This window comes from Pinus tabuliformis, chromosome 3_1, assembly GCF_031772625.1.
Source record: "Pinus tabuliformis cultivar Carrire ecotype Pingquan chromosome 3_1, CPIR1, whole genome shotgun sequence".
In the NCBI taxonomy this organism is placed as follows: Eukaryota; Viridiplantae; Streptophyta; class Pinopsida; order Pinales; family Pinaceae; genus Pinus; species Pinus tabuliformis.
Window position 1 is genome coordinate 743,048,594 of NC_142301.1, and position 72,089 is coordinate 743,120,682.

Sequence of the window (72,089 nt, forward strand, 5' to 3'; positions counted from 1 at the left end):
ACAATGCGACATTCAACTATGGCTGATCATGATTGGCTTTGATTGATAATGGTTGACCATGATTAATATTATAAGCCTAAGAGAATAATAAATCCTATGGATTGATATTAGAAACCCAAAGGAATAATAAACGCAACGGATTAATACTAAAACCCCATGGGGATTATGAACCCTAGGAAATAATATTAAACCTAAGGGATTAATATTATAAACCTATGGAAAGAATATTAAACTCAAGGGACTAATATTATAAATCCAATGTATATAAACCTTAAGATAAATATTATAAAAACTAAAATAAACATGCATGATCATCGTTGATTTTCATATTAAGACAATCCTTATCACAATTCCATGTTGGACCACGATCAACCATGGTTGACTTAATAATAAACCATGGTTGACCGTAGAATAACAAACCCAAGCGATTGATATTATAAGCCCAATGGAACAATAAACCTAGGAGATTAATAGTAAAACCCGAAGGGGTTATGAACCTAAGGGAATAATATTAAACCCAAGGGGCTAATATTATAAATCCAAGGTATATAAACCCTAAGTGGATACAATTTCTTTCATAATGTGAGGTCGGACCATGATTGGCCACAATTGACCATGGTTGGTTATGGTTGACTATGATTGATATTATAAACCCAAGTTAATAATAAACCCAAGAGATTATGAACTCAAGGGAATAATATTGTAAACCCAAAGTAATAATAAAACCAACGGTTTAATACTAAAACCCCAAGGGATTATGAACCCAAGGGAATAATATTAAACCCAAGGTACTAATATTATAAACACAACATTGTAACTGAAGTATAAATATTACAAACACTCAAATAAACATGGTTTATTTTCATGGTGAGACAATCAATGTCACAATGCGACATTTAAACATGGTTGACCATGGTTGGCTATGATTAACAATGTGTGACCATGGTTGATATTATAAACCCAAGGGAATAATATTAAACCCAAGGGGCTAATATTATAAACCCAAGGCATATAAACCCTAAGTGGAGACGATTTGTTTCGTAATGTGAGATGAGACGATGATTTACCATAGTTGACCATGGATGATTATGGTTGACCATGATTGATATTATAAACCCAAGTTAATAATAAACCCAAGATATTATAAAACCAAGAGAATAATATTTAATATAAATATTTATTAATTTTAATTTTAATAGATATTATTATTATATATTAATATTAATATATATTTAATTAATATTAATATTCACATTATTATTAATAGCTATTAATATTAACTTTAATAACAATACCAAAATTTATTATTAATCTTAATAAATCTTCAATATTAATATTAATATTAATATTAATATTATTATTATTATTATTATTATTATTAATTTTAATAATTCTTTATTATTATTATTATTAATTTTAATAAGTATTATTATTATTATTATATGACTAAGAATGATCATGATTTACAATTGTTTCACCATTATAGTTTAACATACAATTAATGAAACACAAGTTTTCTCAATTTAAGTGTCAAACATCAAAAGTATTTAAATTACTTTGGTAAAACTAAATTAGAAATTAAATATCATATGAATGCAATAAAAGTATGCGTTTCTCAAACATTAAATTTTGAATAGTTATATTAACTTAAATATAGAGTGTTGTGTGTATCACCTTATACACACAAACACAACAACAAAAACATAACATTTGACATTGACATTAACAGGATACAACACAAAACACTACAACACATCACAACACAAATATATAGATTTAAGCTTCTATTTATAATGTTCTACTTTATTAGATATATCACATTTTAACACGAGCTTGGCTAAAGTTAACAAATGTAATTTTATAAATGCCATTGGAGTATTTCACTATGTATAAGCATCAAATTTTAAGTAGTGGAATTGAAAATTAAATAGTACAATTGTCCAAGTTGTCAATGTTAAATGTGGTTGGCTTGGAAAAGTGTGCTTGTATAAATTTTAGAACTTTGAAAATTCATTTCTATTAAAAATGCAATTGTAGATTTATCAAACATGGAAATTTTTAAATGTAATTTTACAATTGTTATTATTTAAATGCCTCTTCAAAGTGTGCTAAGATTTAAATTTTGAGATGAGAAATTTAAAATAAAGAGAAGTTCTACACATCCAAGTTTTAAAATGCAAAAATTAAATTTTGAAATGTGAGGTTGAAAATTAAATATATCAAAAGTTTTTACATAAAGAGTGCAGTAAATTTTTAAGGTAATATTTTGTTAGCAATTTTGTTATAAAATTATTATGAAAAAAAGCACTTCATTACCCAAAAAAAAACAAAAAAAAATATTATTATTAATCTTTTAACTTCAAAATAAAAATTAAAAAAAACTGTTATTACACAATGAATGATGGCAAAAATAAATTTAAAATTAAAATTTTAGAAACCAAAGCCATAAAAAAATAATAAAAAAATTAAAAACTAAAAACACAAACTCCTCCATGATAGCTTTGGCCAAGGCTATCCATGAAGGTTGAGAGAAGGGGCAACCCCCTGTCAAAAAGAAAATGCTTAATTATATATCTATTATAGTTTTTTTTTTCCTTTTTGAGGTTTACATCAACAATAATAATATAATTGTCTTCACCAATTACACTTCTTTGTATTAACCAATTACACTTCATCTACTTGCTACTCCTATATGATTTGGACCTTCCAGCAACTTTCGGGCTACATGTACCTTGTCTAGCACAATATCTTACTCTTGTAAAAAACATTTTCCATATAATCTGTTTCATATCATAAGAGAATTAAATATTTAGTAGCAATTTCATTGTCAATTAATAAAAACAAAAAGAATTACTTAAATATTCTTTCAAATCTAACTGTTATCCTATTGATCTATATCATGAATTGAATTACATTCTTGTGCAGAACTTCCTTCTTACATTTCAACTCTGCTCTGCTCTCCTCTCCTTCTATTTGTTTCATATCATAAGAAATTTAAATGTTTATTAGAAATTTTATCTTTATATAATAAATACATAATACAATTAATTATTATTATTATTTTATATTATTGTAAAAGTGTGCTTGACTACAGTGTGATGTAGTCAAATTGTGGTTAACACTTATGGTATTGGGCATTTAGCTAGAGTATGCATGTAACCAGAGTTGTATGCATGTTGGTAGCAAAGGACAATAATAAATCTATTGTTGGTTGGTTCTTTCTAGTTGAGGTTTTCCAAGGTAAATCATGGTATACATGAGATAGGGTTTTTGAGAAAAACTCATGGTGTACATGATTTAAATATCTTGTTGCTATGTGTGCTTATTCTATTTATTTTTGTTACATTGTCTAAAAATCATGATGTACATGATTTGAATGTCTTGTTTGAAAATCAAGGTGTACATGATTTGAATGTCTTATTTGTTACTATGTGTGTACTTTATTGTATGAACAATAGTGTACATGATTTGAATGTATGTATTTTATTGTATGAAAAAATAAAGCAAATATGTTAGATTTAAAATTTTAGATTTATCCCAAAACAATATTGGGAAATGAAAAGACAAAATCAAAAGAGAACAACAAAATATATCCATAGACAGAGAACACTAACACTGAATAATAAACAAAAATGTGAAGATCAATCTGAGAAATATATCAATTACTTTATTAAATAAAAAATCTCTCACCAGCGAACCATTTCCTTGTGCAAAGAGACTACGACGGACAAGGTTCTAGCAATCAACACTGTGATCCATTATTCTATTATACTGAACATAGTATCATCCAAGTGAAACTCAAGCTGTGGTCAGTAGATATCCTTCCACGGTCTTGAATATGCTGATTGTTGCTTCCTTAATTAGCTCTGTTGAGGCAATTTCATTCCCTGTTGGCTCGAACTCGACTGTCCAACTTACAGTGCAAGAATTGGCATCAGCTGCTAGAATTACCTTCATGGTTGGATTTAAGGCCTTGAATATGTTCAGTATCTCACCCTTGATCACAATATAAGGGTCGTATTTTTTTCGTCCCATGCTTCAATTTTCTCTGATACCTGAGTCTCCCCTTTCAATCTTGCACCCAAAAATGATTTATTTTTATTTTTATTTTTTATTTTTTCCTTTCTTTCTGCCTTGTATTATTGTATATAATTTTGGTTAGGGATCACAAAAAAGGTAAAGAACAAGATACACGTTAAATCAAAAGAACAAGATTTATATAAATTTAAGTGGACTGTAGATTTCGAAAATATTTTGAACTGTAATGTATAAGAATATAGTCTAACTTTTGAGATTCTAGAAATCAACATTGTGATCCATTATTCTATTATACTGAACATAGTATCATCCAAGTTAAACTCAAGCTGTGGTCAGTAGATATCCTTCCACGGTCTTGAATATGTTGATTATTTCTTCCTTAATTAGCTCTATTGGGGGAATTTGGTTCCTTGTTGGCTCGAACTCAACTGTCCAACTTATAGTGCAAGAATTGGCATCAGCTCCCGGAATTACCTTCATGGTTGGCTTGAAGGCCTTGAATATGTTCAACATCTCACCCTCGATCACAGTGTAAGTAAGGGTCATATTTGTTTCATCCCATGCTTCAATTTTCTCTGATACATGAGTCGCTTCTTTCATTCCTGCACCCAACAACAATTTTATTTTATTTTATTTTCGTTATATTCTTGTATATAATTTTGGTTCAGGATCATAAAAAGGTAAAGAACAAGATACATGTTAAATCAAAAGAACAAGATTTATATAAATTTAAGTGGACTGTAGATTTCAAAAATATTTTGAAATGTAATGTATAAGAATATAGTCTAACTTTTGAAGGATAATATATTCCCAAAATCGATGATTAAGTTAAGCAATCCTAAACCCAAGAAACATATATTCTACCCTACATAACATTTGTAAAATACTTTGTATTTATTTAATATCCTCTAGTTTCTCTTAAAAATCATCAGCTTCACACCCATCAACCTTTAAGTTAAGGAAACAATCACTACTTCTGTACGCACCCCACTGCCAGGTGACATAAAGATCACCAATAGTAAAAATGCCAGAAACATCACCAAAAATTTATAACATAAACATATAAATGGTAGCCAAACAGATTCTGAAACCTCTGCTAATTATGTTTAGAATTCCAAAACTCAAATTCCAAATTTCAGATTTGCTTCATACCTTCTCCGTATTTAATTTTGTGGATTGTGCCAACATTACCATCTCTGATGACTTCAATGCTTTTGAAATGAGAGGGCATTATCTTCGGAAATAAGGTTGCAGAATCCTGAAAGGCACCCCATAGTTTCTCAGCAGAAACCTTCAAATCTATCTCCACACTCACAGATTGCGTCATTTTTCAGCTAAAGCCTTACTGAAAGCAGAGCAAACACAAAATTATGAGTGTTGGAGGACTACCAGTGTTGGAAGAGGTGAGAGGTTTGAAGGAGTGTATATAGGTGGTGCCAGTAAAGAGATGAAGCTATAGCCCTAAATGCGTGAAGAAATGATTCTTAACCATATAAGGAAATGCAGACTACATCACAGAGAAGGAAACGATAGAATAACACAAAGACATAATTTGATAGCTTCCCATAAGTTCACTGCAATAATAAACATAAACCCTTCACATCTATCAATTTTTTCGACGGTTACTGATACAGTTTTCTGTGCTAATACACTGGTAATATCTTTAAATCAATGGAAAATACTCTGAACGGCCAGCCGTTTCAAGGAAGTAGGTACAGAACCTTAGCGCATTTTCGTGCACTTTTCCATTTATCATTTACTAATTCATCCACTACATTTAACATCAACTCGACATATGTTTCACAAAGGAATGCATAGGGACAAATGCACTTAATGGAGTGAATATTACACTTGGCAAATCGTTGAATGTGAATCATTATAATAACATTTCAATGCATATTTTTTTAAATTTATTTATAGTAATTATGATATGTGGTTATGAACAATAGGCACAATAAATTTTTAATCATGTTTTGTAAAAAAATAATTTAAGTATGGTTTAAACATGTGATTTAGATATGCATGGAAGTTAATAGTGTGAATTCCAACCATGGATAGAGTGCCAATGACAAAAATACACTAGCATCTTTCAATTTAGACTATCTGATAAAAAATATTAATTAAGAAAATGATTAAAGTGCCCAACTCCAATAGGAAGGACGCCTATCAGCGTAATTAAATTTTTGTCTCCGTTCTCATATCGACTCTCTCAATTATTAAAATTCAACGCTAATATGCTAACACCACTTACAAGTCTATCTGTGTTTCATTGTGTAGGGGAGTGACGCCCATTGTTGCGCGCCCTCCCTGTCATGTCAGCGTAAGCCCACATAGTCGTTGCATCAGTGGTATAACATGTGGCTGGCTAGGCCTCCCGCTTGTGGTGGTAGGTAAGAAACTAAACTTTTTTCTCAAAACCATCACGCTCCTCCACTGTACTTTAGGGTTTGTGCAGTATGGGGGTTTCGGGTTCAATCTTGTTTTGTTTGAGGTCGCTGTGTGGACATTTCGTTGCCTCAGATGTTGTTTGGTCGACCTCCATTTGACGTTCACCACCCCCTCTATCTTTTTGCTACCATGTATTTGTTCCTCTGAGCATTGCTTTGTGGGTTGTTTAGGATTTACTTGTTACGCGTAGTTTAGCCTGTTATGTACTGTTTCTGCATGCCTGTGGTAGCCTGGTAAATTTGTCTATTGTCGACCCTCTACAACGTTTGAAGGTGGATATACAGGTTTCACACTCCAATGAGTTAATATGAAGGTAATTTCGCAACCCTTGCTATTTTACATCCAAGATATGTTGGTTTTCATGGTTTATTTACACCTGTTGTGTTTTGTCTTGTAAGTACGCTGGGTTTTGGTGGCAGGTCTTGTATGATGAGTTGTTGGGGTTGCGTTTGTGAAGCTCAGTGGATTTGTCAATGGTTATCTAGTAGGATTTTAATCTTACCAACGCACTATCTCTCTGTTTGTGAACTACCCATATTCTGGGAATTTTAGTCGATTCGTGGTTTCTCTGAAAATTCATGAGGTTTTTGTAAAAATTCATAGGGTTTTTGTAAATGTGGGAAAATTTGTTCATTATTTGCTTGTAAATTAGGGTTTTTGATGGTGTTAAATTGTGGGTTCTTTGTAAATTTTCTCACGACACTAGTTTTTGTAGAAACCCATAGGGTTTTTGTAAACTTGGAAAAAATTGTATGTTATTTTCTTGTAAATTAGGTTTTACACGCTGCTAAGTTGTGGGTTCTTTGTAAATTTGGTTACGACGCTGGTTTTCGTAAAAATTCATAAGGTTTTAGTAAATTTGGGAAAAAAATGTTTGCCATTTGCTTGTAAATTAGGGTTTTTGATGCTGCTAAATTGTGAGTTCTCTGTGAATTTGGTTACAACATTGCTTTTTTAAAAATCCATAAGTTTTTTTTTTTTTTTTTAAATTTGGATAAAAATGTTGTTATTTGCTTGTAAATTAGGGTTTTTGATGCCACTAAATTGTGGTTTCTCTGTAAATTTGGTTGACACTATTTGGAAAATTTGGAAAAAACTATTTGTTATTTGCTTGTAAATTAGGGTTTTCGATGCTGCTAAATTGTGTTCTTTGTCAATTTGGTTACAGCGCCGGTTTTTGTAAAAATTTAGAGTTATCGCTCTTGGAACAAATACTCCATGCCCTGCTTCTATGCTTTAATGAGGTAATAATATTCATAGTACATTATTTTAAAGATGCTTGTTCGGCTGATTTTTTCTTGAAATGGTCGTCATTGTTCTCAATTTTTTGTGATTAATCTCAAAAATAATATGTAATGTCATAGTTTCTTTTGTTGAAGTCTAATCAATACCAGTGATTAGCCCGCTCGTATTACCCAAATTTCTCCATTTTATAGTTGATTCTTCCTCAATGTGCCCCAAATTTTAATTACAGGTTGGATTTTCACTATGTTTACTCCCTTTTATAAACCCGTTCTTGGCCAAATTTCCTTATTCCTGCTTCAGAGCGACATCATAATCTTTTTGCGCATAAACAAATCTTCATTTTTATTTTAAGTTTGCCAAATCAATTCCTCTTCTATGATTTGTCAGATGGCCTTCTGCGCATTTCATCATGTCAACCTTGCGAGATTTCCATATCGCCGATGTCTCTAGAGTCTACTTATTGTCAATTCATCGCACAGTTCACCAGGATGTTTTTGTCGTGTAGGAACTAGTGTACCAACTAAGTGGTCAATTTCCATTAATTGTAAATTTGTGTCTTCATCTTCTTTACATAGTCTATGTATATTTATCTAAACTCCGCATGGGGTATACTACTTGGATATTTAACTCTCTATTCTTTGACTATAAAGCGTTTGGTGGAACAATCAAAGCGAAATCAATGAGATTACATTCTAAAAAGGAAACGGAGAGCAGAGCGGACTCTGGAAAATTTGTGTCCATCATTGTACAACTCCCAATTAAAAATATAAACACCAAATTACAATGTTATTAGTTAATGGCATGATTTTCTTCTCATTTTGAGTTTTGTTGTTATGAAACCTAGTAATATTTAGTGTAGTGTATTTATTCGATTCAAAAAAGTCTAAATTTAGTGTAGTGTATTTATTCGATTCAAAAAACTCTAAATGTTTTATAAAATTGAATTTTGAAAAAGAAATTTTATATTAACCCAAATTTTAATCAAAATCTTGTTTGGTTAAAGCCAAACATGATTCATAATATTTTTACCCTCCTTTCTCCCATTGCTTACTCAATATACATTTTTTTTTCTTATCCCATTATTTTTAGAATTGTAGGGTATTCATTTTAATCTATAGTTAATTTTCTCAAGAATTTTCATATGTTTGTCTTCAAAATGCCTTGGGAATCTTTACAAGTTCTCAGTTTCCTTTAATCATATATGGTATCGCTTACTCGTCGTAATTGACATTGATGCTTGAAATTGATTGACATGTTGATATTCTACTTCAGAGATTGATACAACTCTTGAAATTGTTGCCTTCAACTTGCTATTTCGTCTTTAGTCTTCTACATGGTAGTTTTTTGGCATATAAGAATTTCCATGATTGAAGTGTGGCTTTAGACAAGTTGGTTGTATCTCATTTGTAGGGTATTCATTTCAATCTACAGTGAAGTGATTTTCTCAAGAATTTTCATATGATTGTCTTCAAACTGCCTTAGGTATCTTTACAATTCCTCAACGTCCTTTATTCAGTACTAGCAGAACCTGCTCAAATTAATTGACATTGATGCTTGAAATTGATTGATATGATGGTATTCTACTTCAGAAATTTCTACAACTATTTAAATTGTTGCCTTCGACTTGTTATTTCGTCTTTAGTATTGTACATGGTAGTTCTTTGGCCTATATGAATCTCCATAATTGAAGTGAGGCTTTAGACAAGCTAGTTGTATCTCATTTGTAGGGTATTCATTTCAACCTATAGTTAATTGATTTTCTCAAGAATTTCCATATGCTTATCTTCGAAATGCCCTAGGTAGTTTTACAATTTATCTACTTTTAGTAATTTTATTCAGAGTTCACCATATATCACTGTCGTGATAGAAAGGTTTGATACTTTTGCTTTTACATTCCTATAACAGTAAATGGGGATATAAAGTTTTTGATACTTTTACTTTTATTTTTATAGATATATCACAGTGAATGAGGTTTGGTACTTTTAACTGTTCATTGTTTTATGGAGTTTTCATATTATAAAAAGTGGCTTGTTCAAGATTTCTTTATTACCTCATTTTTCATTTAATTAGCAACTTAAGTATAAATGTGTTGTAAATCATTTGGTGTGTAGAGGCATAATAGAAAATCCCATTTGCATTCTCAGGTAAGATTTCTCCATATAATAGACTATGAATGTTCCTTTTAGAATGGCTTTTGATTACAGTGAAGCAAACAATATGGAATAAAACAACCTAGGTTATAAGCCAAAATCCTCATGTGAAAAAAAAAAGAGGGAATCCATCCAAAATCCACATCATAATGTGGTTGCAACAAAAAATATGTGACAACCCTATTCTTGATAGCCTCCAAAATCTTCAGTGCCCAAACTTGTTGAGTTGTCTGCTTGAGCCAAGTAAGTTGGCATACCTAATAATGATTGATTAGGATGTATTGGATTGTTGCCACATGATTGAGTCCAATTATCCTTGTATCCATAGAGGAATTGAGTACCCATACCTCACATTTGCACTACTAACCCCCACATTAAGTGAAGGTGTCTGATAAGCACACATAGGGTTGACACCTTCATTGGTAGGAATATAGAAAGTGGGTAAACCCCCCTTTTGATAGTGAGGAACTTGAATGTTTATGAGGTCTTGGAATAATGGTGTATTATCTGCAATATGGTCCAATGTGTTTGACATCATCTTGGTTTCATTAACTGTGCTTGCATCATTGTCAACCATATCGGTCATCCCTTGTTCCTTTTGAAGCATTTGTTGACCCTTTCTTGCTTCTTTCTCCTATCTTGCCATTTTTTTTATGGTCCTTCTCTTGCATCACTTTCTCTCTTTCAAAGCTTTCCTCTGTTCGATGTTGTGTTGAAACAATCCGTGTTGTCTTCTTTTCCTTGACTAAATCCTTCTTTTTCTGTTTTAATTCCTGAATTTCAAATTTATTTTTTTCAAACTCAACTAATAGGGTTATATAGTCTTCTGAGGTGAGTAACTGTGAACTTTGGCCCAAACGAAGACTACCTAGTGTTCCTTGCTTTTTTTCATTGACACTCTCTTTATTGGTAGCTTTAGGAACCGACCAAGTATGTTCTCCTTCCCTGCCACCTGCATGTCATTGCTTAACACTTGCCTTTCAATATCTGGGACAACTGATTGAACTATATTTTTCTCTTCATCTGATGCCTCATTATGTGCACTATCTTCTTCCATTGATCTATTGTCCACAAAAAAATGAACAATTTCATTGTTCAATTATGTTAGTTGTGAAGGCATGTTCATGCTTTGTTCATTGGTTCTAGATACACTATGTTTGTTCAAATTCATCATGGTTTTTGCCATCCATGATGGTGGGGCTACTCGGCTTGACAATGTCAATTGGTCATTGTTGTTTCCTAGTGTAATATCAACAATGTCATTTCAACTACATTTTCATTGTCAGTTGCATGATCAATAGATTCATTAAGAATATCAGTAGCAGGGGTTCCATGTGCTTCGGTTGGTAAAAAAAAACCTCCATGTTACTGTCAATTGGTTCATGATTATACTATGTTTCACTGAAATCATCATCATCGCCATAGTCAAAGTGTCCTTGAGAGAGGGAAATCATATTATAACGTGCCACTGCATCTTCCCGTTCATCTACTTCTTCTTGCACTTCAATATCTACTTGGACATGCCCTTCTTCTTGACCATCCACATGAAACCAGTATCATGCACAAGAGAATCATAATTCAGTGGTCAGATTCCATTCCTCCTAAAGCCAACATTGATATTTGATGGTGTCAAAGCCCTTTTAAACACTTTTCTTGCAAGCTCTGCTAGCTCAAACCTTTTCACCTCAACCCCTGGATTCTTTTCCATCCATGAAACACACTCTGACCTAAAATAGTTCTTAAAAGGGCCAAACACACTAACATCAAGGGGTTGTAATATGTGAGTAGTATAAGCGGGAAATGTTAACAGGTCGATGCTCAAATTATTTTACTCCTCAATTGTTTGCACAACGATGTGGCTTCCATGGCTATATAAAATCAATAGGGGTATGTTCTCAAGTGAGACACCACCTGGTACAAATGAAACAAAGTTGTTTTTTTTTCCAATTGATTTTTACCTTTGAATAGATAAAATTTTGGGATTGAAGCACCAATTGCATTGACATAACATAGAATAGTTATCCACTCCCTTCTCTTAGGAAAAATCTTTGGCATGTTTTGACTCTCTCTTGGCAATTACTCGCAGGCCACAATTTCTTTCTGCCTGTAATCATGTTTCATCACAGTTCCATATACGGTCTACAACATAACAATGCTTATCGTATGCACTAAAAAGAGTCTCATGGAAATTACCTAGATTTTTAGGGTGTAGATTTAAATGTTTGTCTTTGTCAAGGCCCTCGGTTGCATGCAATACAAGGTCTGGATGCCTTTTTTTAAACCCAAACCACCATGATTTACCACGAAATCCATATTTGAATGGGTATGGCCCCCCTGATAGATTTGAGTAACCCTGGATTTGAGTTGTATCAACTCTAGCACATGTCCTATTAGGCCATCTCCTTACACCGCTCAACCACCTCGACCTCCTCTTTAGTCATAATTATAAGAGGGCCTTTACGTTTTGTATGAGTGAGCTCATTTACCCAATATTATATTGATGAAGGAGAAATACCATGCTTCTTTGTAGATGTCTGAACTGAATATCCATTAAACTCTATATCATAAAATGTAGCTAACATGTTTTCTTTTGTCCAACCTCTTATAGCGTTGATCTTCTTAGTTGAACTTTCCCCTTGCACTGTGGTTAATGGTGGTTCTGTGGTTGATGGTGGGACATCAACAACTTCTGCCACATGGCCATCCTCAACAATATTGTTGGGAGCATTCATGACATTCACATAATTTGTCCCGTCATCATTTGATGAAAGGCATCACAATTGAGCACCCCTGGTCACTCATCTATCACTTCTCCTTGTACGAACAACATAACTAACTCTTTCCATAGATACAACTACCTGCAGATTTATTGCAAGCATTTAGTTAACAATAATGGAAATTCTGCTTGCCTACAAAAAAATAATATGTTAATTATTCAAAATTTATAATAGTATTTTTGCTTTCCTACAGGGAATTCACAACAGGTTAGTTTATTTAGGATTTTTACTATAGTATTTTTGCTTTCCTACAAACAATTAACAACATGTTAGTTTCTTCAGAGTTTATAGCAAATTCCAATAAAGATTTTGCGATAACTTGGATTATAATAGAGACAATTCGCAATAAAAAAAGTAGTCGTGGCTTAACAAATTTTCATACATATGCCATTTTTATAGTATCCTTGAAAAATCAAATCTACAGAATGAATTTGTTGTATGTCTTCAAATATATTAATAATTGTTTTTTGATAACTTCTTTTCCCACTTAAAATAGAATTTGATGAAATAAAGACACAATTTCCATCTAAATTAGAATCTACATCTACAATTTAATAGTGGCAGCGATTTAATTTAATTCTCGATGCAACTTATATTTTTAATGAAGACCAATCTGCCCTCAACATGATATTCTGACCATCTGGCTGTCGTATGCTCTCTCAGCGCCCCTTAGTCATACCCTGTCACTGCTCATTCTTTCGGCTCTTGATCTATAGTTGTTGCCTCTATCAATGCTCCAAGTCCATCAGGGCACTAAATCTCGGCTATCCAATCTACTCACTGGTAGTGCCTTCATCCATTAAGGCCACGACACATTGAGACTCATGTCGAGTTGTTCACAACTCCACTTGTGAACAACTCTCAATCTGCCCATTGTTGCTCCTCAGCTACTCAGGGACTTTCGCCCACTATGGTCTTCCTGAGCTACTCCGATACCAACATAGGGCACAGAGGGCTGCCACCTATCACTACAAGATGTCCATCTCCTACATGAACACAGGCTAGGACTGCCCATCATCTGCTGCAGAATTCCTTCTCCACACACAAGTCTTGGGCTCAACAACTACTCCTTTGGTTCGTCAACGCTTGAGGTCAACCACTGCCTCTCTCGCAACTACCTTTGTCCATCAACGTGTTGCTCACCGGGCTCCGACTTGGACACTATCATGTTGTCCTCCAGCAGACCATAAGTGCCCAATCTCGTCCACACTTGGTCTTCTTTCACGCTGCCCTCCAATAGTCCACGAGAAACCAAGTCCACATTGTTGCATCTGCACCTAGTTAGGACATCCCCACACTTAGGAGACCCTTACACATGGCTGCCCACAAACTCCACCAATCTTCCCTTTACTCTGCCATGGAGGAGATACTGCACAAATCTGGGCATCAACAACCTGTCCTTTCCTAGGACACCATCAACTTATCAACCAAGGGAACATCTGCAACACTCCTTGTTGTTGTCCTCTTACCTCTCATATGATGTGCCTGTTGCTTGGTAGGCTTCCCTATAGTCCATGTGGGCTCCTCCAAACAACTCCTAAGGCCTCCTCAAGCTGCCCATCAAAGTGATTCAAGCTGCTTCACAATCACTATGGAAATTGTCACTGGTTTAAGGCATCTAACCATGAGGTCTGCCCCTCCTCTTTGACTTCCACAAGCTACCCTATAAATGATCCAAGACGAATCCTCAAACTAGTATCCAACACACATCACATTGTTGTTTCAAGTCTGTAACACTGTTGTTGTGACTGCAACTAGTTAGGGCATCCTGAGCTACTGCAACAACCCCTAAACAGTCACCTAAACAACCCTCCTAGACTGCGGCCCACCCTTGGAGAGGCATATACTTGGTTTGATGTTCTTTGGACATGAACATCCTTCACTGTACCCTACAATTCCCTCAAACAGTGAGGTAGGGACTACGACCTACCCACACCTACCTTCACTGCCTCTCCCAAGGCTTCTCCACCCAAGAACCACCTCAAACAGCGCTTAAAACAATCTTCCTCTACCTTGGCCTCCCTTACAATAAAGCAAACTCAGCCCTTCTAACTGTGAAAATTAGGAATCCCCGAATCACCACTACAACAATTGATTATATTTTTCCTACTGAATCAAGTTATTTACAGTGTTATACAGTAAACATCAAAATAAATACAACTGCATCCTTCACAACTTAAATAATATGCGGAAATAAGAACTAAGTAGGAAAGAAATAGCACACACAAGTGACACAATTGTTTTTGGACAAATGTCCCCGGAAAAACCCAATGTGAGAAAACCAGTGCAACAGTAGAGGGTTTGTATTATTATGCACTAATTTCTGAGTACAATTCTTCAGATGCCCAAACTAGAAATCCTATCTAGAGATCTCACTGGACAAAAAGATAGTGAGATGATCTCACCCTATCACTAGAAAATCTGACATTGATCTGTGTTACACTTGCTCTTGATCTTCTGCTCACTGGACACTTCAGTTCTCTGTCCTCCTGGTCTCACACCTCGGCTCCAACAGTAGATCCTGATTGTTCCCTAGAAGAAATACGGACTCCCTCTTAATCTTTGCATTGTCACAACATAGCTCTGCGTTGCCTCCGCATGGCCCAGCGCTACCTCTTCGAACTACTCTTTGCCTTGCACTCTCTAGATAAGGAAAAATTCCTCTGCAAAATTATCCATGCCCCTCACTGCAAGAAATCTCCTCAATCACCTTCTTTGACAACTGTTGTGTTGCTCTCTTGAGAAAATCGATCTCTTATCTCTCACTCGATGTATTTTCCAAATGTCCATCGAAGTCCTTATAATATTCTTGTTGAGTAACCAATGGCCCAGATTAGATTCTAATCAATGGTTCAAATCATTTTGACTTGATCCTCGTCTTCTTCTAAAAATTTCACCCCTATTTTAATTAATACCCTTTAATTATTTTAATTTCCTAAGTTTAGACATACCATTAAAAATAATTAATTATTTTAATAAAAATGTTTACGGGTGGAATCGCCCAAAACGATTTTTGGGTATTTTGGAATACATTTGTCCTAGCCTCCCTCCAAATTTTGAGGCTTAAAGCACATCCGATGCTACCAGAAATCAACAATCCTTAGCATGGAATATGCTCTAGTAATGCACCCTGCTAAAGCATCACCCTGACTCTGTAACATCTCCCTCTGTGCTGCTAATGTTCGACATCACTGCCCACCAACTACTATGTAAATGTTGCTTTTGTGTTGTTGCTAACTTTGCATGGTGTTGCCAATTGCATTTGCACTACAACTTTGCTCCAACTCCTATTGCTACCTTCTGTAACAACTGTGACAGAAAAACATCCAAATACTAAACCAATTGTGTTCAGTATGATGCATTTGTAGCTCGAGTTCTAACTGCTGCTAGCCTTTGCACTATCACTGAAGTCTCTACATTGTTGTTGACTCTGCTCTGTGCCAACCACACTTCTGCCAACACTAGCTCTGTGCTGCTCAATATCTAACTACTACTAGCCACTGCATTTTTTACTTTGGCACCTCATTGCACCACCTCACACTGGTTCATCCTGCTACTTCTGACTATGGGCTCTCGTAGCAAGGTCTTGATCCAAGAGGTGGACTCCTAAAGGATCTTTCCCATCTGTGGTTCTTTTGAATTACAATACTAGATCACCCCACCTCTCCTCTCCCATGGAGGTATCTGGGCAATCATGGCAAACTCCTCTTCAATCTTTGTGGTTGGAGCCTGCGGATCATGTTTCTCGTCCCTGTCCTTCTTCTTGAGAGGACATTGTGTAGTGTAGTAACAAAATTCACCACACTGGAAACATTTGATCTTTGAAACGTCCTTCTTTCGTCTTTGCTGCTTCTGTTGCCCCTTTGATGCAAGGGTTTCATTCTCCTCCTCCTCCTTGGGCTTCATCCCACTGTTGCCGCTACCATCAAGTTTTCACTTGACTAAGTCTTACCTCATCTCTTCCTGTTGAAGAACAACCCACATTCCTTCCCAATCTGGTAATTTCTCTCTGCCCAGGATACTCTGGATAAATACTTGCCATTCTTCTGAGATTGAATTTAGGGCCAGCCTCACCATTTCTATAGGCTGAGGTGATGACCCTACAACTGCCAACTCAACTGTGTCGCACTTGAAGACTACTCAACACTAGATCTGTTGTTGCACTGCTCCCTCCACCACTGACAAATCACAAACTAGAAATCTTACCTCTTTGTCAACTCACTCAGAGAGAGATTTTCCTCTAGAATGTTTCCCTCCTGGCCTGGACTACGCAATCACTCTGGGGATTTGATCTCTTGCCTAGGCAGTGCTTCGATCTCCCTCCTCCTCTTCAATGCCCAGCTCTTCTGATCTGCTCTCTTGCTTCACTTGCACTGTGATACCATGTGAAAATTTGGAATCCCCGAATCACTACTGCAGCAACTAATTATATTTCTCCTACTGAATCAAGTTATTTACAGTTTTATATGGTAAACAACAAAATAAATACAACTGCATCCTTCACAACTTAAATAATATGCAGAAACAAGAACTGAGCAAGAAAGAAATAGCACACACCACTGACACCATTGTTTTTGGACAAATGTCCTCAGAAAAAACCCAACGTGGGAAAACCGCTGCAATAATTGAGGGTTTGTATTATTATGTAGTATTTTTTTACTACAAATCTTCAAATGCCCAAACTGGCAATCCTATACAAAGATCTAACTGGACAAAAAGATAGTGAGATGATCTCACCCTATCACTAGGAAATCTAGCACTAATCTGCGCTGGAGATGAGCCTTTGTGTTGTCTTTACACAACCTCTATGTAGTACTGTGTCACACCCACGCAGCGACTGCGTCACTGTTGTTGGGATTGCGTTGCACCTCCTCCTCATCTGCTCCCTGGAAACTTCGACTCTCTATCCTCCCAGTCTCACACCCCAACTCTGACACTAGATCCCCACTGTTCCCCAACAGAAATACGGACTCCCTTTGAAGCTCTGTGCTACCACAACGTAGCTCTACACTGCCTTTGCATGGCCTAGAGCTACTTCTCTGGACTACTCTCTGCCCTCTCACCCTTGCGCTCTTTGGATCAGGAAAAATTCCTTCGGAAAATTGTCCCTGCCCCTCACTGCAAGAAATATCCTTGATCACCTTCTCTGGAAATTGTTGTGCTGCTCTCTTGAGAAAATCGATCTCTTATCTCTCACTTGATGTATTTTCCAAATGCCCATCGAAGTCCTTTGTATAATCTTCTCGTTGTCATAAACAACAACCCAAATTAGATTCTAATCAATGGTTCAGATCATTTTGATTTGATCCTCATCTTCTTCTAGAAGTTTCACCCCCTATTTAATTAATACCCATTAATTATTTTAATTTCCTAAGTTTAGACTTGAGCATCCATTAAAAATAATTAATTATTTTAATAACAATGTCTCCGCGTGGAATTTCCCAAAACAATTTCTAGGTATTCTAGAATACATGTGTCCTAGCCTCCCTACAAATTTTGAGGCTTAGAGCACATCTGATGCTACCAGAAATCAACACCAACATCTCCTCGGCCCTCTGAAATGACCCAAAGACAGTCTCCTTGCCTCGCTATTCTTGACCTCCACTTGTTGCAGCTAAAATAAAAATTATCCTCCCTCCAACGAGCTCTTGTTGGTTATGTGTGTTGCACAATGGATGTTGAAATGACTTACCTTCACCCTTTATTTATACACAACAAGGGGCTCCATAAAAAGTCATAATGAGGGGTTTCCAACAGTCATGAGCCTAAAACACCTTAGGCTGACCTACATACACACTTGCAAACCCATCATTAACCTTCAATAATTCATACCTCCTCAATGACAACTCGAAATCGAATGATTCTCATTGCATTAGAATCGTCTCACCGCTAGCTATTATCCTCATCCATCACATGTCGAAACTCATCACGGTTTTGTCCCAAACATCTATGGGTGCAAAACCAGATACTCGTGTTCCAAGCCCACAAGCCTACTTGTGGCGCTTTGACCTCCAACCCTCAAACACTAGGGTTTGGAATACTTCCCAATCTACACAAAAATCAATAGTATTACATAACATCATTAATACTTACAATGCAGCCTTAGGGTTATATATGAACAAAACTAAATCTCTTGTGATTTCCTGTCACACAAAGGAGCCTAGATGCAAGGAAATTTGTCAACTATTTGGAATTATTGTTGGAGCTAAAACAAAAATTATCCTCCCTCCAATGAGCTCTTGTTGGCTATGTGTGTTGCACAATGGATGTTGAAATGACTTAGCTTCACCCTTTATTTATACACAACAAAAGGGCTCCATAAAACGTCATAATGAGGGGGTTCCAACAGTCATGAGCCTAAAACACCTTAGGTCGACCTACATACACACTTGCAAACCCATCATTAACCCTTAATAATTCATACCTCCTCAACGACAACTCGAAATCGGATGATTCTTGTTGCATTAGAATCATCTCACAGATAGCTAGCATCCTCGTCCATCACATGTCCAAACTTGTCATGGTTTTGTCCCAAACATCTATGGGTGAAAAACCCCATACTCGTGTTCCAAGCCCACAAGCCTACTTGTGGCGCTTTGACCTTCAACCCTCGAACACTAGGGTTTGGAGTACTTCCCAATCTACACAAAAAATCAGTAGTATTACATAACATCATTAATACTTTCAATGCGGCTTGGGGGTCATATATGAACAAAACTAAATCTCTGGTGATTTCCAGTCACACAGAGGAGCCTAGATGTAGGTAAATTTGTCAACTATTTGGAATTATTGTTGTAACTCTCGATGAGGGATTTACTTACCTTGGTTTTCATCTCAAATCTAACAACTATGGCAACAAATATTAGGGCTAGCTGATTGACAGATTCAAAAAGAAATTTGTTAGATGGTCATACAAGTGGTTAACTGATCCATGAGGATCCTGGAGGATTGATCCAGGTGGATCTTCAAAAAGTACCAGTGGCATGGTAAAAGGCTCAAAACTCAAAGTGATAAATTTGATAAACTTAACATCAGATCGAAGTGTTCGTCATCTTGATTCCAATGGTGCGATAGACACTCAAATCTGAGTTCATACGAAAAAGTTAGAGCAAGTCAAAGTTTATGTTTGACTTGTCCACGTGGGAGACACCCAGTGAATGGGCAAGCGCCAAGTGGCAAGTTGCCATTGGTCCCACATATCGCATATCGCAGAAGAAGAGGTCACAGCCTAAGAGAATCGGCCCCAACAGTCCCCAGGTTGCAATTGCGATAATCACAATCGCAAATCTTAAGAGACAGTGGATAAGAATCGGCCCCAGCAGGATCCCAGTTGCAATTGCGATATCGCATATCTCGGATCGAGGGAGGAACAAGTGTTTAAGAATCGGCCCCCAGCAGAGCCAGGTTGCAATGTGATAAAATCACAATCACATATCGCAGCGGGAGCAGTCGAATGGAGTATCACCCCAACCTCTGTCGATTGTGATTTGCGATGGCACTTCAAACCCAATAATTTATGAACCATGCTTAATAATATTGTCAGGTCCCCTATTATTGCGGAACATTTGTATGCCAATTGGCTCTGCCGATTAAAATTTGAGATGGGGTTCCCAGACTCGATATCATATATGTTGTGTTCAATAGTCTGCCGGGTCCATTGTATCACAACGTGCTTGATATACGGGTTGGTCTGTCTGTCGATTGAAAAACGTTGATTCCCTACATTATTCCGCCAAGTTAAGCATTGAATACATGGATTCTTAGTAATATTCATCAGTTTGAGGTTCAAATGCGAAAACAGTTGGTATAAACTATGGTGAAAGGAGATTTTTCCATGTTTGTAAAGGTTATTGCCACATATCATGTGGGACCCCAGATTCTTGTACTAAGAAACAAACCTGCTTGCTTAACTTGGTCTATTGTTAGAACTGCCTGGGTATTGAGGATTTGCTGCCAGCACATATATATATATATATATATATATATATATATATATATATATATATATATATATATATATATATATATATATTTTTCCAGCTGGTTCACGGACCTTGGTCAGTTGATCCGCTACTCCAGGTTCGAGAAATCAGGGTGGACCCCACCCGAAGGGGGTCCACCCCTCGGTCACAACAGACCTAACCCCAAGAGCTTTCGGGTTTCGACCCTGTGACCTCCCATTGGCGAGGCCCCGACTTTGACCGATTGAGCTAACCCTTGGGGCTATATATATATATTTCATTGTTCGCATCGAAGAAGGGGAGCACTGGCCGATAGCTCAGAACATGGTACGCAACAGTAGACCCTGACCTGGCAGCAGGGACCTAAACCTCACCTTGAGCAGTAGGGAGGTTCTGAAAAGGTGCAGAAGGCTCGATTATCCAAATTGGGTGTTTCAATAGGCATTTTTGCACGATTTTTCGCCAAGAAGTTAGTGGTATTGTCTGCTACTAGAGCTGGGCTCTCCATTTGCTAGCTATCTTCTAGACTGGAGGTATAAATATGTTCATGTAAAAATTTACTTGTACTTCTCTCTTTCCATGCCATTCAATGAATGAAGGCCTCCACACTATTGAGCAAGTACCAGAGATGTAGTCCAAATTGGACGAACTCCGTAATCAAATCTCTGTGTCTTGATCTCATCTCTGATTATGTCTCTTTTGTCTTCATTTTATATGCTTATGTTCCATGGTTTTTAAATGCTTTGTTATATGTAATTATGATGCATCTATAAGCAAAAAAATTCATGGATCATTAACTATTGGAGGCAAGTTGACTCTCATCAAATCTGTTTTGCAGAACATCTTTGTCTTTTGGATGCAACTTTTTATGTTGCCCATGGAGATTTGTCGTAAATTGGATGCCATTATGACCAATTTCATTTGGTCAGGGACAGATTTAAAGGGCAAGCTCCACCTGGTGAGATGGAAAGTCATTGCCAGGCCAATTGATGAGGGTGGTTGGGGTATATTGGACACCCACTCTTTTAATAGAGCACTGATTGTTAAGAATTTGTGGAGGGCAGTGACAGAAGACAACATTTGGGGTCACCTCATCAGGGAGAAATATATGCAGGGAAGGCCATTTACTCTATGGCTCAGGGATGGGGCAAAGAGGACCAACATTTCCTCCTACATATGGCAGCCATGACAAAAGACAAACAATTAATGTTGGGCTTCATGAGATGGGAGGTGGGGGACGAAAGAGCAGTGGAGATTGGTCTAGATGCTCTGAAAGACTTTTAGGGTAACCATACACTATCGATTGACCTCATAACCACCTTGCACAACATGGGCATTCACCATTTTGCTCAGATAAGTAGGAAGAATGACAATACACCTCTGCTACAATCCTCGGTAAAGGCAGACGAGCTTGGCTTAATCAGTCAGAATGCTATTGAATGGGAGGTCTACCTCACACATCTTTTTGACGCTGACATCTCCATCCATGAAGGGGAAGATAGACTGTTGTGGGAGGGTAACATGAAGAAAGGCAAGCCAAGTGTCAAAGACATATACAACAAGCTTCCATTGGCAGAGCGAGATTTTGATAATAAAAATTGGTTCCAAGCCGCATGGAGATGGGTGATCCCATCCAAACTCATTTGCTTTTGCTGGTTGGCATTACATAATAGGGTTCTTACTTGGAATATTCTGAGGTGCAGGGGATTCCATGGCCCGGGCATTTCCCCCCTCTACTGGAATCACAATGAAGAGATTGACCACCTCTTGTTGCGTTGCCCCTTCGCTAAGAAGGTATGGGCAGGTGTACTGGACTGCCTGCATTTGGGTCCTCCAGGTCCGTAGCTCCGTAGCAAACTTTGCATTCCCGCCTTCATTTCTGGCTACAAAAATGTAATAAGTTTCATGCATTACCCTTCTACATCATTTGGTCTATTTGGCGCAGCAAAAACTTTTATATTTTTGACCAAAAACCGTTGGTGATTTGGGAGGTTATTATGAAGGCTGTTAATTATTTTTCAGAGATCAGTCCCATAAAGAGACAGATAAAGAAGAGAAAGATAACAATAAAGGAATTGAAGGGAAAATATCCAATTGGTCTTTTTGATGGGGCAAGCCAACGAAGGAGTTGTGGTTGTGGAGTAATCATCATTCTGGAACCTGGGAGACTTTATCACTTCTGGTGGAAGGGAGGACAAGGCACTAACAACAAAGCCGAGATCATCGCACTATGGAGCACTCTTCAGCTTGCAAAATGGCTAAGACAAACAAATTTACATTCATGGAGATGCAAAAAGCATCATAGACTGGGTTATCATACCCTTGGTTAGGGATCACACCTCTTTCAACCCTCTTATCCTCTCCAATTGGATGGGGCTGGCTAACAGCTTTCGGAACATAACTTACATGGACATCTACAAAGAGGAGAATCAAGTGACGGACCTCCTCTCAAAGAGGGTATTCACCCAGATCCAAGTAAGTCTTTTTTGGGCTTACCCACATGGCGAACTATTGAACTTCGGGTCCTTCTCCTCTATGTAGTGTTCATGCTCTATGGAAACGACATTCTGGGCTTATTTCAACTGTGTTACTCCTTGTAGAATTTGTAGAATTTATGTAATCGTTCCTGGATTTTATAATCAGTAGCTTCATCTTTTTGTAATTTTTGAACTGTGCTCTAGTGATGCAAAACTACTATATGTGGACATTTCTGTAACTCCCTCAGACATATATGATTGTAAAACGGTAGATCAAAGATGGAAATACCAACGAAAAGATTGAAGAATGTAAGAAAAGCTCTGAGAATGCAAAACTACTATATGTGGACATTTCTGTAACTCCCTCAGACATATATGATTGTAAAACGGTAGATCAAAGATGGAAATACCAACGAAAAGATTGAAGAATGTAAGAAAAGCTCTGAGAATGTACTCTCTTTTTTGATAATACGATTTCTTAAAAAAACAATTGATAATACGATTTCTTAAAAAAAACAATGAAATGTAAAGATCAAATTTTATTTGCCATCACCGATTTGATATTTGACATCTGGAAAATATCTGGAACGGAATGATTGCTCTAGCAATCCAGAGAGGTGTCCATATAATTAAAGTTGTCGGGATCTACTGGATTTTAATCGCAATTATAAGAGAACAACGCTGATATACTCTGTAGATGCCGTCTGCCGGTGGAAGGCAATTATCCTAACCGTTGGACTACTGACGCTCGGATAACATGTGATTAAACAACTTACTACTCCAAAATAAACAAACTCTAATCTCACAGTTAACACAATCTGGTTTTGCATTTCGTTGGTGCACTTGAAAATAGTAGTATTACTAATTTCCATTAGCGATGCAACATACAAACGGACGCCACACGCAAACGCGGCGAGACCGGTGACACGTTGATGTGTCTTTCGTTTCAGCAGTTACTAATAACATTAATTTACTTCATCTGTCTATGCAATTGTTAAAATTCAAACCCTAAATATCGCAAACGCAGATGCACATTAATGAAACAAACAAAGCCAACGATTCCACCCCAAGTCTGGTTTGATGTCTGGCTGAACTACTGCCTTCTTGGTCTCTGTTACTAGTAATTTGATGTAGTAAGTGCAACCCAGAGAAGACGGGTGCCGCGGCCTGCCTGGACGTTGCAAGTTATTTCCTCATCCCTAACGTGAAATTGACGTAAATCCGTGTATTAGGTACTGACCACACAGTTCTCCTATATATTTAACATAATTTAATAAAAAATTGGCGTGATTTATCAGAATAATATTTGTATAGAGAGATATTGAGGTCTCTCAAGTTTGCTATTCTGTCTATTCCATGTTATTGTTGTTGAAACCTTGGACTATGAAAATGTTCCACAAATTAGATCTCTGTTTCATGAGTTTGAAGACAGAAATTTTAAATTCTCATAGTTCGCTTTAATCAAAACCTTACCTATTTGAAGTCTTAATAAAAAATTGACCGACCTTATAAGAAATAAAATTTCCATAAAGAGATATTGAGACCGCTCAAGAATGGCCATTCTGTGTATTACATGTTATCGTTTTTGAAATATTTCCAATCAGAATTATGATTCATGAGTTTGAAGAAAGAAATTTTAAATTAACATAATTGACTTTAATCAAAACCTTACTTGGAGTCTTAATAAAAGATTGACATGACTAATCAGAAATAATATTTGCATTGAGAACATAGACAAAAGTATATCCTAAAGAAATAATAGCACGTGTCCAGAGAAAATAAATATCCCAGCGAATCCAAAATATTGAAATGGTTGTTGATACTCCAGACAAGTGTTTATAAGACCGCCGAAGACCTTGCAAGGAAAAAAGACCACGAAAAATTCCATCTTCATCACTAGTCGATATAGCCTGATCTGATATGTCCCCCTCCTGAAAACAGTGAATTAAATGTGCCCCGGACTTACAGACAGACCTTCCTTGGGCAGGGCATCAACAACTGAAATTTGAATTGAACTCCCTATTCACATAATTGAATGAAATCAAACAAAAGAGCTCCTTGATCTGAAGAATCCACTGCATCCAATAGTACATGTGTGGAGGGGCAAAAGATGAACCATTGTTGATCCAGTTTATGAGCCATTGTTGATCCAGTCTATAGGAACCTGTGAATCTCCAAATATGTTGGTGTCCTCTGATTTTGAGAGTTTGGCACAGTAGAGCAAACCCCATAAGGCGAGAAGCTCAGCTCAGTTCTGCTGTTAGTCCATTGTCCACCTCTCGAACAGAAATGAAAAATGCGATCCACAAATATATATATATATATATATATATATATATAAGCGCCACATCCACAGATGTTATTTTGGGTAGCACCTTCGAAGTATCCAGTCAGAAAGGTTGATCAAGAGCTTTTGTCCTTCAAAATCCTCTATGGCTTATTAACAGCAATTTTCCAATACTCCATAGTGGAACATGATATCCATGCATGATGTATGTGGAAACCGAATTTGGAGGTGAGGGATTACATTTTTGGAGTTGCTGTAAGGACATGGTAACACATTGAGTCAATAGCTGACAATGAATTAAACACTTCCGTTGCCACTTCATCATGGAATCCACACTTCAATTTATGAAAGACTCGAGACATCAGAATAACAATGCAATGCGAAGATATACAATAAAGATTCTATATTATATATCTGGAATACAATTCTTAAATTCCCATGTCCAACTCCAACAATTCCGTTGTAGTCTAGTTGGTTAGGATACTCGGCTCTCACCGGAGAGACCCGGGTTCAAGTCCCGGCAACGGAAGCAGTTTTGTTTTTGTTTCGGGATCTACTGGATGTTAAATATCTTTATCACAGAACAACGCCACAACGCTACAACGCTGAATGCTCTCCAGAAGAGTGTAATGAATTCTTGTACAGGAGAGAGTATAGAAATATCAAAAAGGAATACCTTGATAAGGGAAAAACGCTGAAATCCTCTGAATGACGTAAAATTATCAGTACAGTGCGTGTGATGAAATCTTGAAATATGAAAAGGAATCCATCTACTGGATTCTCAATATCTTGATATTGGGAACAGCGCTGAAATCCAACAAAGCAAACAATTAGAGATTTGCGTCTACTGGATTCTCAATAAATCTTGACGTTGGGAACAACGCTGAAATCCAACGAAAAGCAAACAATTAGAGATTTGCCGTTTGCCGGGAGTCGAACCCGGGTTCCAACCAATTATCCTAACCGTTCGACTACAAACGCTGTTACAATAAGCAATGACATAACTCATCTCTTTGCGTATTTTGATTTTGCGTTCTGTTCATGAATTTAAATAAATAAAAAATAAAATGATATTTTAAGGTCAGAAAACTAAATATGATAATAAAAATTCCATTAGCAATGCAGTACGCAAACACTAATACAATGACACCAGTCGCAGGCTGCTGTGCGTTTAATTGGTGTACTTGGTAATAATATTAAATTTCCGATTCTTATATCGACTCTCTTTCAGTAATTAAAATTCAACGCTAATACGGTAACACCAGTCACAGGTCATGTTCGTTTCATTGTGTCGTCAATAATAATATTAAATTTTCGTCTCCCTTTTCATATCGACTTTCTTAATTATTAAAATTCAAACCCTAAGGTCAAAGGCTTTTAGCTTCATTACGTTTTCCCAATTGTGTGTGTTATATTATATGGAGACATGTTGCGATTAGACTATTTGTGACATTTAATAAATAGTTGTATTTAGTTTTAAATTTTCCGGAAATTCTCATTTTAATTAAAAAATTTAAATATTTATTAGTCTATTTAGGACATTTATTAAATAGTTAATTTAGTTTTAATTTCTTTTGGAAAAAATAAAAAATTTAAATATCTATTAGTTAATTTGCGACATTTATTAAATAGTTGTATTTAGTTTTAACTTCTCTCGAAATTCTCATTCGAGTTGAAAAAAAAAATTTTAAACCTTAAATATCGTAAACTCTAAGCTCATTAATGAAACAAAGATTCCACTCCTACTCTGCTCTGGAATGAAAAAACAAAAAACCTTAAATATTGTTAAACTCTAAGCTTATTAACGAAACAGAGATACCCAAAGATTCCAATCCTACTCTGGTCCGATGGCTAGTGAATCTATTGTCTCCTTGTTTTTTGTCACTCCTACTCTCGTTGGATCGCTAGTGAATCTATTGTCTCCTTGTTTTTTTTGTCATTGGTAATGTCACTAGTGAGTGGCCTTACCTGGATGTTGCAATTTATTCTCACATCGACATTCTGAAATGGATAATTTTAAGGTCAGTTACTTACATCAATGTTGTTTTTTTTGTAGGCTGAAATTTTTAATGATTAGCTAGGAAAAGCATACATCAATCAGTGTTTCATCGCGGTTTGCAGCTAAGGACACCACCAACGACAAAAAAGTAATTCATTTGCCTAAAATAGTACATATTAACTACATAAACTAAAGCTTGACAAAGTTTCTTCATGAAATACAAGATAAAATGTGAACAGAATTGAAAAGAAAGAGATGTAGCTCTCAGGTGTGGCCTGCACCTGGAGACTACACTCACCAAAAACAGAGAGATCACTCTCGTACGCTCTATTATTCAACAATGAAAGATTACATCATTAATTACAATACTAGGAATTAGGAAGTTGCACCCAAACCCCTAAACTTTAGGAACTAATCCTAAACTAGGGAGAGCGTTACAACAATGTAACCATTTTCTCCATTAATATAAAATAATATTAATTATTTTTAACTCCCCCCCTTAATGGAGAAAGGGTTCTCCTGGACTCCTAACAACTTTCTAAACAATTCAAATTTCACTCGTGCAAGAGGCTTTGTGAAAAAATCAGCCACATTGTCACAAGTTTTACAATATACAACAGCAATTTATTTAGACTGTATTTTCTCTCTAACAAAATGGAACTGAGTGTCTATATGTTTGGTGTTTTTGTGAAACACTGGATTGTATGCTAATTTAATGGTGCTCTGGTTGTCGCTTTTGATGGAAGTGGGATTCTTCTGTTCTTTTCCTGCATCTTTGAGAAGCCTTCTCAACCAGATCGCTTCACACGTTGCTGCACACAATGCTTGATACTCAGCTTCACATGAAGACAAGGCTACAGTACTCTTCTTCTTGCTGCTCCAAGCTATGACCCTGGAACCTGTGTTGAATGCATAACCTATGATGGACCTCCGATCATCCTGGTTACCTGCCCAGTCTGAGTCTGAAAAACCTACTAGAGTAACATCAAATACATCAGTGTATAAAATACCATAATTAACAGTACCACAAAGATACCTCAACACGCTCTTTGCTGCTATCCAGTGACTTTCAAGCGGTTTCGACATAAATTGGCTCAATACACTAACAGAGTATGCCAAGTCAAGTCTGGTTGTTGTAAGATATATTAGGCTGCCAACCAGTTGTCTGTACATTGTGGCATCAACCTCCTTAGTGCCATCATCACTGTTCAATTTCAGATTCTGCTGCAAAGGTGTCGCTGCTGCTCTACACTGATCCATACCAAACTTTTCCAACAGATTTCTAGCATACTTCCCTTGGGTAAGAAAAGTTTGCCCAGTATCTCTGAATACTTCTAATCCCAGACAATAGTGAAGGCTTCCGAGATCCTTCATCTCAAAAACTTGTGCCATAAGCCTTTTGATTCCTTTGATTAAATCATCTGCATTTCCTGTTATAATCATGTCGTCCACATACAAAGAAATCAAAATAATTTGCCCCTGATTATTGTACTTGGTATACAAATTTGGGTCATTTAAACTTCTATGGAAACCATACTCTACAAAGAAAGAATCAACCTTTTCGTACCAAGACCTGGGTGCTTGCTTTAAACCATATAAAGCCTTTTTCAATCTGCAAACAAGATGTTCTTGCCCCTGCGTTACATATCCTTCTGGTTGTACTAAGTAAATTTCCTCTTTTAAATCACCATTTAAAAATGCAGATTTAACATCAAGCTGGTGTAATTCCCAATTACATTTAGTAGCTAAAGCAATAAGCATTCTGATTGTGTTTAGCTTTGCTACAGGTGCAAAAGTATCATCAAAATATATACCTTCCTGCTGTGAATATGCTTTTGCAACCAGCCTAACTTTTAACTTATCTATACTTCCGTCTGCATTCATTTTTGGTTTAAACAGCCATTTGCATCCTATGGGTGTTTTATTCTTAGGCAGTTCAACTAAATCCCAAGTATCATTTCTAAGAATTGATTCCATTTCTTCATTCATTGCAACTCTCCATTCCTTAAATTGACTAGCTTCTTTATAAGTAGAGGGTTCTACAATGTTCAAAACCTTTGACATCAAAGCATAGTTTCTCAATTTTAATGGTAATTGAGTCTTCCTACCTGACCTCCTTGGTAGGGGACTTACCTCAAATTTGTTTTCTTCTGCTGGGCTTGCATTATCACCTTCTTGTTGTTCTTCTTTTTTCTCTTCTTTTTGCTCCTGCTCTCTTTCATCTTCGCTGCTTTCCTCCAACAACAATGGAATGTGCCAATCATCACCAACGTCATCTTTCCCTTCTTGTATCTGTTCATGAAGCACTACATCCCTACTTGCAAGTGTCTTACGAGACTCGGGATTGAACAATTTATATGCTTTAAATTCTATGCCATAACCAACAAAGATGCATTTCACAGCTTTAGGATCTAATTTCTTCCTATCAGCTTTGGGTATATGGGCAAATGCTTTTGACCCAAATACTCTTAGATAGTTTACTGCTGGTTTAAATCCATATAGAGCTTCAAAAGGGGTTTTGAAGCCAAGATACCTAGTAGGACTTCTGTTCTTCAAATATACAGCAGTATTAATAGCCTCTGCCCAAAAGCTATTAGAAAGACCCTTACCTTGTAACATGCTCCTTGCGCACTCCACCAAGGTTCTGTTTTTGCGCTCTGCAACTCCATTCTGCTGTGGTGTGTGTGGCACTGTATACTGTTGAACAATCCCATGAGATTTGCAGAATTTCATGAATTCCTTTAGCTTGTATTCTCCCCCTTGGTCAGATCGGAGAATTTTTATGCTTTTACCAAACTGCTTTTCCACAAAGGTTTTAAATTCTATAAAACACTGGAAAGTCTGACTTTTCTTGTTCAAAAAATAAACCCATGAATATCTAGTGCAGTCATCAGTAAATAACAAAAATTAGTATGCACCTCCTAGCGACCTTGTTTGTAAAGGTCCACATACATCAGTGTGCACTAGTTCTAAAATCTCTATTTCCTTCCTCCTATCATGCACAGGAAACTGTTCTCTATGCATTTTTCCTAAGGCACAACCATCACAATTTAACTGAACATTACGAAAGATAGGGAGTCCCTCAACCATACCTTTCTTCTGCAATAACATGAGGTCCTGCAAATTCAAATGACCGAACCTCTGATGCCAGAGTTGTTCGGCTGTCGATCCTCCTGCAACCATGGCTTGTTTTGGTATGCTTTTTGCATCCAGTCTGTATAGGCTCCCAACTCGCATGCCTGTTGCAACTATTTCATTCCTGTTGTTCTTGTTGTTCTTCTTTTTTCTCTTCTTTCTGCTCTTCTTTCTGCTCCTGCTCTCTTTCATCTTCGCTGCTTTCCTCCAACAACAATGGAATGTGCCAATCATCACCAACGTCATCTTTCCCTTCTTGTACCTGTTCATGAAACACTACATCCCTGATTGCAAATGTCTTACGAGACTCAGGATTGAACAATTTATATGCTTTAAATTCTGTGCCATAACCAACAAAGATGCATTTCACAACTTTGGGATCTAATTTCTTCCTATCAGCTTTGGGTATATGGGCAAATGCTTTTGACCCAAATACTCTTAGATGGTTTACTGCTGGTTTAAATCCATATAGAGCTTAAAAATGGGTTTTGAAGCCAAGATACCTGGTAGGACTTCTATTCTTCAAATATACAACAGTATTAATAGCCTCTACCCAAAAGCTATTAGAAAGACCCTTACCTTGTAACATGCTCCTTGCGCACTCCACCAAGGTTCTGTTTTTGCGCTCTGCAACTCCATTCTGTTGTGGTGTGTCTGGCACTGTATATTGCTGAACAATCCCATGAGATTTGCAGAATTTCATGAATTCCTTTAGCTTGTATTCTCCCCCTTGGTCAGATCGGAGAATTTTTATGCTTTTACCAAACTGCTTTTCCACCAAGGTTTTAAATTCTATAAAACACTGGAAAGTCTGATTTTTCTTGTTCAAAAAATAAACCCATGAATATCTAGTGCAGTCATCAGTAAATAAAAAAAAATAGTATGCACCTCCTAGCGACCTTGTTTGCATAAGTCCGCATACATCAGTGTGCACTAGTTCTAAAATCTTTGTTTCCTTCCTCCTATCATGCACAAGAAACTGTTCTCTATGCATTTTTCCTAAGGCACAACCATCACAATTTAACTGAACATTACGAAAGATAGGGAGTCCCTCGACCATACCTTTCTTCTGCAATAACATGAGGTCCTACAAATTCAAATGACCGAACCTCTGATGCCAGAGTTGTTCGGCTGTCGATCCTCCTGCAACCATGATGGCTGTTTTGGTATGCTTTTTGCATCCAGTCTGTATAGGCTCCCAACTCGCATGCCTGTTGCAACTATTTCATTCCTGCAATCCTTTATCACACAATGAGTCTTGAAGAACTCAACTTGCATATCTTGGTCAGCCATCATGGATACAGATATCAGATTTTTTTTAATTCTAGGTACATATAAAACATTTGTAAGGTGACTAATTTTTCCATTTGGTAACTTAACTGAAATCACCCCATGACCTTTAATCTCATATCCACTATCATCTCCTAGATATATTTTTGATCCATTTATACTTTCTTCAAGACTATCAAAAAATTCCTTTTTACCTGTCATGTGAGAGGATGCTCCGGAATCGACATACCAAATGTCTTATTCATTATGCTGAAAGGGCACAGTTGACTGTGAACAATCGAAATTCATGACTGAAGTCTTCTTCTTCAGCAAAGTATCCTCTGTGCTTTGCATTTTCCTGCCTTCTCTTTGCATCATCAGCCTGCTTCTTATAACATTCTCTCTGTATATGACCTGTCTTTCCACAATAATAACATTTCTTTTCAGAATGATTTGCAAGCATGCCTTTATGAGAATGCAGATTCGTATGTGATGTTCCTCCTTTCTGCTTTGGTTGCTGCTGTGACTGCCTTCCTTTGGATGATCGTCGTTTCGCCATCAGCGCAAGATCATCACTCTGGGGGTTCAAGTTTTGTCGTCGCTCCTCCTCTTGCTGCAAGATCCCAGTGAGATCATCAAATGAGGGTGCTTTCTCCCTTGCCGACACTCCAGTGATGAACGTTTGAAAATCATCTCGCATCCCGTTCATTGTGATTGCAACAAGATCTTCATCAGACACCGCCACTCCTATGGCCACCAATCCGTCTTTCACATCTTTAATTCGCGCAACAAATGCAGTAGCAGTCTCCCTCTCGTCCATCCTCATTGAAAATAGCTTGCTTTTAAGTGCCAAGACTCTGCTCGTATTATGGGTCTCATACAAACTTTTGATTTTCGTCCAGATGTCCGCGGACGTTTTACAGTCTCTAATGTGCGCAATAACATTGTCTTTCACAGACATCTTCAACAAGACTTTGGCCTTGTTCTCTCGTTTTTCCCAATCTTTCTCCTATGGCCCTCCATTTGGCTTCTGTTCATCGCCTGTAACTATGGACCAAGCATTCGCACCCTCGAGCAAGGTCTGGATCTTAAACTTCCAATTTGTGAAGTTAGATCCATTAAGTTTACCAGACTCGTTAAGGTAAGATTCCATCGTATTACTCATTCTGAATCTACCCAACAACAAAAAAATAATACCTGTCAGATCGATCTGTCACCTCTGGATCCGATCTACAGTGTCTGGCAATCCCACTCCAATGAGCAAATTCGGCGTCTCCAATACAGCCGAAGATCCGATTTGATCAAAAATTGATCTGATCTGCCTCTCCCGAATAGATCTGCAACTTCGCCGATCTACACCCCTTGCAAACCGCCAAACGAAGTTGAGGCTTTCCGCAGATCCCCTTGAAGGAAGATTGGCGCGTCCTCAATCAGCGTGCGAAAAATCCTCTTAGTGTTGGCGCGATCCCGAGCGAAAAATCTGCGCCAATTAAAAATCGGTTAGAGTATTTTTTGCTGGTGCGATTTCTTACCTTAATTTCCGCGCCAATTGGACGTTCTGGCGCTCTGGCGCGATTTCCTCCTTAAATTTCGCACCAATTGGATGTTCTGTCGCTGCTCTGGCACAATTAATCCCAACAAATCTGTGCTAATTCCCCCCCTTCTGGAGCTTCTGTCAGCGCACAAAGCGTGCCAATATCCTCTCCACTCAGAAAAAAAATAAAAATAAATAAATAAATAAATAAAAATAAAAAATAAAAATAAAAAATAAAATAAAATAAAATATCTGAGTCCGAGCCAGGTGTTCTGCAGTCCACCTGCTCAATTGAGCACAGAGCTCTTGTGTACACGCAGCCACAAAGGCCCTTCAAGCCACAGGCAATTCTGCCACACAGGTAAGCTAGCTACAAAGACACTTCAGCCACAAGGTGACAAAAGATCAGGCTCACCCAACCTGAGCTCTGATACCAAGATAAAATGTGAACAAAATTGAAAAGAAAGAGATGTAGCTCTCATGTGTGGCCTGCACCTGGAGACTACACTCATCAAAAACAGAGAGATCACTCTCATACACTCTATTATTCAACAATGAAAGATTACATCATTAAATACAATACTAGGAATTAGGGAGTTGCACCCAAACCCCTAAACTTTAGGAACTAATCCTAAACTAGGGAGAACGTTACAACAATGTAACCATTTTCTCCATTAATATAAAATAATATTAATTATTTTTAACTATACAATTATAGCAAAAAGATATGCAATGCTGACTAGAGCAAAATGGTAGGTACTCTGCCTATGATTAGTAATAGTTGTAGGAGTGCAAACCATAGCAAGATGTCGTTCACTGTGAAAGAAACAATAGTGATGTCTAGGTTGAAGTTGATACATCTATAGGAGCATTAAGGGTGCGCAGGGAGGTTGTACCCTTCCCCTTGTGAAGCAAAGCTTCAATTTTAGCGAGCCTCATAGCCATATCTTTGTGTTCCAATGACACCTATATATTTTAAGCCTTGATGACATTGATTTGGAGGGAGGTTTTGCTCTTGTTGTCTTCTTTGTCTTCGAGGCTTTACCAATGAGAGTTTCGAGGTCCCAATGAAGTTCTATGCAAAAATATTGATTTTGTTGGCAACAAGTGTGGCTAGGATCCGATATCCATTTTGCAGCTTGTGAGATGATGTTGTCATTTGTGTTAGCTTCTCACTCATGCATAGATTCAATTGATATTTGATTAATTCTATGTTCTATATGTTCACGTGCATCCTTACTATATCTAGAAATATGATGTAGAATTGCAATTGCTCAAGAGACACAATTCTACTCTATTGTTTTGCAGACATTAATTCACAATTTAGAACAACAATCTCAGACATGCAATGAGAAATAACACACATGCACAATATTTTTGTAAAGGAAAGCAACTGCTAAAAACCCCTTAAGCCCACTTCCATTAAATCAAAGGAATAAAGATGTACTACAATTGCTAGCTCTGGCTGAGCTCACCCTACAAGTGAATAACCTATTTCTCTGCTCAATGAGAAGCTCTCAACCAAACTTAGTCAATTTATGCCTTAGCTTGAGCCCCTACTTCTTTGCGCAAACCACGAGCATTTAGGCCCCTATTATTTAGGAATTTACCTCCAATTGATTGCACAATTCTCAAGGTTGATCATCTGACTACATGCAACATCTATACACTTAAGACTAGTCTACAAATGATGTTACACTGCCTTGGAATCTCCACCGCAGGGGGGGAACTCGAATTCTTTGCATGCACTAGCTATTTTGGGTTGGTTGATCAGTTAACTGGATGATCACTAAATTACATTGTTGTTCCACTACACAACTGACCGTCCACTAGTTCCTCCAACTATTAGAACTAGTTTAACTAAATACAACTTGAAATAACTGACCTTGATTGCTACAAAATTGGCAATCACGCATGCTTAACTAAGCTAACAAAGTAACAAGAGCCATGTCATACAAGTTAACTGCATCCAAGTTCTGTGATGAGGTGGAAATTCAAATTTTCTCAATTTGACCAACGCAAAATCAAATTGAGACTTTCTTGTTGCACTTCTCAACACCATAGCGATGCGTTGTGGATTGTGCTAAAAAAATGGTCACAGGGGTTTGCCCTCCCTCTACCAACAAATCCACATCTACAATGCATTTATTGGTGAGGCATGGCAGGAGATAACCAAAGGATGATTTCAACAAGGACCACAAAGGAGCAAGAGTAAACAAGAGTAGGAAAGTGTAATAACATTGATGGTTGGAGCGAGGCACTGCTAAGAGGCTAATAGTGTCAGTGTTGTGTGAGAGTACTTGGTTGTAGGAGAAGGGCAAGATACATGCCAATGCAATGGAAGTAAGGTGAAGTGTAACAACCCAACAAGTGACACCTGAGTTCTGTGAGAGACCCAAGAACAACTAGGCACAATAATAGAGGGCTCCCATTGTAGAATTCGACTAGAAACCACATATAACCAGAGCAGGGTGGCATAAAAATTGAAGAAAGTTACGGTGCTTGAGCTCAAAGAGAAGATAATATATTAATTAATTCCTAGTAAACAAATTACCATAACAACAAGTTTCAAAATGGATCTGAGTGTGATTGAGGATGACAACACATGTTATGAAGTGGGGTAGTTGTTGACCCTATGCTAGAGCTGAGGTCCTCTTAATGCTAAGAGTAGCCTTCAATTACATTGCCAAAGTGAATTTTGTGCAACAGCATGAGGTTCCCCATAGCCATAATACAACAAGAAAGTCCATCAACAAGCGAGAGTGCAACATATTTGAACTTAGGGGAGGTCAGGTCAAGAGGACCTGGACTTATCCCTCTCGTAAAAATGGAGGTAACCATATTGAGGTTGCTTTTGGGCAACTTAGGATGTGCAGTAATTCAAAGGAGTACCATGATTAATTGCGATTAATGTTGTGTGCCAAATGGAGGGTAGACTAGCCCTACCTTACCCCTCGACGAAGTGAGGTGACGGTTGAGGGCCAAGCCTCCCCACCCCCCATCACATCTTTTGCAGTGAACCACCCCAATCGAGGGACACTTACATTAATGTTATTACAATTACTAATTCTTTTGTATTTTAAATATATTAAAACTTATGTAATACTTTTATATTTATTTATTTTTATTTTGACTATTTAACTATTAAAGTAGCATAGATTCATTTTAATTCAAGATTTACAGAGTGTAGAGAGATCAAATCTTTCAAGATGTAAATTTCTTTGAGTGTAAAATTTGAGGAAACGTTTGCACTTCAATAAATTTGATTACTCTTTATTATTTAAACCTATATAAATTTAACATCTCTATAGAAATATTCTTATTTTTAATTTTCTTAAAACCATGATAATATATAGAATTTGTAAGAATGAGAATTTATATCAATTTGAAATTATGTGCTTAGAATGCAACAGGTCCATTAGCTTTACATAGCCATTTCTACATATCATCTTCAGTCCTTTTAGTTATCATATCGTCAAAGTTTTCTAGAGTAGCTCGATACAAATTAACAAAATATGGGGGGGTGTAGGTATACACCTTACAAAATGAGCCCCTACAAACCAAAATTTACTTTCTAGATTCTAAACCACAAATTAATTTTGCAACTAGACCTTATTTGGATGAGTAGGTTCATTCATGAATGGAAACTTTGCAACTAATGATGCACTTGTGCTACCAGAGTTGTTTAAATGATTTTCCAAATTGGAGACTTGTAAAGTCACTTCTTCTATGTTCCTTCTAAGCGCATCCATCTTGTCACCTTGCCTCCTTGTTTTTGTCTCCACCTTTAACACTTTGTCCATATAGGAAATTGATTCCTTCTTGTTAATATGTTTCAATTGAATGTGATGAGATCCAATTGAAAAGATTCAAGCCTCTGTAGTGGTTGAGTCAACTGAACCTCGTGTGGACAACCAATGTCAACAAACTCAATGCTACACTTTAGTACCACCTCCTAATCACGTACAAGACAACTGTTGAGCTCCCAAAACCATAAAGTCGTAGGGATGTGAATTGATCCTCCCCTACCTGATACCCCAATCAACCTTTACGCAATCCTCATCAACCTTCATTGAAAATAATTGCAGGTGCTTCTAAGTTTGTCCACAAACTTTGCTTGTTGTAACCACCTCCAACAATAGAGCAGGATTGAGAAATCTTGTTTCCTCCAACCAGAGTTTAACCCTTCATTGAATTGCTTGAATGGATACAGTCTCAGTTAGGGATGCACCCCAACCAAACCTCAATTCCATTCTACGAATGATGGGGTCTACTTTCACCATGAAATTCACTTGTATCCAAACTAAATCTTCCCACCAAGGCTTCTCAAGAAGCTTCTTGGGCCAAGTATGGTTGGAATCATACGAGTAAACATGGTTGGCCCGAGATTGAGCCCAACACAAAGAGAAACATAATGATTGAGGAAAAACCAAACTTCTTATATTGTCATTCACACCAACTGATACTGCAGTCGAATTCATTAAACCACTTCAATGACCATACTCCCCTTAAAGGTCACTGGTCACCCTTTCCAAAGCTTTGAACTGATTCAAATAAACATGCCAAAGAATGGAAGGAAGTAATTTCCTAGACATCTTACCAGACTCCAAATCATTTCCTCTAGCTTGGTCCAATACGAATAGGAAGAAGTTACTTTCCCTATTATGCAAAACTACCACACTCGAATCGAACGTAATTTGCACAATTATGAGGGGATGGAAATGGTTGTTTCCACTTTAAGAAAAGGATAACCAGGCGCTTGTGAGGGAATGGAGGTGACTTCCATATCCCATCCATCCCACTTACCACCAAACTTCTCTATATTATGATTTAACCTGTGAGATTTAACCTTCAGCATTGTAATGTATTGAATGTAAAAGGTATTGGAAACCTTTGCATGTTGCACTTCACAAGGGGCGACCATGTTGGATTTGAATCCCCTCTTTCCTCCTTTGGATTAATCTTGCATGCCTCCCCCAACCTTAGGGGGTTAACTATTATTCTTATTATCATTGAATCTATTGGATATTTGATGGTCAACTGCGACCATTAACTTTTAACATGCCCATTCTTAATTGACATCCTTCATTGGCACAATTTTCAACTGTTTTATTGAGATCCTTGAGTACATGATAATATATTATGGATTCCAACTGTTGAAGAATCAAGGGCAATAAGGTGTAGTGTGATTCTTGACTTGATAACAATTTGTGGAGTAATTTTACTTTTTCTTGTTAGCTTAATCTTCTTCTTATTATTATTAATGCATGTGTGTGTACTTCATCAAAATACTACCAAATCATAAGAACAAGAACACAAGATGTTGGCTCTCTGCCAGGGCCAAAACCTCTTCTCCTGAGAGGAAAACACTTTGGTAAATTTCTCTTATTGAAAATTGTTATTGATCAATGCCAAACCCTAGACCCCTAACCAAAATATCCTCAAAGCACAAGTCAAGTCCTTCCTCCTTCCTACACTTTGTTCCCCGACACTTCATCCTCCTTTCGGCACTTCGTTCTTCTTTACACTGTTAATAGATTTTGTTGTACTTGCTCTAGAATAGACACTTATCCTTGATCTTTGATGATACCCTTTCACATGGATGATGTCTTCCTTTTCTTCACCAACAAACGAACTTCTATGACAGTAATACATACCTCATCTTTATTCTCCTTTGATCATCTTATCTTCAATTGATTGTCCATGGTGTGGCCCTTCTCGCTTCATATTAACTTGCTTGCTTATCATCCTTTTTCTTGAATCCCATGAATGGGACTCCCAATGAGACATCTGCTTTTGTTTATGAATCTTCTTTTGAAGAGGATCTTGAAGAACCTTACCCTGCAAATGTTTCTTTCTTTTGATGATGGAGGTCTTCTAAGATTCTTAATCATGATCAATTTTCTTTCATTATGGATCAGGTCCAATACTAGGTATGCTCCATATACATGAATGCTCAAGATATACATGTATGCTCCCTATACATGAATATCTTGAGCTACATCTACCATGCTCCTATATTCTAAGAAATATACCTAACCATGCATTTTGTTCTATTTATAAATGCTCCTTCTACATGAGTATTTTGAACTCTATGTACTCCATGCTTCTAGATTCTAGAAGATGTTTCTAGCAATGCAATTTTATTCTATTCCTACATGCTCATATACTACTCAAAACTTTGAAAGAAGACTTTAAGTAAAGAAGTAGACTCTTCACAGTAGAGATCCGGAGGACCTTCCTTCTTTTTCTTCTTGTATTCTTCTTTCATTTCTTGAGTTATGTGAGCTTCTTCCCTTTTTCTTTTGCTATTGTTGTGTCCCTCTTAAGTTTTGGACAATTCCTTTTGTAGTGTCCATATTTTTGGCATCCAAAGCTTTGGATTTTGGACATATCTCTATTGTTTGTTCTTCATGGACCAAATTTGCCAAAATTTTCCTCTCTCTTAGCCATGGTAGAAAATGATTGCTCCTTTGATCCCACACCTTCCTTTGCTTTGAGTTTTGTTTCCTCTATCTTGCATAGAGACCACATTTCACTTAGTGGGGTGGCTTCCTTCTTAGCATATATGCTTGATGTGAAGTTGCCCCAATCCCCAGGTAGAGAATTGAGTACTACAATTGTCATTTCCCTGTCGAACATGACTTCCCCTAACTCTTGAAGTTGATCCCTCATTTCAGATATTTTCATGAAATAGGGAGCTATTCCTTCCTTTGTTATCTTCATTTTGTACAATTCATTTCATAGAGATATCACTTCTCCAACTGTGGTTACCGAGAATAGCTCTACTAGTTTATCATAGATTTCTTTTAATGTTTCAAGCTTGGATACATAAGGAATGAGAGCGTCCTTGATAGGTTCTATTAGAATCCTTCGAGCTCTTGTCTCATCCTTATTGTACGTGGCCAAGGCTTGAGTTTGTTCCTTAGCAGGAATAATGATATTCCATTTGGTGTGTTCTAGAAGTTCATTCTCCTTAAGAAGTAAATTAGTCCTCTTCTTCCATGCAAGAAAGTTATTGGTACCTACAAATTTGTTGTTTTCCCTGCAAAAAGACACTGATGTATATTTAGAAGGGGGCATATAATTAATTCATAGATTTTGAGATGTAGTGGACTTGCTTTCTCCTTGAAGACTTGTTGGCTTGCCGTCCTTATATCTCGATGTTCTTCAAGTTGCTTTCTCCGAGTGGACTTGCTTGATGATGAGATTTTCTTGATGGCTTGTAGATGATGTAGGGGTCCTTCTTTGATTTTCTCTTCTTGAAGGTGCCTTTATACAAGACTCTTCTTATTGCTTTGTAGTCTTGAGATGGTAGACCTTCCTATCCTTGAAGTGATTGAGACTTCTTGGCTTGATGCTTCAACTTTTGTAGATGTCCTTCCTTGATGAGTGTTCTTGAGATGCCTTTTCCTTGATGTGACACCTTAGCTTTGATACCATGTTGAAGAATCAAGGGCAATAAGGTGTAGTGTGATTCTTCTTGACTTGATAACAATTTGTGGAGTCTTTTTACTTTTTCTTGTTAGCTTAATCTTTTTCTTAATATTATTAATGCATGTGTGTGTACTTCATCAAACTGCTACCAAAACATAAGAACAAGAACACATGATCTTGGCTCTCTGCAAAGGCCAAAGCCTCTCTTCTCTTGAGAGGAAAACCCTTCGGTAAATTTCTCTTATTGAAGATTCTTATTGATCAATTCCAAACCCTAAACCCCTGACTATAATATCCTCCAAGCACAAGTCAAGTCCTTCCTCCTTCCTGCACTTTGTTCCCCTACACTTATAAGCAAGAAGAAGAGACTCACAGTGAAACATATCTCATCATTTGTGCTAGAGACATAGGCCTAAAGGGCCTCCCACTCAAGCGAAGAAACAAGGAAGAAAAGTGAAGGTAATAGGGTTGTTATAAAGCCTATTACAGTCACACGTGCGAGGAGAAGAAGGTTGTATCTGCTGTCATAAAAACCCTCCCGTTATAGTGATACAAGTTCGTTTGCTGGTCAAGAAAAGGAAGACATCATCCCATGTGAAAGGGTCTCATCAAAGATCAAGGATAAGCGTCTATTATAGAGCAAGTGCAACAAGGCCTATCAACAGCTGAAAGAAGAAGGAAGTGCCGGAAGAAGGAGGACGAAGTTCCGGGGAACAAAGTGCAGGAAAGAGGAAGGACTTGACTTGTGCTTGGAGGATATTCTAGTCAAGGGTATAGGGTTTGGCATTGATCAATAAGAAGCTTCAATAAGACAAATTTACCAAACGACTTTCCTCTCAAGAGAAGATAGGTTTTGGCCCTGGCAAAGACCCAACATCTTGTGTTCTAGTTCTTAGGTTTTGGTAGTAGTTTGATGAAGTGCACACACATGCATTAATAATAAGAAGACGAAGATTAAGCTAACAAGAAAAAGTTAAAAGACTCCACAAACTGTTATCAATTCAAGAAGAATCACACTACACCTTATTGTCATTCATTCTACAATAGGCATCATAACTAACATTCACAGTGGATGAGGTATGTATTTACGAGAAAACCCCATTGAAGGTGTACGGATGCTGAAGAAAATCCAACTTTTATGAAAATCTTGTGTCCATTCGTAAAGAATATGAAAATCAATTGGTAAATATTCCTTCAAGCTTCTACTGCGGGTTGTTTTTTATTACCTTTTCACACAGACAATGAACTATATTATAGTTTAAATGAGACCATTATAGGCATGGAAATCAGTTCTAAAAATTTTGGACTTCATATTATCAGAGGAATAGATATTTCTAAGAAAATGTTTTTATGTGATTACACCTGTTTCAGTAAGCACTTTGCGGAATGTGCACATGTTTCCGTAGGGACATACAGGAATCTCTGTTTTTGTGTCACAGATATAAGGTTTTCGAGGTGTTTATTGTTCTTTTTGTGGCCATACTGCTAAAAGAAATAGATGTACAATTGCATTATTTTTAAGTTGCATATATTTTAGATACATTTCCCTCTCTAGGCTAACATCTTAGGGTCTTTCGTTTTTGTGAAGATGCAGCAAAGTCTAACTGTGCAAGCAACAAAGCTCTTGGAGAAGTTGTGTGTTGTGCTTCTTCTTGTGAAATACTCGCAATAGGTTACGTTGTAAATCACTTTGAGATTTTGGTGAGAGGATCGACACCAAGGTGCGGTTGTCGCAAAATTGATATAAAGTTTTAGAGGTTATAAAACCCTATTGGTTATGGTAGGGGGTGCCGCAATAAAGTCTAGAAGACGTTCACCATAAAGAGATGTTTTGAGGTAATTGATAATCAAGACATTTGCAAAATGACTAAGTTGAAATTTCTTTGAAGCGCTCTCATGTTTTATCTCTTGCAAAAGGGTTAAAGTAACTATAGTATTATCCCATTATAAGTCTTCTTATTTTAGGACATTATCAGTGGAAGTAGCATCTGAGAAGAATTGTCATTGTAGCATAAAAAAGAACGAAGTAGAATGGGTCATCTTGCTTGAAGAACATGGACTCCAAAGAAGGTGATATAATGAAACAATTGAAATTATAATTCAGTTCATTATAATTAGAAGCAACAAACAGTCCTATAGTAGTTGGTTTTTTTTTTGAATATCAACACCCTCATGGATGAGCTTGTGTATGGGTATTTAAACAAACATAAGTGATTTCTGAGAGAATGGTTGTAATTTCTACAAGATTCTTATGGTTGTGATTTCTCCAAGATTCTTATTGGCCCTCAGGGATACTTCAATTACACGGTGTGGCTGGATTTAGATTCTACATTTCACTTGAGTTTAGATTCGAATCTGGTAGATAAGTTAGTTTTCAATATACAAGTAATTATGGAGAAATTTACTCCCATTCATGGTCGAAAGTGCATAAATAATTCAATTATTTAATGCAATAAGGGTGGAAAAACATTAAGTATAACCAATAAACAATTGCATGACCATTCATTCCAATTAGCTAGAGTCAAGGCCCCTCTAGGTAATTCTCTAAGATAATTTTGTTACTTTGTGGAGATTTTTGCTTCTCCTTTACATGAGATTTTAGCCAGAATTTTTTTGAAGTTGAGTGTTACATGTTGTGATTTGTACTTTTACCAGTCAATTTCTTTGTAAATGAGTGAATTTTCAGTTGAACTTGACAACCGAGATTGAGTAAAATGGCTCAAATTGAAAATGTATTGAAAATGTATTAGAAATCTTACGCAATCTCATTATTTGTACTGCTGATGAAACTCTAAATATCAGCAAAGTAAATCTTGTTGATATTAGAGTATGTTTAGATGATGCATTGGAAATAGTTGAATTTCTCTAGATTGAGTATCAATTAAAGCAAGGTGATCCTAATTTCAAACAACAGTCTAAGAGTAATGAAACCACTTCAAGAGAAAATTTGGACGCAGCGGAAAGTCATGTTCATGCAAGGGTATGCAAGAGCCACTTCCATATAGATGGAAATCTTGTCATTCCCAAAACCTTTAGAAGACTGTGGTAAGAAATTGTACACAACAAAAACAAAACTGGTTCGGGATATGATAAAGATGTTTCTCTTTATGTTCCTGACATTCCTAAACCTGTACAATTTCGTAGAGTTGGATTTCTGGATGGTGTTGTTCCAGAACAAATTGATTGATGTCAACATTGTGATAGAGTTGGACATGTGAAAGATCAGTGTTTTGATCTTCATCCTTGTGACCATTATGGAAAGCGCAATCACCATCCAAACAAATGATACAAAAAGAAGACCACTGCAAGAGAAACTAAATTTTGGATGGAATGTTTGGTATTGGTCCAAAACAACCAAGAGGATTTACAGGTCATACCACAGAATATGTTCGAGAGTATTGACCAACCTTGCAGTGATAAAGAGTACTTCATCTTCTCACCCTGTATTTGGCAACGGGTGAATTGATGGAATTGATGGTGTTCTACAAGTTCGAATATTTGTAAAGTGAACTTGGGTCAGAGACCCACAAGTGAGCCTGAGCCACAACCTTTACCAGTTAGAGATAGAGTTGCAGCGAGAGAGACTTTATTTTTTGATGAATAAATTGTTTGTGAATGAGCACTTCCAGATTCGAAATTTGTTCAAGGAACTACATTGATAGTTCTAGAGTTAGTGGTCACCTTAAAACCACATTTTTTATTGTTTTGAGAATTCTATGAAGGTTCCAAAGTTGGTGTTGGTTGAGACCTTGAGTTCTCCCATCTTTAATATAATTTGTGGTTTTCTCTTAAAAACCACCATCCTCAGTTTGTGATCATCCTTTGAAAACCATTTTGGAGAGACATTCATCTCTTGGCTAAGATGCAATTTTGCATTTTTAACTCTCATTTTTGTACGTTCATACATCCCTTTGGATTAAGGGTGGAATGTTAGACACCTAATACTTAGGTTATCATTTGGGTTATGATGTGTTATGGTAATTAGTTGTTAGAGTCAAAGAAGACCCACAAACTAAATCAACGGTTTCTTTATGTGTATTTATATGTACACTATGTACATTATTCTTAGACATCAATTCTTAATATACCGTTGAGTTTGGTTTCCACTTTATTGTCTTACAATTTAGTGAAAAAGCTCAAAGAACAACATGGTAAACTGTAAGGTTTCCTAACAAGAGAAAATGGATACGAGAGAAAATTAACATCAAGCAGAGAAAGAGTACAAGAATAAATGGTTAAGAGTCACGAGAAAGAGTACAAGAATAAATGGTTAGGAGTAACGGGTCAGGACACACTCCTCATTATAAAAAATAATAAAACTATAATAATGATAAAATTAGTATTTTCTACTTTGTTTGGCTGCCTTGACTAACTTCTCCCAAGCAATTGTCAAAAATAACTATATTAAAGATGAAATGAATATTTTCGTTTTAGTGTTTGTTTCGATGGTTCGATTAATTTTGCGTGAAATTGCATTTGAATTAATTAGATTGTTTGTTTAGTTGGTTTGATTAGCTTTTTTATAAACAATTATATAACAATAAGTTCTTAGGAATTATTTTTGGATTAACAATATTCCATCGTTTTGATTAATTAGATTAATGATGGCAAGATAATAGAAGGATAAATGTGAAGGATCTTTGAAAGTTGCATACACGTGTACACATTGGCTTGTTGATAGAGATAATGTGGCGTTTGACTTGGTAGTTGACCATCTGCCCATATGGTGGAAAGTTCAAATGAATTTTACATTAATGTTGTTTCGACTAAACTTTTTCCTTTATCTTGAAGTTAATTATGGTTATTTTAGTTTACAAATAACAATTAATTAACTACAGTAATTTTTTCTTTTATTTTCATTAATTTATTTTATATCCATCCACCTTTTAATTACCATTGGATTAGATAATTTGTTGGTTACTTCAATTGAACAAGGACTCCAACAGGGGAGGTTACGGGGTAATTTCTCTTCTTAGGCAATTTGGGCGGAGATAACGTGGCGTTTGACTTGGTATTTAACCATCTGCCCACGAGTTATATGGTGGAAAGTTCAAATGAATTTTACATTAATGTTGTTTCGACTAAACTTTTTCCTTTATCTTGAAGTTAATTATGGTTATTTTAGCTTACAAATAACAATTAATTAATTACAGTAATTCTTTCTTTTATATTCATTAATTTATTTTATATCCATCCACCTTTTAATTACCATGGGATTAGATTATTTGTTGGTTTGTTCAATTGAACAATGACTCCACCTATTGCTAAAATGGGAGGTTACGGGGTAAATTCTCCTCTTAGGCAATTTGGGCTGGATGTGATCCTTTCAAGTGGATCTTTCGAGTAGATCTATTTGGATCTTTCGAGTAGATCTATTTGGATCTTTCTTCTAAATTTACATTTCATGTGCTATAACAATATATAGTATCACACTTAAAAAACACCTAAGTTCGAGCTTTGTAAATTATTGAACTATTATATTTATATATTTAAAAATTAATGTTTTAAAATAACAAAAAAAAATCAAATTGAAAATTTATGTTTATTTTTTTTAAATATGTTATTATTAATTTAATTTTTTTTTTGTGACGGAGAGGAACCGAGCATCTTGCTTGACACATAACTACTAGTAAATCTCTGGTGGTCTACAACCTGTCCTCCACTTCATAAATCAGGTTGCAAACAAGGGATTTGAACACATAACTACTAGTAAACATCTGCTGGTCTACAACCTGTCCTCCACTTCATAAATCAGGATGCAAACAAGGGATTTGAACGTGGGTCTCTTGAGTTTTAACAATTTTACATATCTTGCATTACCAATTGCACTGCCCACCAGGACTTATTTTTAATTAAATATTAAATTAATTTCTTTGATTATATAAAAAAAATCATCTTATATTTTTTAATTACGAAATTAGATTTCTTAATATGTAAATGATTTAATCATTTAATTTTATATCATGTATTAATTGTTTCAGATATCAAAAAATTTATTAGTCTTTTTGGATGTTTAATTTAATCTAAATTAAGTTTCTTTTTAAAATGATTCAGTGTAGAGTTCTTTGGGCAACTCAATTGATGATTAAAGTAATGTGAAATTGAAAGATCCAAGTTACAGATTCCACAGATTGTGACCCAGTTTGATGCTTGGTGTTACCTTTTAAAAATGATATGAGCATAGTATATTATTTTGTCCCACAAGATGGAGAGAGTAGAGTATATTTTTTGAGTGATTGCTATAACCGAAGTGATTTTGCGGTTTGTTATATTTATTTGTGTGAAAGGAGTGGCCAGAAGTGTGCTGAAGTGATTGCCTCTATTCTGATTGTTCACAAAGGAGGAACCGGTCAATATTTCGTAACACAGGTATGCGTTGACTCAACAGAGGAGAGAGAGCCAATGGTCTTGCTGCTAGATTAGAGGCCACGTGTAGCAGGTTGAGGTTAGACCGGGATGCCAATCAAGTGGCTAGGTCGATGCTTTACTATGCCAAGGTGCATCGCCCAAGCTTGAATAAACATCCTTGCTTGGAGGAGGCAGAATGAATAAAGTAGGTGCACCGCCCCATCTCCAATCGCTTTGATCACTAGCTAATCTGACTATTGGTCGTGCATCTATGGCATTGTGGCAACCATTTTCTTTGATTAATTCACTGGTGAGCATTTTTAGTGTTAAACTATTTACCATAGGCGTTTCCTCTAAATTGTACGTTGGTCATTCCTTGCTCTCTTCAAACTCTCTTGCCTCAATGGTGTGGGTTTTGGCATTTACAGCTACAATCCTCTCCAATTTTTTGATTTATAGCTATTATCTTATATGTTGGGCATTTTATCTCATGAATTTCTATTTTCCAGAAATCTTTAAGTGCAAATAATAGCTCAATTCCCTCTTTGGTTACTCGCATAGTGTTTTAGCTTGTGTGTTGTGTTAATTATTCGCTATAGCCAGAATAGTAACATACTTCTATGGAATATCAGAGAATTTCCAACAACCATCAACTTGTGTGTGTTAATTAAGTGTTCGCAGCTTGCACCAACTCCACATGCACATAATCAGCCTTGGCCTTAATAAATGTGAGTACCCATGTATCGACAACAGCCAAACTGACTACAGTGATGATGCTCCCATCTGTGAAATAAGGTTAACTACGATGGATGAGGTGAAAAAAAAGTGTAATATAAGAGTGCATCTAATACTTAAGAAAAGGTGGAGTGTATATGTTATTTTTATCAATTTTCCACCAAGACTCCGGGAAGGGGAAGCGGGTGCGGGGAGATGCATTGGAGGGTGTGTGGGAGTACTCTCAAATTTCAGGGAAATTTATAGGGGACAAGGAGACGACAGGGTAAATATGGATCAATGTATTTCATTATTTAATTCAATTATGTATGGACCAATATATTTATGCTATCTATAATGAAAGCATAAATATATTTGTCCATACATAATTGAATCAAATAATGGAATACATTGATCGATTTTCAGTGTTCATACTAGTACATACATCATTAATACTCATCATTCATCCATACACCACGAGATTCAATAATGAAATTCGATAATTAAATACATTGATCCATATTCATCATTCTAGAATCAACATTGCTTTAAAAAATAAATTTATCATTCATGTAAATTGATTTAAAATTTTAATTCATCACTCATCATTCTAAAATCTAATTAGTACTAAGAAAAATAAACTATAGTAGATACCAATGTTGTTAGAACCAAATCGATGATCGAAATGGAAAACACTCTGAACCCAGAACCGATTAAAACCGAACTGAGACTGATAAGAAAAACGGACAAAAAGACCAATCAACCAAAAACACCTAAAATATTTGAATTTTAAAGAAGAGCATATATGTTCATGTGCATCCATATGTATCCAAACCATTTATACACAAATAAACAAAAGTTCTGATTTACATAGCATGTAAAGGTGCACTTAACCAAAATAGCATAGAGTGCAATCCATCTTTGAATAAAAGATAAATCAACAAACAGGGTCTAGATGGCCTCTAATATCCAAAAAAAATATGCTACAACAAATACTTAAATATCATCAAAAACATTTCCTATATTGGGATATTTGTCATCAATATCACCCTCTAAGCATTAAAATAAGATAGAAAAAATGTAGCATGTCAAGTTAAGATTTTGTTTGAGTGATAGTACATTTTGAGTAGGGTCTTGATAGAGGATATCAACAATCAATGTCACTAACATCAAGGTACATAGACTGATTGGTGTTGTCGATTAAATATTAATTTCATACCATTTTACATGACAAAACCCAATAGAAACGTTGCAATCTCCTCGATCTTGAAATCTTGAAAAAATGTTAACTCTGTTGGATTTTGAGTGGCATCTAAAATTCTACTTTATCCATATGAAATTCAATGATGTTGGAACCACTCTCAAACATCTTGAATCATTTCATGGTAAAGTTAAAAATTTAGGTACAATGATGAAAATGAAAGATAAAAGAGAATGCCACTTTTACTTTAAGCATTTAACATTACCATGAATTGAATAGCAATAATAGGGCCATAGGTTTGAATATTATGCTTCCCCACACAAAAATTCTTGAAACTCGAAAGGGGTGCTTCTGGGTGTCCCTCGTTCAAAAGGGGTGCCTCTTGGCGTCCCGCTTTTGAGGGGGTGCGCACGGAAGCACCCCTTCTAGGAAGACACATCCTCCACACTAAGGAAATGTTTTCCCTTACCTCTCCCCGTGTCTCCCCATAAAGAGGACGTGGGGAAACATTTCATCAACCATCCCCATCCCAAGTGCATGCGAAGCATGGGGTGCATGCACCCCACGTAGGGAAACGCATCCACGTTGAACACTTCTTTTTATTTTCTTTCACACATGGAAAGGTACTAAGATTTAATATTTTATGGAAAATAACTATAATGTATTTTGGTATATTCAAGAAGTGAGAAGTGATACGATGAGTCGATGATCGCGAATCAATGTGATTTCCTGTAAAATAGAAGTGCTTCCACATCTTTAAGTTTCCCAACAAACACGTTTATTCAACTCTTTAGAAATTGTCACGTTAGTGATGTAAGTTTGAATGAAAGAAAAGAGATCGTTATTGGAGTGACATTTAGTCTAGTCAACTATTGTCACGAGTTTTAGACTATTGTAACACTGGTCATTCGAACAATAGACATGTTTTATTTGTAGGAATTATTGACTAATATATATTACGAAAACATGCCAGAGACAAAAAGAAAAGAAGATGAAAGTCCATGTAACGAAGAAGTGACACAATAATCATTTTCATTTTTAATGAGCTTATATGTTGGGCGTTTAGTAAAATTTTAGTTTGTAATGGGCTTATATTTTGAGCATTTAGTAAAGCAATTTTAAATGCTTGTTGTACCTGAGATGTATTGTGAAGGGGTGCATCATTAGTTATGCTCAACGACCCAAAGATTTATTGGTCCAAGTTGTAAGAGGTTGATTTCCGTAGATGTTGAGTCAGGGCTACGTATATTAGTGTGGTGGTCATGTAGTTACTAGTGCATATCATTCTTTTGAGTAGGGAGGATGTGACATCAAGTTGTGGAAGAAACCACTCGGATAGGTACAAGGGTGGCAAGTGGATTGATATCTAAGCTTTATGTGGAATTGGAGAATTGAGTCTTCGAATAAGGGGGGGATGTAAGATGGAATAATCTCAAAATGTGACATGGAAGAAGTTAGAGAGAGTTTACTAGATTGATAAGCCATGTAAGTTAAAAAGGATTCCCAGAGAACTAGCGAGTACAATGGATGGTACCTATATATCTGAGTAGATGGATTTTTTTTATATGGACATCAATGATCAAGTTGTTTGCATAAAGACGCTAAAAGTTTGTGTCTGTAGGTACAAAAGAAAGAAGAAGAAAGTCCATAGTGAAGAAGCTCAAGTGAAGACATAAATGTGATCTTTTTTGGAACATAAAATAATAGTTGGTAATAGTGCTTATGGTAGTGATGAAGATGACAATAATGGAATCAAAGTTAAAAAAATTTGTGTTATGGAATAAACTATAAAACTATATTGTAATGTGTGTCACTGTCACACATTGTGATTGTAAGTTAGTTTATTTTGTCATGTTTAAGTTGATACATTGGTCCTAGAGAATTTTTGAGTATCTACAGAGTATCTCCATGCACAAAGTTAGGAATTGTATATCCCTGAGTCAAATGTGAGCTTTATGATGTTAGAAAATCAAAGGTAAAGTAGATTTTATTACTTGTTAATTACTTGTGAGAATTAATCTTTTTTTCTTTGTTATTTATTGTTACTTCTTCATCAAGCAATTACAGAAGTTATTCTTCCAAGATCACAAAGAAATAAGAGACACAAAGATTTAAGCTTTCAACCAAGGGAAAAACCCCTCAGTAGGGGGAAACCCTCAAATAGTCTTCTTATTGAATCAATTCAAAATGAGATATCCAACCTGAGACCATGTATAACTCCAACTCAGCCCTTCTCCTAAATCAAAGTCACAAACTTCTTCAATCTGATCAGGATCTCTGAAATTTTGGCTCAACTACAGAGGTAAAAATCTAGTCCTATTACAAACTTCAAAAGACTTCTGAATTGACCATGTTCTAGACTTTAGATCCTCAGTGTTCACTTAAATTTTCGGGTCTATTAGAGGCTTCAGATATTTGGCCTTATCACAGATTATCGACTTAGTTTACCAACTTCATATACTTGTAGACGTAACAGGCATAGGGTAGAAGTTCAATCTTCTTTTCCTTTTGTTCTTTACTCCTTTTCATTCTTAGAATCTTGACTTCCTTTCCTTATAGATCTTGAATTGTCATGTGCTTGCTTATGTCTCCAAAACGCTCAAAAGGGAGTCTATATATATTTGTTCAGCAGGTTGATCAAGAGGCACATAGGCCGACTTCATTGAGACAGGGTCGACTTAGAATTTTGACAAAATTTATTAACTAAATAATAATAAACAAATTTTTTTTTTTCAAATGTGAAAGGACATGACTAGAATACATATTTTCTTGTCTCTTTTGACTTCTAAAGCATGAAGAACAAGCTTGAAAAAATAATAAATAATAAATTATCTTTCATTATGAAGACCGATACTAGTTACATTCTCCAACACTCCATCTTGACTTCATTGAGAGAGGGCCAACTTAGAATTTTGACAAAATTTATTAACTAAATAGTAATAAAATTTTTTATTTTTTTTCAAATGTGAAAGGACATGACTAAAATACATATTGTCTTGTCCCTTTTGACTTCTAAAGCATGAAGAACAGGCTTGAAAAAATAATAAATAAAAATTATCTTTCATTATGAAGACCGATACTAGTTAGATTCTCCAACACTCCATCTTGACTAGGGAGGTATTCATAATAACTCAAACAAGACTATCTTAAGTTGAAATAAGTCTATCTTAAGTTGAAATATTCACATAAGAAGAGATCTAGATTAATAAGCATCAACAATGATATTATCATTATAGCCATCATTGTCACATTACCAAGGCCTTGACAAGTACACTCTATCTTTCCAAGAGATCACAGCACAATGTTGGGAGGTATTCCATGGGACACCACACCGCCTCACTAAGATACATACTCCACCAAGGATACCCAGAGTATGTCTTTCACCGGACCACTTCCCTCAAGAAGTGCTTGTCCATCGGACCCTTCTTATCCAAGTCCATGTACTTGACTTGGGATATCCATTCAAATCCATCACAATACATGACACAAGAATGTTTGTCCACGATGCTTATCCAATCCACCATTTTCCTTATCCATGTCCATGTACTTGACTTAGGATATTAACCCTAATCCATCAACCTCACACATACCCTTAATATATAGCCTTCTTAAGGGCTTCAATGAATCTCATGAAGATGGGTTGCCAATTGTCATAAGGTGACCAAAAACACTAGGCCAACCAAAACTAGTAGGCTTCTTCACCCACACTATACTTCAAAAATTCATTTCTCTTCAACCACAACTCGGAATCAACTGATTTTAGATGTGTTGGATTCTTCTCGACGAGTATTATCATCCTCATCCATCACATGTCAAAATATCTCCATAGTTTTGTCCCCAACATCGATGGTTACAAAACCCCAAGCTTTGGGTTTCGAGCCCACAAGGCCACTTGTGGAGATCCTTCCTCCAGACCATCGATCCTCAAGGCTTGGAGTACCTCCCAATCTACAAAAATCAACAGGTATCTGATAATCCCTTTCTTGCTAAGAGGTAGTATTGAAAATACAGCAAGAAAATTTAGTTTTGACATTGCCTTGGTCAAACTAGATTAAAATTCAAATTTCAATTTATCCATAATACTTGGAGGTAGTTACACTCACACAATCTATTTCCAGAATTGTAGATAAGTATAATTTATGTTATTTTGTATTTGAAAAAAGACGAATGGCGAACCCTAGCTCCTCCGTCTCCTTGCCCTCGGCCGCCGTCAGCTCCTGGATTGCGCTGCGTAAGAAAAGGTTTGAGAGATCGGAGCATAGACCCCGGAGTTGGCTCTCTGCTGCAGATCAGCAACAAGGCCACGCCTTTTTCACTGGCTCAAACCCCAGCTTTGAGGCTTCCAGGCCCCAGGCCGCCGTTGGGTCACAAATCGCTCCGACCGCGAAGGGATTGAAGAGATCTGGGCAAAGATCATGGGGTCTTCTCTCATCGGCAGGTACTCAAGATCTCCATGCCATGATCACGGGGGTTGTAGATCTAGAAGAACCTGCTATCCTCTTAACGGAGAGCTCCGGGAAAACATGGCCCCGTCCCCCTGCTTCCACGGCGCGACGGAGCAACCCCCTTTCGACTGCTGAAGCAGTGGACAAGGAAAATCGTGCGGATCCCTTAGCCTATCCTCGGACCAGCGCTTCCAGAAAAGAAGGGACGACACTAATCAGATGCATGCCGCCCCTGCATACCAGACCAAGGCTGGATTCGAAACACTATCAAGGCATCTGCCTTCCCGCTCCTCAGATCGGTTGGGGAAAAAGGCCTTCAGAATCATCCGCAGCTTTCCAGATTCAAATCAGGCTTCTTTCAGGAAAAACTATGCTTCAATGGGTTCGTCAGACGGATCCAGTGTGGAATCTCAAGCATGCATTGGACATCAAATTGGGGATCCCTTCGGCAGACCAACGACTTCTCTACCAAGGTAAACATCTTGAGGATCTCTTTCCTATTTCTTTTTATGGCATTGAGAAAGATGCATAGATTATCCTTTCCCTTCGTCTTAGAGGAGGAGCTGGGGGAGAGCCTTCCTCAGCTAAGGTTTTTTCGTACAAAGATGCAGTCCATGGAAAGCAGACTGAAAAGACAGAGCCACCAATACAGACTTCACCCAAGCCCTTTCTGGTTGACAAAGTGGAGGAGATCCCATCAGTTGAAATCTCCTACCCTGATCTTGAAGACGAAACCCAGAAATTTGCTGAAAGAGCCATCATCTGCAGATTCAATGGGCTCTGGCCGCGCTCACAGGATCTTTATGAATGGATCAAAGACAACTGGACTGATCATTGTAAGGTTTATTTCTGTGCCAAAGGATATTTCATAGTGTTGTTCGACGACCTAGAGCAGTGCTATAATGCCCTAGACGAAGGCCCTTGGTTCATGGGTTCAGTGGGTCTCTTCCTAACTCCATGGTTTCCCGACTTTGACCCAGCTTCAGCAGTCATCACCAAGGCTCCGGTATGGATCAGGCTTCCAAATCTCCCAGTTCACCTGTGGCGTACAAAAGTATACAGGCAAATAGGCAATGCCCTGGGTAGCTTTTGGAAGGGAGACTACCAGAGAGAGAGGCAAGGTCTCTACACATACGCCAGAGTTTGTGTGGAGCTTGATTTAAGTAAGGGATTGCCAGAGTACATCAATCTCAAGATCAAGGATGCTATCTGGACCCAGTTTCTAGAGTACGAGAATACTGCCTTCAGATGCCGTCATTGTCACCAAACAGGGCACCTACATATCTCTTGCCCATCGCTGTCAGCAAGAGCAAAAAAGGGCCTCTTTGCTCATTCTAAGCCCAAGCGTTGGGCTCCCTGCCCACCGCCGCCAACCGGAAGCTCCAGCTCCCCTAGTATGGAAAAGGTTCCCAGTATGGAAAAGGAGGAAAAAAAGTCAGAACCAGATCAGATGCCGCAGACGATGGATTCGCCCACGAACATTATGGAGCACACCCATGTCTCAGCAAATTCCTAGAAACGTCCCCATGAGACTTCCTCCTCTGATTCAGAGAAGGAGTCCCCAATGATAGAGAACTCCAGTCTCCAAGTTGTTCTAGCCCATCCTCCTCATGAGGGCTGGACAAAAGTTAACAAAAAGAAAGGGAAAAAACATTGTGGTGTAATCACTGTCCCGCTGGGGTAACATCCTGACAGTTAGTATTTGGTATTGAATCTTCCTTCCGAGACCGAGGTTGATGAATTTATCATTTCCGGTCTCGGTCTTTTGTCTTTCCTGTAGCTCTGTGATTGTATCTCTCTTCCGGAACCGAGGTTGATGTGTCTATCATTTCCGGTCTGACGGTCTTTTGTCTTTCCTGTTTGTACCATATTGATTTCTATTAATAGATTTAGTCTTTACCGATAAAAAAAAATACTTGGAGGTAGTTAATTGAGGTGACATGGCTTTTGTCACTCAGTAAATTCGAGTTGGAAACACTTGAATTCAGTTCTACATGATTGATTTCTAATTTGTGGCAATCTATTTCAGTTGATTTGAGTTATTGTTAGTTTAACTAGTTCTCACTGTCAAAAGAACTAGTGGAGGTAAAGTTGTAGGTGTGTAATATTTTCCACATTGAGTGATCATCCAGTTAACTGACCAATCAACCCAAAATAATTGTTGCATGCAGAGAATTCGAGTTACCCAATTAAGATTGGAGTTCAAGGGAAATGTACTATTATTTGTAAACTAATCCAAGTTGTACAGACGGTGCATGTAGTTAGAGGATTGCCCTATGGTAATTGTGCAATTCCTTGGTGTGAAATTCCTAAATAATAGGCATAATTTCCCAAAGGAACAACACAAGGAAGGATCTTGGAGGCTCGAAATTTTGGCTAAGTATTGGCCAAGGTCACTTTAAGTTGATTCATAAAGATGTTGCATGATAGAGGGAACAATTCGACAGGGGGAGTCCTTGTGCACTCCTTTGCCACTGATGTCAAAGGGGGAGAGAAGAAGAATAATGCCATCAATGACAAAGGGGGAGATTGTTGATCTAGATTGTCATTAATGTCAATATGGCAATATTCTAGGATACTAAATGATGATATGAAGCCAAGGAGAAGCAGAGTAGATCCGTGAAGAAACAGGAGCAAGAAGCCAAGGAGCAAAGCCATCAAGGAAGCCATCGGAAGAGGTCATTGAAAGCCATGAGAAGTTAAGAGGAACACAGCGGTGAAGGTGCATAAACAGTGTTAATGGAGGAGTTAACATGAAATATCGGAGAAATATTAGAGGAGTTAACATCAGAGGAGCCATATCAGAGATATCACATGAAATATCAGGGGAGTATTGCAGAGTATCAGAGGAGCCATATCAGAGATATTGCATGAAATATCAAAAGGGGAGAGGAACACGCAACGAGGAAAGAGCCAAAAAGAAGTCACATGAGCGAGAACCCAAGAGCCATATCGAAGGAATTAAGGAGAAATAGCGAAGGAAGGAACAAACCGTGTAAACCCTTTAAAAGTTCACAACGCATCGGAGAAATTAATATCGGCAATATTCAACGAGGATATGTACTGTGGACCCGAAACATGTTATGGCAACACACCCTAATTAATATCGCATCGCAAGGTATGAAGGCTTGTCACATTAAATCCCCAACTGCGATATAAGGTGTGGACTCAATCGCTCCATTATAAACCGCCCTATTGTAATATTGCATCCGCGTGTATCGGAACCTTCACATTGCAAGTCTTAAAGGAATGCCACTTGAAGAATTGTGATTGCGATAGCATTATGGACCCGCAACACCATTATAGCTTGGCTTAACTAAAATATCGCATCTGTTGAATCGCAAAGTTCAAAAGAGTTGACACCGTCGGACTACCGATTGCGATATAATTTGTGGACCCGATTGAGTTATCAAAAGAAGCTTATTGGAATATCACATCCGTCGCATATCGCAAGTCTTGAAGAAATGTAATGATGGTAGACAGCCGATTGCAATAAGGTTGTGGACCCGATGGGTTTATTAACAACTGCTTAAGATCGCATCGCATCCGCTCCATCGGCAGTAGCGGAATCACTGTGTTATATGCAAACCTCCGAAAAACTGTGATTGCGATTAAAGTGATGATGTGACTGGTGGGACCACCCTTTATATGTTTTTTAACTATGTTGATATGTGAAGATCGATGATGTTGATATCAGAGGACAGAGTATGTTATGGGCACGACTTATAAAAGACCTCCAGAAGTTGCGATTGGATTAAAAGAATGACGGGGCACGTGGGATCTCCAATATCGGTATAACCTCTCTTGTGATGCGATTTCTGTGAACAATTAGTGTCTATTGTATGAATATTAAAAAGGGCCTCTCTGATATAGTTTTAATATGCAACGCTTTTGTAATTCGGCCTCTCTTTTGAATGAATGTGTCCTTTGAGTATTGGTGAATCCGAAGAGAGAGGAAACCGAAGAGCGAGTGTAGAGGAAGCCAAAGATCAAGCGAGCGTAGAGGAAGCAAAAGGTCAGGAGTATCAGGCATATATAACAGAGAAGAAGGAAAGTTTACAGGTGAGCGAACTGTAAGAAACAGAGGAAGTCGAAGGTCTGGAAAACATGGAAGAAGCAAGAGGACAAAAGTCGTAGGTCCAGCAGAGTTGGGAGCAGAGAATTACTACCAAACAGATCCAGACAATTTACAGCAGAGGGTTGGAGTCCTTGGGGTTGGTGCCTCAGAACTAGAAGGATTGGTGTCCTAGGAGTTGGTGCTCCTAAATCCAAGGTTGGTGCCTTGATAAGACAAGGTTGGTGCTTTGGAGGTTGGAGCCTCACAAAAGGTCAAAATTGGTGCTTGACAACTGGTTGAAGCCCTATATACATTGTACTTGATTTATTACAAATATTATATTAATAAAAGCATTTGTTCCTGTTATTTATTTATGTGTTCTAAATATACATGATTTAACTAAAAAAATAACAATTGAAAAGAAATATTGATTCACCCCCCCTCTCAGCGTTTCCAACATATATATGAACCAAAATTGATTATTGTTGATGTTAATTATGTTATACTTGTAAGGACGCTGGTGTTGGAATTGCATATCGTCAACGTAGGGCATGGACCTCTAGATCCTGTTGTTCTGTGGATGGCACCGGAAGTGTGGACGATGCTCCAAGATGAAATCATGTGCATAGACATGGACTTGCAACTATAGAGTGTGAGTTCAAGTAATTTTGCATCAACAAAATCAGATTATGGGTATCTGATACACTAAGGACTGTGCATAAAGAAAGGAGAGAAGGAATGTAATACCCCTTCATAACCCCTGTATTTTAAATATATGTATGTGGATATTAAGGTTGGGGTGTCTTTGGAAGTATTTGCATGGTTAGGCCAGTGGGCCAAGTTATGACATAATAAGGCCAAAGTGCCTATCTAAATAATGTACAGTAACATTTAGGCTAGTGGGTCGGATACTTTGGACTATTAAGCTATTGGGCTAGAGTTTGTGTTATGGGGCCTGCGTGCCCATGTAGCCATATTAAAATAAATTATGGGGCCAGCGTGCCGATATTTATATGCCTCAAATGCTTAAGTGGCCTCAAAGCCAGATTGTAATTACTTGTGTATAAATATTATAATAGTAAAATAAGGCAAGCTTTGGAGCCCACTCCACAAAAGGAGTATGGGGGGGGCACAACTCCAAAGAGAAAAGGCAACAATTGGGTTTTCGGTACAAGGTGCACCCTGGGGCCCATGTGGCTTCAAGGAATGCCACATGGGCAATGGAGGCCATGCATTTAAAAAGGAAGTGCAAGTACTTGTGTTATTATGAAGGGGCATCAAGGGACCATTAGGGATTATTATGGGGGAATTCATTCCATTCAAACAACGTCTAAAGGAAGAATTTGATTATGGATTATTCAGTCTTGGAGATTGTTAAGCCAGTGAGACTTGATGAGTGGACTTGAGACTGGCTAATGGTGGGATCAATGTTGCACGAAGCGCCCCCCCCCCGGCGGTTCCAAGCCCCGAAGCGCGTCTCATATGGAAGCGCCTAGGAAGCGTGGCTCGAAGCAGCGCTTCCGAATTTGGAAGCGCCGCTTCCTGGAATTCTGGAAGCGCGGTACGCACGGTACGGAAGTGCCGCTTCCAGACCTCCAAAGCACGCTTCGTACGGTGCTTCGGAGGAGGAAGCGTACGCTTCCGTACACTTCAGAAAGGAGGCCACACGCAAGGCAAAAAAAACAATTTTTTATTTTATTTTTTTAAATTTATGTTTACTTAACATAAAGGGGGTGGGTTAGGGTGAGGTTAGAGTGAGATTAAGGTGAGGAATGAAAAGAATAAAGCCCCCATTCATTCCTCATTTTCTCACTTTGAGTTTATGAGAGTTGGAGAAGAGAAGAGAAGAGAGGAAAGGAGAGGAGAAGAGAGGAGAGCTTGGAGGAGTGAAGGAGGAGGAGCTTGGAGCAAGAGCTTGGAGGACTTCATCTACAAGAGCTAAAGAGGTAAGTTCAAACCCCAAACTCCCTTATTTTTTTGACAATTTTTTTGTATTTTTCTCCTCCCTCTCCTACTCTTTCCCATTGTTTCTACTTGCTCCTTTACTTACAGGTTGTCCACCACCTATATCCATATTCCAAGATGGTGTTCTTTTGGCTTCTATGTATCATTCCACTCTTGGTTTTAATGATGGCAAGGGGGAATAGAAATAGAAGGGATGAAACACAAGAGGACAGTGGTCCCAATATGAGTGACCCAATGTATGATGAGGAGGAAGGGTTTGAAGAGGAAGGGGATGAACCTGAAGAGGACATTGAAATACAAGATGGGAAAGCTACATCAACACCCTTGTGGAACTATGTGACCAAACTTGATGGGGGAAAGGGTGGTGGATCTTACAAATTTGTGTGCCCTCATGGTTGTCATGAAGGAAAACCATATTGTGGTTCATATACCAGTTTGAGGAGGCATCTTTGTGGGGTGCTGGACAGTGATGAAAAAAAGGGTCCTGTGGGGGTACATAATTGCCCAAACATTTCAACTGAAGAAAGAAGAAAATACATCCAAATAGAGATGGTTGCACAAAAAAAAAACAAGAAACAAAGAACTCATTCTGAATCAAGTGCAACCTCTAAATTTGGTAGCTGCTCATCTCCTCATGGTACTTCTGCAAACTCTGGAGGTAGAAGAACAATAGGGGATTTCCTTAATGTTGCTGGGAGGGATGATGTGGATGGAAAGATAGTCTGTTTTCTTTGTGCTTGCGGTGTACCATTCAATGTGCTCCGCTCTCCCTATTGGCATGAAATGGTAAAGGCCATAAATGAAGCCCCAAAAGGATACAAGGCCCCCAACTATGAGAAAGCTAGAACAATGTTATCAAAAAGAGAAAAAGCTAAGGTTCAAAGAGCTTTGACACGTTTTACAAATGAGTGGGTAGATTCTGGGGTATCCATTGTATCAGATGGGCGGACAAATATTAGAAACCAGCATTTGATAAATGTTCTTAGTGTTTCTTCTAGTGGTGCAGTATCTATTACATGTCATGACTCCTCCTCCATCACTGCATCTGCACAAAACATTGCAGATCTCCTATTGAAATCAATCAAAGATGTTGGTCCAAATAATGTGGTTCAAGTGATCACAGATAATGCAGCAAATTGTAAGGCAGCAGGAAAAATTATTGAGCGTACTCATCCACACATCTTTTGGTCTGGGTGCCTGGTTCACACATTGAACCTTTTGATGCATGATATTGTGAAGCACAAAGAATGTGGGTGGATTACTGAGTTTTACAGGAGAGGGAAGCATCTCATTAAATTCATCAAAGGGCATACAAGGGTAAACTACTTCTATGGCACTTACTCCAAGTTGCAGTTGCTTAAAATTGCAAAGACAAGATTTGCTAGTTATTACCTCACCTTTAGGCGGCTAGTGAAGGTGAGGCAAGCTTTAACTAATCTGGTGTGTGCTGAAACATGGGATGAAATTAACACTGACATAGATGGTGCTAATGCAGTCAAGGACACTGTTCTTGACAGTTACTTTTGGTCACAAGTTAAATATGCTTTGCAATTCACCAAACCAATTTATTACATGATCAAGTTTGCAGATTCAGATCGACCAGTAATTGGGGAGGTGTATGAGCAAATGGATAGCATGTTGAGCAGATTAAAGATATTGTTGAGCCTACAGATACCACCTTGTACAATTATATTCGTGTTGAGGTGCAAAACCGATGGGAAATGCTAAATGTTCCATTGCATGCATTAGCATATGTTTTGACACCTAAATACTATCATCCATCATGGCTTTCAACACCAACACCCGGGGGGGAGTAGGAGAAAACCACACCAAGATCAAGAGGTTCACAGAAAATATATGGATGCATTGAGTAAATTAATCCCTGATGAGGAGGAGGCTGCATTGGTACGGAGACAAGTGAGCAACTATACGCTTAACACTGGTCCGTTTGGGAGCATGCATGCAATTAAAGATCGAGAGACTTTTTCTTCTCTCGAGTGGTGGAACATGCATGGAGGGGGTACTCCACTTCTACAGGCTTTGGCATTGAGGGTGCTATCACAGGTGGTAAACACTTCTTCTACAGAGAGGTGTTGGAGATCTTATTCTTTCATCCACAGTGTTAAAAGGAACAGGTTGAGTTTAGACCAGGAAAAGAGCTTGGTTTATGTTCATTACAACTTGCGACTGTTGTCCCATTACTGTGAAGATGCAAAGTCTAATAAAGCCCTGTTGATTTGGGACAAGAATCCAGAGGAGCCCAATTTGGAGGATGGAGTGTTGCGATTAGAGCAATTAGAGGATGCTCTTATCCAGGTATGTCCATTGTGGTATGAATTTTCCAATTTTTCCTTATAAAGCATTTCTCTAATTCATGTTTTTAACTTTTTTGTTAACTAGTGTTTTTTTTTTGCATGAATTTTTTGAGCGATTCCAGGATGATGATGATCATGTTGATATGCCACCCCCACCCCCATCTGGTCCCTTGGTTCCTAGGTTCCATGGTTCAACACCAACAGCAGGGGGTTCTTCTTCATCGGTTTCAGTGCCACTTCCACAACTTCCACCGGCACCATCTTCTTCATTGCCACACATGGAGGCCCCCGCCCGCCGACACGTTCTGTTCGTGGTGGAAGGAGGGATTAGTAGATATATTCACAGTCTACTACATTTTGTCATAGATTACTCATTAGAATTGTAGGCTTGTGAATTTGAATTTTGAACCTTTTTTGTCTTGGCGGTGACCAAGTGACATATTTTGTAAACATTATTATTTGAATTTTGGACATGACAAATGTCGACAGTTTCTCACTTGCTAGATAAATCATAATATGCTCTATGTTTTATGTTTTATAATATGCTTAAATGTTTTATGTTTTATAATATGCTTATAAATTTGATGTATGTTTGTAATAGCTAGAATATAGATGATTGTTGTACATACTCGTAACTACAATGGAATCATGGATGCCATATCTATCTTGATTTAGTCAAAATTATGCATGTTTTCATGTCTTCTACAATTAATTTGCTATTTGGGATGTTTGTTTTGAGTATAAATACAAAAAAAATATAAATATATATATATATATATATAGCAGACGCTTCGCTTCCTAGATTTTTGGAAAACCACGCTTCCGCTTCGTGCAACATTGGGTGGGATTACTCGATTAACCACACCAAAATAGATAAATATTGTTTATGTGAACCTTGGTGGTTCTAGGAGCTTGGTGGCTTGGAGGTTTTGTGAGCCATTTTTATGGCTTGGTGTCATGGAGTTTTGGTGGGGAATTCAGTTCGAATATAGTCAAAGAGACATAGTTTGGACTCTAGCACTAATTAAGGGATTTTTTTCTCAGTTTGGCTATTCGACACTTGGACACCAGGCAACAATAAGGCTCCTAAAGTTGCAAGCATAAATTGTCTTGGCCAGCGGTAAGTGAGCCTGGAAAGTAGGCACCGCCAAGGGGATTCGTGTTGTACTACTTATGTGGCAGTCAAGGGGATGAAGCTTGTGGCTAGAGACAAAGGTTGTTGGGGTTGGTGTTGTGGCTTGGGTTCTTGATGTTATTTGTCAATTGTTGCATGTAGTTGTTGCCTCGGCTCGAGGGTGAACTCTGGTTGAGCTTATGAACCACATGATCTACGGCTAGGAGGAATGTGGACAACCCACACCGAGTCGACTCTTCATTTCCAAATAAGTGTTGCCTGTGCCATAATATAGTTCATGTATATTTTGACGTTTGTTGTGTTTAATTTATATTTTATGGTATTTCAAAGTGTAATTACGAGTCTGGATAATAAACCCTGAGACGGGAATCCATTGTATTCATATGCTATGGAATTATTTATGTGATATATTTGGTTGTAAACCATCGCATCAAGATTCAAGTTAATTTACCGTTAATGCACATTTACTTTCGTTGCAATATAAGGTCTCTATAAGGTATATGGAAAAATATTGCTTGCTTGGCACATGGTATAGCATTATGTATTATGAAAATGGCCAGGTCCAGGTTAATTATTGAGATTATGGTAGATCTAAGCCTATACGCTTCAACAGATTAACTAACAATTTTATGCAATACTAATGAGCGGTGTTTCTTGGCTAAGACTCAGGGACGATACAAAATTTGTTGTCATTTTTCGTGATTGAGATTGGTAAATTTGCTTCCACTATATTTTTTTTAATGAACCTAAGTGTGCATTAGTAGATCATTAATCTACTAGGAATTAAGTGCCAAGTGTTAGGTTTGCAGGAATTCTAACATGATATCATAAGCATAAAATATGAAGAAAACTAATCTCTGAATCTTTGGCCCCAGGTTCATACAAGATTGCATAGGCCAAGTTTGGTCACGATTGTACAAGCATAAGTCTTTTAAGGGAGGTCGACATAATTGGTCGTATGGCCTAACTACCGCTAAAGCGAAATATTTTTTAAGAGGGGCTTGAAATCATTTTTTTCTAATGAAAGTTAAATATTAAAAAAAAGGGGCCTGACAGCTACTAGCTGACAACCACCCAGCTGCCAATGAATCAAGTCAGGGCTAACAGAGGGACACAGTTAGCACCGAAATCTACCAAAGTCGATAGGCCATGGCTAGGTTTCAAGGGGCAGCAGCAAGGGGGGGGGGGGGGGGGGCAGACAAGGTTACGAGAGTAGTGAGGAGATCCATATTAGCCAAGGAGGGCTTGATCAGTTATATCATATCCAGTGTTGTATGTATTTCCTCAATTGGGTCGTTTTCCCAAGAAGCGAGCCCAAGTAAGTTCTAGAGAATTTAATAATAAAAACATTATTAAGAGAATCTATTGTGTCATTTTTAATGATTGAGATTGGTAAATTTGCTTCCGCTAAATTTTTTGTTAATGAACCTACCTATGCATTTAACCAGTAGATCATTAATCTATTAGGCATTAAGTGTCAGGTGCTAAGTTTGCAGGAATTTTAACATGATCTCAAAGCATAAACTTTGAAGAAACCCAACCTATGAATTGTTGCTTCCAAGTTCATATAGGATTGCAGGGGCCAAGTTCGGTCACGATCGTACAAGCAAAAGTTTTCAAGGGGGTAAAAATAATTGGTCGTATGGCCTGACTACTGCAGAAGCGAAATCTTTTTTACGAGGGTATTGAATTCATTTTTTCACATATAGTTAAATACTAAAAAAAGGGGTCTAATTCTTGGTGACCGACAATCACCAAGCCATTAGTGAATCAGTTCAAGGCCGACATAGGGACAAAATTAGCATTGACAACCATCTAATTCGACACATCATATCTAGGTATTAGGGGGAAGCAACAAGGGTGTAAGGCGCTGATGGTTCGAGGGGTGGGTGCCCAAGTAAGTTCATTTTCCCAAGAAGAGAGCCCAAGTAAGTTATAAAGAATTTAATGAGGAAATTTGATCTAGTAGAATCTATTGAGTCATTCTTAATGATTGAGATTAGTAAATTTGCTTCTGCTAAACTTTTTTGTTAATGAACCTACATATGCATTTAACCAGTAGATCGTTAATCTACTAGGAATTAAGTGTCAGGTGCCAACTTCGTAGAAATTATAACATGATATCAAAAGCATAAACTTTGAAGAAGACTGATATTTGAATTGTTGGTCCCAAGTTCGTATAGGATTGCAGAGGCCAAGTTCAGTCACGATCGTACAAGCGTAATTTTTTTAAGGAGGGGACGAAATAATTGTTCGTATGGCCTAACTATTGCGGGAGAAAAATATTTTTTAAGAGGGGATTGAATTCATTTTTCCCATAAAAATTAAAGATTAATGTGATCAGTGCTAAAGTATGGGGAGACCTGTCACCAAGGATGAAATGTCCTTACAACCTCAGGTGGATTTGGAGCCATTTGACAAGTGGGGAATGAATTTCACTGGGCCAATTGATCCACCATCAGAGTAGAAAAAGTACATCATTGTGTGCACCGATTATTTGACAAATTAGGCTGAGACAAAAGCTGTCAAGGTAGAACCAGAGGAGAAAGTGGTTGAGTTCTTAAAGGAGAATGTGTTCTACCAATTTGGGTACCCCAGAGAGATGGTCACTGATCAAGGAGCTCAATTCACATCACATTTGGTCGAGAATCTACTAAGGCAACATCATATCAAGCACAGAAAATCTACTATCTATCATCCTCAGGCCAATGGACAAGTAGAGATCATAAATATGGCATTAGAGGGAATCCTCACCAAGGTTGTGAGCAGCAGCAGAAAGGATTGGGCAGAAAAATTAATGGAGGCTAGTTGGGCCTATAACACAACTTGGAAAACAACTACTGGTTTTACCCTTTATGATTTGGCCTATGGAAATAAAGCTCTACTCTCTATTGAGTTTGAGTACAATACTTTCAGAATGGCAGCCCAATTGGATCTAGATGTCACCTAAGTACAATAGGAGAGGTTGTTCCAGTTAAATGGCTTGGAAGAATTCAGAATGCGGGCCCTCCTACACCAAAGTTATCCAATCACAGAGGAAGGTCTAGCATGATAGGAATATCAAGGACAAAGTTTTTCAAGAAGGGTATTGGGCTTTTCCATATGACTCTAGGTTCAAGGACTTCAAAGGGAAATTGATGACAAGATGGTTAGGCCCATACCTGATAGAGAAATGCCATGACAATGGAGCTATTCAAATCAAGACCATTAATGACGATGGGATTCCCTTGTTTGTTAATGGCTATAGATTGAAGGTTTACAAAAAACCTATGTCCAAGGAAGAATTCATCAGCACCATCAGCAGAGAGGTGAATGTGATTGGAAGTCTCATAGCTTCCAAGTCGCAACATTCGTAGAGACTGTTTTTTTGTTTGGAAAAAGAGAGAAAAAAAGAAAAAGAAAAAAATAATAAAAGGCCTTGCTGAAAACCTTTACGAGTTCTTTGAGGCCAACTCTTGGGTTGAAAACCTCCCTAAGGTAGCCCAAGAGTAAAAAAAAAAAAAAACTAAATTCCCTGGGTGAAAAACTCCCCTGAGGCGCTCAGGGCAAGCATACAGGTTGAAAGCGCTCTGTTAATGTTTTTTGTCATTTTGCAGGTTTTAAGGACAGTGGCAAATTTCAGAGCTACAGGGCTAGCATCCTCAAGTTTCCATCCACTCCATATCCTCCATGCAAACCCCTATCCTCACCACTCTCCACAATCCTAGTGGGTAAAAAATCCAATTTTGGGCCCTCTCTGGACTACTATAGGAAGACTATAGTTGCTACAGGAGTGGGATACCCTCATTTACCTTTGGCCAGGTCATTCTAGGTGGTTTTCTCAATCAGATCCCCTACATGTATATTTTCGGGATCTTCCTGTAGCGCTACAGGATCCCGAAAATCTACATGTAGGGAATCTGATTGAGAAAACCACCAAGAATGACCTGGCCAAAGGTAAATGAGGGTATCCCACCTTGATCCACCACCCATCCATCCTTCAAACATCCATGTTCACAAAAAATTCAATATCTTTCAAAACTAACCCTAAACTCTGTCTCATCCTGAAAATTTCTTGAAAAAAACACAGAGCACATTCCCTCCATTTCCACAACCCTACACTACTCAATTAGGGCCCTAACATCATCCTCCAAGCCCTCTACACTCTTCCTCATCACTCCCCCGAAGTTAAAAGACCTTGGAAGAAAAAAAAAGGCTGCTACAGGATTCTCTTGTGGCAGCCTGTGCAACCATTACAAAAAAGCCAGAAACCTAGTTTTTTCCTTCCCATCAAGTTGAGGTGATGATACCATCATGAGGCACTCTGCCACTCCAAGCAGGACTCTACAGCAGCAGCAGCAGCACCACCACCACCCGCGATATCAACAAGGGACCTGCACACATAGTTACAACAACAGTCAAACACACAGGAGCAAAGAAAATATACATAGGAGCAGAAAAAGACAGCAAGACAACTCCCTGAGTAACAGTACAAAGGTCCAACACTCCAGCATGCACACCCCTACATCGATCGAGCACGAGGTAGGCACAGGCATGGAAACCTCTCAGCTCCTCCCTGTGTAAAATAATGAAAAATGTATGAATGTCGAGGTAAAGCATTTTTATAAGTTGGAGGTGTCCAGTTAAAAAGTGATTTATGAGTTACCATGTAATGTGGGATTGCCACATCAATCAAGATTATATAACAAAGAGTGGGTGTTGATTACGAGGGACGAGGGAATGATCACTCCAGGTGGGGCAATGGTCCAAAAGAGGACAACTCGTGCCTCTTCCAAGTCATCGCATCACTCTGAGCCCTGGCCAAAAATAGCATATAACATATTGAGGCTCAAATTCTCTTGCATCTATGCTCATTTCAAAAACAGTTAAGGTAAGGATGAGCCTAGGGAGCCATCCAAGAGAGTCTAACCTTACTTTGTTATTTTTACAGGAGGAGGCTACAAGAAGCTACAAAAACCCTGCAAATGCTCCAGGAAGCCCGAGAAATTGCTACAGGAAGCCTTCAAGGGTGAAAGAATGCTTCCAAGGGTCGATTTGGTCACCAATTATCCTTATCACAAGCCATGTTGGGAAAAGTAAGTGGCCCCTCTCACTCATATGTCCATAATTTACATGGTGGTGCACCCTAACGTCTACAAGTCATAGCAGTGACTTTGTGAATTGAAAGAATTTTTCTAGCTATTGATTAGAGGGAATATACATAACTGTCATCAACTAGAGATTCCAACCCTATGTTCCCATTGAATTACACATCGACACTATTACAAGAAGCAACCCTCCTACACTTAGTTGAAAACAAAGGAAAATATGGGAGGGGGATTCAATAGAAGGGAGCCTACAGACACTAAAAGAATTCATCTTCACCCTCCCGTATTGGACATTTTCAGAAGGCATCAATGGTTAGGTTTCTTTGAGCTACTGAAGGGATATGATGATGAAATTACATATGAATTTTCCATCACCTTAAAATCTAAGACAAGAGTCAATGTGACCACTGTGGTAAGGTGATTAGCCATTTCCATCAGTCGTGAGCTAATTAGCAGGGTGAGAACCCTTCCAAAACAGAGGAAAAGATGGGAGGGGGATTCAATAGAAGGGAGCCTACAGACACTAAAAGAATTCATCTTCACCCTCCCGTATTGGACATTTTCAAAAGGCATCAGTGGTTAGGTTTCTTTGAGCTACTGAAGCGATATGATGATGACACTACATATGAATTTCCCATAGCCCTAAAATCTAAGACAAGGGTCAGTGCCACCACTTTGGTAAGGGAACTAGCCATTTCCATCAGTCGTGAGCTAATTACCAGGGTGACAAACCTTCCCCTAGGGATCCAATGAAGGAGAGAAGACAAGAGCAGCAATGCCATTGCCAAAAAGAACTTCTTCACTGCTAATGAGAAACCTATTGAAGATAAAATGGAGCCATAAGGGAAAGCCTACCCTATCCTTGAGATGAGGTGGCCTACCATATCATCAAGTGCGTCTCTTGTTTAGGAAGACTGAGTGTAGTGTATGGCTACCATTTCAGAATACTACATGAAATAAGGTTTCAAGCAGAATTTCCCCTAGCCCAAAGACTCAGTGTACCTTATTTCCTCTTACAGTCCATGAAGGACATGAGCCAAAAGGTGAGAGAGAGCAAGCACCAACACTTAGGCCACCATGGCTTCATTAAGCTGATAATAGTAAATGCTTTGAATAAACTAAGGATCCATGTAATCTAGTCCAAATTCAGGGATATAGACAGAGAAGCCTTCATTAACACTCAAACCCTCACACCAGGTGAGATCCCAGCCTCTAGTATTGGAGGAAGAGAAGGGAAAGAAGAGGCAGAGGCAGAGAAAAAAGAGGAATAACCAGAGCAAGAAGAAGTAGAGAAAGAGCAAGATGAAGAAGAAGAGGACGAGCAACATGAAGAACCAAGCCCTATGAAAACCACTGCATCTAGAGAAGAAGAGGTATCCCCAGAGCAAACAAATTTGTCTCCAACGCCCACTGAAAAAGAGGTCGCTGCCACCTTAGCTACCTTGAGCACACCAATCAAACCTAAAACAAAAAGGCAAAGGAAAACTCCCCTCTACTTCAAAACTAGGAAAAGCATGAGGATTAAACAAGGGAGGCCTCAAACTCCCACAAAGGCCCCTATTACAATTGAAGAATACCCAAGTAAAAAAGAGGAGCTAGGACCCACTGTAAGGAAAGTTGAGCAGGTAACCTCTCCTGCAATCATATCAAAAACTCCCATAACATATGTGAGGATCCTACCACTAGATCAACCTCCTCTAAACAACCCAAGGCACCTACCACACTCCAACAAAAAGGAAAAGGGAAGCTACAGGAAAAAAAAAGCATTCAACAAGAAGAACATGAAATGCTACCGGGAGATCAGAAGGAGCAGCAGGAGGGAAAAAGGAAACACAACAGTTATAGGAGGGGTCAACTTCCCCAAGAACATTTGAAAAGGATTTCCCAAAGCTACAGGAGCCTAGTCCACAACCTAGTTTGAGCTCCTATTATAAGTTCATTGAAGGAGGTAGAGTGATCCCACAAAAATTTGCAGTCCCACTTTTCTTTGAACTTGAAGCAGAAAGAGGAAGGACCCACAAATGGATGCATATTGCTAAATCCAAGAAGGTGGAAGATGTGGGCCTCATGGAAGAGAAGGTCCTCAAAATGGGCAAGGAGTTAAGTGAGTTAAGGGAAAAGGAGTCTGCAATGGGAGAACGACTATAGGCAGAAAATATATGGTTGAGGAAAATATTGGAAGAGAAGGAAACCCAATTGGCCACAATGGCAAGCCTCTCCATGGAGGCACTACAATGCAGATTTCCATCCAAGTCTTATGCACTCTTCCTCAAAGAACAATGGATGCAGTTCCAAATCAAGACATTAGCACAACATGGATCCATGCCATTTCAAGATTACAAATAGTTCATTGAGTTGTGTGACCAAAGTAGCATAGAAGACAGAGCCAAATTAGTTGAGTTCTACCTGCACAACCTCACCTTAATTGATATGAATGTTTGGGATCCCAATGCAAAGTTGGGAGACCTGCAGCTGATGGCCCTTGCATCTTGGATGACTCATGAGGAGGCCAGAGCTGAGGAGGTGAAGAAAGTAATGGCAAAGGAAGAAAAAGAACCCTCTATATAAAGGCAGAGCAAATAAGTCCCATGGTTGTAATCAATACTCACAGCGTCATTTCCAATGATGCTAAGCTAGCACCTAGATACATTACCACTCGAGAAAGCCACCTCCCATTTTGATGAGATTCATGCTATTAGGGACAAAGAGCCAACAAGCATGTCACAAAAGATGGAATTCCTTGACACACAATCTCCAAATCAAGGAGTATCACTCTCCTGAAAGGTAGAGGAATGAATTGGAAAGAACACCCATGTACAAAGGGTTATGCAAGGATTAAAGGTCAATTGGATTGGACTCAAGCTCAATCCACCTTTGTTGTTGGGTTTACAATTAGGAAGGAATGAAGAAGAGGAATGGAGGCAGTGGAGAGACACAAAGAAGGATGCAGGCTTCTATCCTCGGGAAGGCACACCATCTACAGAACCTTGGGATGTTTGAGAGGCCACCAGGGCCATGAAAGACATGGACATAGATGACTGAGTTGCTTAGAGGATGAGCAACAGTTTCAGTAGGGTGGTGATGATGACGCTCATCAATAGTTATATCATAAGGGTCACAATTCCATCCTAACTTAATAAATTACCTTTTTCTCACATTTATTTACAAATTTTGTTATATTATGCTTAGTGTGAGGAGAAAAAGATGTTTTGCTATGCCATGTGGCCGAATGTGTGTTAAACGCTGGAATTGGAGCAATTTTGAGATAATTTGAATGCAGGAGCTCGGAGTAAACAACAAAGAGATATTCTAGGAGGTTGTCCACCTCCTTATAGCAAAAGATCACCACTTTATCTCTCATCAACTCGAGGTCATTGGCAGCAAAGCAGGCTGAGATCATTAGCAGCCAAGCCTATGCAGTTCAAGGGAGATCTAGATCCACCTATTCTCAAGTTAGGGAGACAAGCATCCCTATTTTATAGGGAGTTGTTGCCCGCTACCCTTTTGGATGAATAAACATGCTAAGTAACTCATTAGGATTTGACGTTTTATTGTAGCAAAGAGGTCATTGAGATGAAGCACTTATGGCTATTATTTTGACGATGTATTTGACATTTCTGGAATGATAATGAGAAATTTTATCCTGACACATCACTGAGTTAGTTCAGAGAACTGAAGATCTTGGGTTTCACCCCAACCCTAATAGCCTAGGTCCCTCTCGTGAATTTCAATTCCCCTTACCCTAGAATGTTGATAAGTTGCTACAGTTCAGTAGATTTTTGATGAAGCCCCTAGGAAAGGTAAAATTCTTGACTTTTTGAGAACGACTTGGTGTCATTCAGAGAACCTCTTATGAGGGTCGAGTATGATGTATTGAGCTCTGGGAGCTCTAGGGAGGTGCAGGGTACTTCTTAGAGGCGGCTCACCATCCCCTGGTGGTGCACTATGTACAGGGTGAAAGGTTCAACCTTCCCCTATGACACCCCGTGGCGACTGTGGAACAGGATGATTAGTTCTCCTGTGGGCCAAGATGATTAGTTCTCATGTGGCCATTGTTCGATAGGA

General features: G+C 37.8%; 1 protein-coding gene and 1 non-coding gene across 2 annotated transcripts; one reads left to right on the forward strand and one right to left on the reverse strand.

Annotated features, from left to right (window-relative positions):
• Positions 1 to 4,359: 4,359 nt before the first annotated feature.
• On the reverse strand, positions 4,360 to 5,365 carry LOC149189494 (MLP-like protein 423). The gene is made up of 2 exons (XM_089413229.1): positions 5,191 to 5,365; positions 4,360 to 4,640 (listed from the first exon to the last, which is right to left on the reverse strand). Exons 1-2 carry the CDS (start codon positions 5,363 to 5,365, stop codon positions 4,360 to 4,362), a joined length of 456 nt encoding a protein of 151 aa, XP_089269355.1.
• A 20,474-nt stretch (positions 5,366 to 25,839) lies between these two features.
• TRNAE-CUC (transfer RNA glutamic acid (anticodon CUC)) lies at positions 25,840 to 25,912 on the forward strand. Its single transcript has one exon. It is a non-coding gene; the product is annotated as a tRNA-Glu (tRNA).
• Positions 25,913 to 72,089: the final 46,177 nt, after the last annotated feature.

Coding starts and splice junctions, on each gene's coding strand:
- LOC149189494 (XM_089413229.1), bottom strand. CDS start 5,365: ATGACGCAATCTGTGAGTGTGGAGATAGATTTGAAGGTTTCTGCTGAG. Junction 4,641..5,190: donor CAAAATTAAATACGGAGAAG/GTATGAAGCAAA, acceptor TGTTGGGTGCAG/GAATGAAAGAAGCGACTCAT.